Here is a 72,089-nt window from a genome sequence, read left to right as displayed (position 1 = left end):
TATCACCACCTGTCACTACAGATCCACCCAAAGTATTGAAGATTCTATCAGGTTCTTTACAAACTGTCTGATTTAAAGTTATTTGCAAATGTGCTGTAATAGAAATATAATAAATAAATTAGCAACTGCCTCTTGCTCTTGATCAAGCCAGGACTACATTTCCCACAATGCCTTGCACAGCGGCATGACTATAGAGGAAGCAGACCTGGCAGTCCCAGGAGGCCCGGAGAAAAGGGGGGCCTGGACTCTGGGGTCTGCTTCCTCTATTGCTAATAAAGATCCCAGTAACTTAACTATGGGGAGGTGGTCTAGCAGGGGGTGTGCGCCCTGGTACAATTGCACCCTTTTCACCCCCGGTAGTTCTGCCACTGAAAAATCCCCCTCCTCCCCAGCTGCTCTCTTATCTGTGGCTAGGAAGGGGGATGCAAGTCGGGCAGAAATGGGCTGAGTTGGGGCGGGATGTGGATCAGAGTGCGCCGGCCTTCTCTGAAGATTTTTTTGCAGGGGGGCCTAGCGCACTCTAGTTACGCCACTGGCCTTGCATGCATACCTCCCAACTGTCCCATTTTTAGAGGGACAGTCCCTCTTTTGACAGCTCAACCCGCAGCCCCTCGTTTGTACTGAAAAGTCCCAATTTTCTCTGCACTAAACAGGCAGAAAAAGAAACAAAGTTTCTAACTTAATTGGCTTTTGGCAGAGAACCCAGAACAGCCACAGCTTCAGATAAGGTATTTGTACATATTAATAATCATTCAAATATTCACAATTATCCTGCTCCATTGACTCGATTCAGTTTGCAGAACCATTGTCCTCTGTTGCTTCAAAGGAAGGAAAACTCATAAAAATCCCTCTTGTTCCTTTCCCCAGTGTGTTGTGATTGATAAAACAGTTTTGCTCCTGGCAATTTCCAGAAACTTCTTATGAATCCGCTGTCCTTATTCCGTCAGCTCTGTGTCTGGTAAATATTTCAACTGCTGAGCTTTAACCACATTGTGTCCCTATCAGATCCATGTCCTCTATAAAGGAACAGTAACACCAACAAATGAAAGTGTATTAAATTAAATGGATCCTGTCATTAGAAAACATGTTTTTTTCAAAACGCATTAGTTAATAGTGCTACTCCAGCAGAATTCTGCACTGAAATCCATTTCTCAAAAGAGCAAACAGATTTTTTTATATTCAATTTTGAAATCTGACATGGGGCTAGACATATTGTCAATTTCCCAGCTGCCCCTGGTCATGTGACTTGTGCCTGCACTTTAGGAGAGAAATGCTTTCTGACAGGCTGCTGTTTTTCCTTCTCAATGTAAATGAATGTGTCTCAGTGGGACCTGGATTTTACTATTGAGTGTTGTTCTTAGATCTACCAGGCAGCTGTTATCTTGTGTTAGGGAGCTGCTATCTGGTTACCTTCCCATTGTTCTTTTGTTTGGCTGCTGGGGGGGGGGGAAGGGAGGGGTTGATATCACTTCAACTTGCAGTACAGCAGTAAAGAGTGATTGAAGTTTATCAGAGCACAAGTCACATTACTTGGGGCAGCTGGGAAATTGACAATATGTCTAGCCCCATGTTAGATTTCAAAATAGAATATAAAAAAATCTGTTTGCTCTTTTGAGAAATGGATTCAGTGCAGAATTCTGCTGGATCAGCACTATTAACTGATTCATTTTGAAAAATGTTTTTTCCCCATGACGGTATCCCTTTAATTACAATATCCTGTGCTTGAATGGCTGCCCTCATGGCTACACAGCAGCTTGTTTATATAAACTATAGTAGTACTTATCTGTTATCTACTGTGTATCCTGTGCTTGAATGGCTGCCCCCATGGCTACACAGCAGCTTGTTTATATAAACTATAGTAGTACTTATCTGTTATCTACTGTGTATCCTGTGCTTGAATGGCTGCCCCCATGGCTACACAGCAGCTTGTTTATATAAACTACAGTAGTACTTATCTGTTATCTACTATGTATCCTGTGCTTGAATGGCTGCCCCCATGGCTACACAGCAGCTTGTTTATATAAACTATAGTAGTACTTATCTGTTATCTACTGTGTATCCTGTGCTTGAATGGCTGCCCCCATGGCTACACAGCAGCTTGTTTATATAAACGATAGTAGTACTTATCTGTTATCTACTGTGTATCCTGTGCTTGAATGGCTGCCCCCATGGCTACACAGCAGCTTGTTTATATAAACTATATTAGTACTTATCTGTTATCTACTGTGTATCCTGTGCTTGAATGGCTGCCCCCATGGCTACACAGCAGCTTGTTTATATAAACTACAGTAGTACTTATCTGTTATCTACTATGTATCCTGTGCTTGAATGGCTGCCCCCATGGCTACACAGCAGCTTGTTTATATAAACTATAGTAGTACTTATCTGTTATCTACTGTGTATCCTGTGCTTGAATGGCTGCCCCATGGCTACACAGCAGCTTGTTTATATAAACGATAGTAGTACTTATCTGTTATCTACTGTGTATCCTGTGCTTGAATGGCTGCCCCCATGGCTACACAGCAGCTTGTTTATATAAACTATATTAGTACTTATCTGTTATCTACTGTGTATCCTGTGCTTCAATGGCTGCCCCCATGGCTACACAGCAGCTTGTTTATATAAACTATAGTAGTACTTATCTGTTATCTACTGTGTATCCTGTGCTTGAATGGCTGCCCCCATGGCTACACAGCAGCTTGTTTATATAAACTATATTAGTACTTATCTGTTATCTACTGTGTATCCTGTGCTTGAATGTCTGCCCCCATGGCTACACAGCAGCTTGTTTATATAAACTATAGTAGTACTTATCTGTTATCTACTGTGTATCCTGTGCTTGAATGGCTGCCCCCATGGCTACACAGCAGCTTGTTTATATAAACTATATTAGTACTTATCTGTTATCTACTGTGTATCCTGTGCTTGAATGTCTGCCCCCATGGCTACACAGCAGCTTGTTTATATAAACTATAGTAGTACTTATCTGTTATCTACTGTGTATCCTGTGCTTGAATGGCTGCCCCATGGCTACACAGCAGCTTGTTTATATAAACTATAGTAGTACTTATCTGTTATCTACTGTGTATCCTGTGCTTGAATGGCTTCCCCCATGGCTACACAGCAGCTTGTTTATATAAACTATAGTAGTACTTATCTGTTATCTACTGTATATTCTGTGCTTGAATGGCTGCCCCCATGGCTACACAGCAGCTTGTTTATATAAACTATAGTAGTACTTATCTGTTATCTACTGTGTATCCTGTGCTTGAATGGCTGCCCCCATGGCTACACAGCAGCTTGTTTATATAAACTATAGTAGTACTTATCTGTTATCTACTGTGTATTCTGTGCTTGAATGGCTGCCCCCATGGCTACACAGCAGCTTGTATATATAAATGTAGTGTTTCTGGAACAAACACACAGAAAACCCTTTCATTATTTGCAGTTACTGGTCGCACAGCTAAGACTTCCCTTTTTTTTGTTCCTAACACTGTAACAATATAATAACAATAAAGACAGTAACAATAATAATTATATATTGAGATTCTTTCAGCCGACAAGTGAGTCCAGCAGGGGAAGTCATATGACTGAGCACAATAGAACCATTTTTGTGGTCTCAAGATCAGCACAAGGTCTGACTTTACCACCAGTTCCTCTAGTCGGAGTTTCCCTTTTACATCTCATAACTGGAGATATTTGTAAAATGACTCTCACAGAGCTATTTAGTATTGAGAATATATTATACACGAGGAGTACAATACTGTATAACCATTGGCTGTTAGTGGGATTCTGGGAGTTGTAGCTTCATTACATCTGAGGGCATCCACTAGCCTTCTTTCTAAACGGGGCTTATATTTAAATATTATTCCTATAAATGCACAGGGAGAATTATTTCTCTGTGTGTACTTCTCCCAGTAGGAGCATCCATGATTGTCAAGAGATAATCCCATCAAAAATAAAAAAAAAATGCTTCTAATATAGTTAGTTAGCCAAAAATGTAATGTATAAAGGCTGGAGTGACTGGATGTGTAACATAATAGCCAGAACACTACTTCCTGCTTTTCAGCTCTCTTGCTTTCCACTGATTGGTTACCAGGCAGTAACCAATCAGAGACTTGAGGGGGGGCAAATAAGTCATAACTGTTGCTTTTGAATCTGAGCTGAATGCTGAGGATCAATTACAAACTCACTGAACAGTTATGTCCCATGTGGCCCCCCTTCAAGTCGCTGACTAACCCAGAGTTAGAGAGCTGAAAAGCAGGAAGTAGTGTTCTGCCTATTATGTTAGACATCCAGCCTTTATACATCACATTTTTGGCTAACTAACTATATCAGAAACAGTTTTTATTTTGCACAGCCTATCTATTTACCCAGTTTACCCTGTAAGTCTGGGAGAAGTAGGGTGGAGTGCCTAACTGCCAGACGTGTGGTAGACCAGATACAGACTGATTATGAAATCTAAACACATGCCATGCGGGGAATGGAGGAGAATGATGGTAGGAACTGAGCCAAGGGTTGGGCATTAAAAAAAAGAGGCGTGTCACAGTGATTGAGCCCTGAAAGAGAAAACTCAATGAAGAAGTCTATATGACTTTGGGCAAGTTACACAACCTTTCTGTTTCTCAGGTACTAACAGATGTGCTTGAAGCAGTCAGTCATTATACCAAAGAACATACGCTTATTACATAGGGAGGGTGCTCTTTGGACAACTTCGGTGATTAACAATCTGATCACGACCTTTCCTGGCACAAAACCGATGCACTGAAGTCAAATTAAAGGGATACTGTCCTGGGAAAACATGTTTTTTTTTTTTCAAAACACATCAGTTAATAGTGTTACTCCAGCAGAATTCTGCACTGAAATCCATTTTTCAAAAGAGCAAACAGATTTTTTTATATTTCATTTTGAAATCTGACATGGGGCTAGACATATTGTCAGTTTGCCAGCTGCCCCCAGTCATGTGACTCTGATAAACTTCAATCTACCAGCTGCCTGGTAGATCTAAAAACAACACTCAATAGTAAAAGCCAAGTCTCGCTGGGGGTCATTTATCAACACTGGGCAAATTTGCCCATGGGCAACCAATCAGATTGTTGCATTCATTGTTCTACTTGCAGCTGGCTTTAAAAAGCTAATCACTGATTGGTTGCTATGGGTAACTGCCCATGGCCAAATTTGCCCAATGTTAATAAATGAGCCACACTGTCCGGAACAGCAGAGTCTATTAAGTGAAGAGTCCAAGCAGTGATAACTACTGAAGTGTAGATAGGGATTTGAATAGAAATAATAAGCGTAGTGGATGACAGGCAGAGGTCGGTAGGCAGGCTGAAGTCAAACATAGTCGGGGACAGGCCGAGGTCGGTAAGCAAGTAGAAGATCCGTGGGCAAGCTGAGTCAAGCAGGAAAAGTACACAAGTTCAGGATCACAAGCCAGGAAAATAATCAAGCGCTGTTTACTTCTTCAGACGTCTATTTAAAGGGACGACTTTGGCGCCAAGCGTCAGGGCGCAGTGTGATGACGATGAGCGTTGAACATAGCGTGTCCACGTCTAAAACGGCGAGCGGGCGTCCAAATAAACGGTCGCGCACGCAAAGTCGCGCACACGGGCAACAAGCACCGGGAATGCGCAGAAACCAGCACGCCCCTGCGCCTGCGCAAAGGCTTAGCTGCGTCCAGTGGTGCCTTACACTCACTGAGACTCAGTTACATTAAGTAGGAGAAATAACAGCCTGCCAGAAAGTAGTTCCATCCTAAAGTGCAGGCACAAGTCACATGACTGGGGCAGCTGGGAAACTGGCAATATGTCTAGCCCCATGTCAAAATTGAATACAAAAAAATCTGTTTGCTCTTTTGAAAAATGGATTTCAGTGCAGAATTCTGTTGGAGCAACACTATTAACTCATGTGTTTTGAAAAAAACATGTTTTCCCATGACAGTATCCCTTTAAGTACAAACAGCTTTCATTTTCTGTTAAAGGCTTCCTGAAATCATCTCAAGCCGCACTTCTTCAAAATGACCTTTTTTGTTGATGTTTGCTATTAGGTTTAACCTGGCCATAGATGCAAAGATCCGATCGTTCAAATCCTGGAACCATCGGACTTCCCCATCTCCCAACCCGCCACTAACCATTCAGATCAAATAAAGTAGTAAAAGAACAGATCAGCCGATGTTCTGCCCCTGACAGCAATCGTGCGATAGTTATGTCCGACAAAGTCTCTTTCTGTTAATTGTATGATCGGCAATACACGCAGAGATATTATCGGCAATAATCAAGAAATCTTTTAACCTGTCCGATCGACCAAACAACCGATCTCCGTGGGACGAAAAATGACGGGACTCTCCACACACTGTCTGAAAATCGTAGGAATTGAGGATTCGTATGATTGGAGCTTTAGACTTTCTTGAGGCTCACCAGTTCAAATATCTGGCCAATACCCACCTCTGATGTCACAGCCCCACCATCACTCAGCACAAACATGTCCCCCGTGTCCTGATCTGTCAGACATACCGGCGAGGAAGGAGGTGAACCACAAGCACCTCACACAATACAGAACCCACCTGGAGTGTGGACAGGGGACCCTGAAAGTGGAGAGTAGCCGGTGAGACTAGCAGGAGCGAGGTACCAAGGGTGCAGGCGAGAGTGTGGCCAACAGATCAGAGGTTGGAGGCAGGAGGCGGAGTTTCTTTATCGGAGTCAGGCCAAAGGGTCAAGGCAGTTGGAGGTCAATAAAGTCAGAAGGCAGGCAGGGGTCACAACAGGAAAACACAGGAGTAAATCAGGCTAAAGGCCCCCCATACACGGGCCGATAAAAGCCATCGACAGCTTTGAAAATTCAAAGGTTTTTTTAAAAAACTTCAAATCAAATTTGATCGAATACTATGTTACTTCGATTCGAATGATTTGAATTCAAACGAATATGGCCTTTTCATCCGCAGAAAAAATTAATTTTTTAATATATTCCGGTTGGTCTTTTTTTATTCGAAAAGTTATGGGAGTTCAAAAAAAAAACTCCCATTACTTCGAAATTCGACCCTTGATTTGGAGTTCATGGGAGTTTCTAAAGACTCCCATAAACTCGAAATTCAGAAAAAAAAACGTTGAATCGAAATTTGTTTCAAAAATTCTAATTTTTTAATTGTAGGTGAATGGGATCAACCTGAAAACCTGAAAAAGTTTTCCAAAAGTCCACCAAACAACTCCAAATTGATTGCAGGAGGTCCCCCATAGGCTAAAACACCAATTCAGCATGTTTTAGATAGTGTATAGTTGAATTTGAATTCTTAAAGGGACAGTACATGATACATTTCAAATTTTTTTAAACTCGAATTGAATTTGGACTATTCCCTAGTCTAATAACACTATAATAAACTCGAAATTCGAATTTGAAAATTCAAATTTTCAATTCAATCCTTGATTAATCTGCCCTAAATTTGATCCTTGATAAATCTGCCCCAAGTGTGTGCCTTTAATAAATGACAGAATTCAGCATGAATTTGCCAGGGGGGTGGGGTCACTTACAAATAAAGTGTGAGGTCTCACCTCCCTAGTGGTCAAGTGGTTTAAGGGGGTTTGAGGGGGACGCCCGCTGCGTCATCAATCTTCCTCAGCACAAGTTTCCTAAGGCGCACGCGGCGCGCTTCTTCCGGGTTTGTAGGCGCACTCACGCTGGTGTGATGACGCCGACGCGCAGTGGCGCAAAATTCAAACATATTTAAAGTGGCAGATTGTATTTGTCAGTGCCTGTGATAGGATCTTGTTTCCTGGTGCTCCAGAGCCTTGTGCTAATTGATTCCCGTTTCCTGATCGGTTTTTGAATCCCTGTTGTGACCCTGCCTGGCTATTTGACAATCCTGACTTCTGAATCCTGACCCCTTGCCTGATATCCGACTCTGATCCTGCTTAACCCTTTGATTGACTTCCTGGTTTGACCCTTGCCTGCCTGATTACGTTTGATCTCTGCCTGCCTCGACTTGGCCTGTTCTGACTTCGATTCCGTCTAACGCCTTGTACTGTGACCACAGTTGTGCCCCTCTGCTTGTCTACAACCCCTCGCCTTGCACCTCTCGCATCTGAGTAGCTGAGGGCTCCTCCTGAGGTTAAAGGCGGCTGCTACAGGCAGAAGCACCAGCTGAGACCAGGGTGCTTGGCATCGGTTCTAGATTTAGGGTGCCAACCGTTACATAAAGTTTCTGCTTTTTGTGCACATGATTCCTAACGCAACTGTTATTTCATTGTTACTGTATTGTTATTACCTTGTCCCTTAAATATACTTTATATATAGTGAATAAAGTACCCCCTCTTGTAAAATATAAGGATATTATAAGTTACGGAGGAGTTTCATGACCATATAAAAACATGAGGCCACAAATTTCAGTGAGTCATGTGACAGAAATGACATCAGAACTCACCGTTTATAACTGATGACATCAGAACTCACCGTTTATAAGGATATAATTTACAAGAAATTCATGGCTTTTGTGTATTATATGGATATATCCCAACTCTTGCTGCTCCTCTACCTCACGTGTTGCACATACTGAACCAACACCCCAATGACCTTTCTGTAGTCGTTACAGTCACAATAACAACTTTGCCTTTGTGGATCTGAATGTGTTCACTCCCTCTGATACTGGAAACTGCTTTCTTCCTCTTTTCTGCTTGACGTCCCCTCTGTATTTGTGTAACAGAATGAATATAAATCCTGGGTGACTTAGAAGTATGGCCTGGTTGGGTGTAAGTAAGTTTGAATATCTAATAGAATGGGCAATTCTAAGCAACTTTTCACCTGGCCTTAATTATTCATTTGTTTTAGTTTTTTAATTGTTTGCTTTCCTCTTCTGACTCTTTCCAGCTTTCAAATGGGGGGTCACTGACCCCATCTAAACAAATGCTCTGTAAGGGCACAAATGTATTGTTATTGCTACTTTTTATTTCTCATTTTTCTATTCTAATGAATTTTCCGAAATTCCGAATTTCAGTCTCTATATCATATTAAATGGTGAACAGACACCTTTTGTAACTTGTACAGGTATGGGACCTGTTATCCAGAATGCTCGGGACCTGGGGGTTTTCCGGATAATAAAAATAATGGATCTTTCTATAATTTGGATATGTCTACTAAAAAAATCATATAAACATTAAATAAACCCAATAGGCTGGTTTTGATTCCAATAAGGATTAATTATATCTTAGTTGGGATCAAGTACAAGCGACTGTTTTATTATTATAGAGAAAAAGGAAATTATTTTTTAAAATTTGCATTATTTGGATAAGATGAAGTCTTTGGGAGACGGCTTTTCCGTAATTCAGTGCTTTTTACCAATTTGAGGTACATGTCACATTTGTTTAAGGGTGGGCTCATGTCTAGGACATTAGAGGATCTTTTGTTTTATTTTGCTTCATTGGACATGTGTAATAATAAGTGGCCACTTCAAGCATTTGCACCAACATCTCTAATAAAGACATATAGTATATATGACCTATATGTACCGCCCTATTCATACTGACCTAAGCGTAAGTGTACTAACAAAGTTTTATGTAGGGTAGGGGGGTAGGTTTTTTTTTTTTAAGCATTTTTTCAACTTTAAAGGAAAACTATACCCCCCAAACAATGTAGATCCCTGAAAAATATATTGTATAAAACAGCTCATATGTAAAATCCTGCTTCATGTAAATAAACCGTTTTCATAATAATATACTTTTTAGTAGTATGTGCCATTGGGTAATCATAAATAGAAAATTGCCATTTTGAAAAATAAGGGCCGCCCCCTGGGATCATATGATTCACTGTACTCTCAAACATACCAACAAACCATGCATGTTAGATCACATGAGCCAATTAACAGTCAGAGTTGTGTCTTTTGCTTCCTCACTTCTTCCTGTTACAGTTAGAGCTGCAGTATTTCTGGTCAGGTGATCTCTGAGACAGCACACAGACCATCAATAAATGGTGGCTCAAGGCAAGAGATGTAAAAGGGCAATATTCACTTAAATATATATTCCAGTTTGGCAAGATTCTTTAATATGCCACTTAATATGATATGAACTATCTATTGCTGAAGTGTTCATTTTGGGGGTATAGTTTTCATTTAAGCGAATTAGCATAGTGGTAGCGAATTTGCGCCTGGTGAAGTGGCGTAAAGTGTGTGAATTTGCCCCTTTGAGATTCTGCCTCCTCTAGCATCATTCTGAGCAAAAAAAAGTTCAATTGTGCAGCACTTAAAAATCCCATTATTGGGTTTGATTGTGCTGGATCCTGCAGAAAGTGCTGGACTGGATCCCAAACCGAATTCTCTGCCTCCCTAAGAGAAACCACAGACTCACGATATTACGGGAGAGCGAGGAATCTGCATGAGAGCTTTTCCCATTAACAAACATGTCAGCAAGTCTTGCACTGAAATGACATTAATCTTGCAGGATGGAGCTGTGACTGTACATCGGCGGTTTATATGGCCGACATCTCTATTTCTCTTCAGCTCTCTGACATTTCTGCTGCGTAAGTCACACAATAAATGGACAGCGAATAAATCACTGTTGTGTGAGAAGCCGTAGTAAAAATGAGATTTAATACAATAACCCCCCTCCCCCGCCCAGTCTGTTGCAGGTTAAGGAGCCTGGGGATAAGAGGCCAGGGAGAATTAAAATGACAGTCAGAGCTGCCACTCAAATTATAGACATTTCTATACTTTTAGAAAACTTTTAGTATCTTATAGAATTAGGGTTGCCACCTTCGAGTCGGGTCAAAACTGGCTGCCCGATATTCCAAATAAGGAAAACCAGGCAAGATTTCCTGAGATTGACGTGGCGATCAGCCAATCACAGATCACTACGTCATAGCCCCGCCTCTGACATCACAGCCCCGCCCAACCACCTCACGGCCCGCACCTGCTGTTTCACGGCCCCCTGGAGTTCGTTGGGAGGAAAGGTGGCAACCCTATATAGAAAGTGGCCTATTCTTAGCAACTTTTTCATTGGTTTTCATTTGTTATGGTTTTTTAAATTATTTTACTTTTACTTCTCCTTCCAACTTTCAAATGAGGGTCACTGACCCTGGAAGCCAAAAAAAAAAAAAAACTATTGCTCTGTGAGGCTAAAATTTAGTTATTGTACAGGTATGGGATCCGTTATCCAGAAACCCATTATCCAGAAAGCTCAGAATTACAGGATGGTCATAGACTCCATTTTATTCAAATCAAGTTTTAACAAATCCTTATTGGAAGCAGAACCAGCCTATTGGGTTTATTTAATGTTCACATGATTTTCTAATAGACTTACGATATAAAGGTCCAAATTACAGAATGATCCGTGATCCAGAAAATCCCAGGTCAGAATTCTGCATAACATACCTGTGTTATTATTATTATATTATTATTATTGTTACATTTTGTCACTTAACTTTCTGTTAATTTCTTTCTCCTATTAATGTTCTGATCTCTCACTTATACCACTGCTCAGTTGCTAGCGACATTTGGACCCTAGCAACCAGATGCTTAAATCCGTATGAGCTGGCGAAAACCGGAGAGCTGCTGAATAAATGCAATTTCAGCATTCTGGTTGCTAGGGTCCAAATTCCCCTAGCAACCATGCATTGATTTGAATAAGAGACTGAAATATGAATAGGAGAGGCCTGAATAGAAAGATGAGTAATAAAAAGTAACAATAACAATAAGGAGGTTATTTATCAAAATCCAAATTTTACAGACTTTTTAAAATAAAAAAGTCCAACCAAACTAGAATCCGCGATTTGACCTTGTTATTAAAAAAAGCACAATTTAACCGGATCAGGAGAAAACTCGATAAAATTGAGTGAAAACCCGAATCGTATGAACTTTTTGGATTTTTGCCCAAAAATTCTGAAATAGTTGGATTTTCAGGCTAATTCCAGCTCAGACCACAGTGACTTCCAAATATGATAGAGACCTCTCCCATTGACTTATACACAACCTCGGCAGGTCTGAGATGCCGGATTTTTTGGATTCTGACTTTTTACATCCTCGGTGTATAATAAATCTTGAAAAAATTCTTGTTTTTTTTTTCCACTATAAATTCAGATTTTATACAAAAAAAATCTTGAATTTTTCTAGTTTTTGGCATTCGGACTTTAATAAATAATCCCCTAAATGTGTAGCCTTAAAGAGCATTTGTTTTTTAGATGGGGTCAGTGACCCCCATTTAAAAGCTGGAAAGAGTCAGAAGAAGAAGGTAAAATAATTAAAAACAACAATAAAAAAAGAAAAAAACTGTTGAAAAGTTGTTTAGAATTAGCCAATCTATAACATACTGAAAGTTAACTTAAAGGCCGACAGGTCTGCAGTGGACTCTTTGGTGCACATTGTTGTTTATTCTTTAGGTTAAATCCAATGTTGGGTGTATTAGACACAATCTACTGAAAATTAATAAAAATCGACGATTTCCCTTTAAAGGTGAGTCAGAATGAAACTCAATATCGACAGTGAGATTAAAGTAATGACGATATAATGATATTTGCTTTCAAGCCTTATTTCGGAGCCAGCCTACCTGTGCCGCTGAACTTTGCACCTTCTGAGCTCTGTGGTGAGTGTCATGTAATAAACTTAATGGAACTTTTGTGGAATCTTTATGTGGGAATATAGAGTGAAAATGTGATCAGTAATGCAGATTTATGATTGTTTTGGGTAACGTAATATTCACACAATATTCAATAAAGCTTGTTTTGTAAAGTCCCCCCTGGGACCAGTATGTTGGCTTCTCCCAGGGGACAGACTTGGCCAGAAAAAACCCGGTGGGACCCGACCTTTACGGGCCCTGCCGGCCCCGACCTGCTCCACTGGCTGACCAGTTGTTGTGCCACCGTGCATCGTTTTTCTTGTTCGGGAAAAAAACAAAAGTCGTACGAAGATTCGACATCGTACAAATTTTTCGGATTTTCAGCCCGAAAAAACAGATTTTTGGCCGTAAACGACTAATCTTTAGATTATTGCAGAAAACCTCTCCGATTAACTTATATACAACCTCGACGGGTCTATGATGCTGGATTTTTGGATCCGGAGTTTTTCCATCTTCGGGGTATAATAAATTTCGAATTTTTTTTTTTACAAAAAATTAGGATTTTATAGTCAACTTAACTTAATTTTTTTGCGTTTTTGGCATTTAGCCTTTAATAAATAACACCCTTAAAGTTAATTTAAAGGTGAACAGCCCCTTTAAGGAACTGGCAATCGGATCTGTGCAAATCTCTATGAAATTTTCGCCTTCCCCCCCATCTCAAACCTGCACCATTAAGGGGCATATTTAGCAAGGGTCGAATTTCGAAATTGAAAAAACGTTGAAATTCAAATTCAAAAAGACCAACCGAAGTTAAGTCAAAGTTTTTTTTGGTCGAATAGGTCCATTTTTGATCAAGTAGCTCTGTATTTGGCTGAATTAGAATCGTACGAAACTAAGAAATAGCGAATTCAATCGAATTTGATTTGAAGTTTTTCCCGAAAAAACCTTTGTTTTTAAGTCGAAGTTTTTTTTGGTCGAATAGGTCCATTTTTGATCGAGTAGGTCTGTATTCGGCTGAATTCAAATTGTACGAATCAAAGGAATAGCGCATTCGATCGAATTTGATTCTCAAAAAAAAACGTTTGATTTTTCAAAGTCCACCAATTGACTCCAAATAGGTCATAGGAGGTCCCCCATAGGCTAAAACAGGTTTTAGATGGCGAATAGTCTGTCGATTTTTTAAAGAGACAGTACATTTCGATATTCGAATTTTTGCATTTATTTCAAATTCGAATTTAGACTATTCCCTAGTCGAAGTACACAAAAAAATAGCTCAAAATTCGTTCATTTGAAAATTCACCTCGACCTTTGATAAATCTGTCCCTAAATGTGTGGCTTTACAGGCTACGTGGACTTGTTGCCAGCGAGTCTGGTTGCGTTGGGTTTTTACGGGCCGAGGCTGTTGATATTTAAATTGACCTGGGAGGCTGTAAAAGGAACTCAGAGACCTGCTCAGAGATCCTGCCAAGGGGCTTGTGCGTTTTAAAGAAGTGCAAATGGGGCTCCCTCTAACGTTTAATAGGTGTGGAATGATTTTTATGATTATAATTGGGTTTTTTATCATTATAATTGAGCTGGATAAGATCAGCAGACCCCTGACCCTGGTTACAAGCAGCCGGCTAATCCGCCCTTGTATCGGCCTCAGACTTTCTTCTGGCTCTTTAATGGCTAAACCTCTGGCCCCTGTCTTACCTGCAAACCACATCATGAACTAAAGGTTTTCAGACTTTTTTTTGGTTTAGATACCCCTCTGCCACCCAACATTTGGTGGCAATTGGCATATTCAAATTTAAGGGTAATCCAAAAAAAAGTGCTATAAATTGAAAGAAACTTGCAGGTCTTGGATTCCGTTTGGCTTGGCACTAATGATCCAGTCAAACCTGAATCTTTTGAAAACTGCTTCAAATTGGCCAAATCCTATGGATTTTGTGAATTTCTGCTCTTGGGTAATCATTTACAGCAAGAATTCAAATCAGGATGCAATCTATTCCTGTAGACCAGTGGTTGTCAAAACTTTTCAGCTCAAACCTCACTTCAAGGTCCAACCATTGAAAGTCCATCACTCATGGATTCTGTGCATATAAAGGACATATTTGTTTATTAGTCGTTCAGTTTATTAGTCATTCTTATTGACAAATCTCACCCTAACCTTGACCTTGAAGATCAAATGGCCATTCTAGCCAATTCACACTCTAATTGGCCTTCAGGCTGAGTCCATGCTCCAAACCTGCCAGAGGAGACCAGTCCCACAGATGGGAAAACACTGCTTTAGAGTATAAACCCTATCAGCCTATGCCTAGACCATGAGATGTTGTCCACCAACATCAAGTGACAACATTTCAACTTCTAATATCTAAGACATTTGGCCAAATTCAGCCATCTAGGAGAGTGGAGAACGTGTGTAAAACCAACATTCCTTGGGCAGAATAGAGGCTGCTCTTCAACATTTTGGAGCAGCCACTTCCAGAATAGTTTGCACTGGGATCTCTATCCCAAACCTTTTGAGTTATTTCTAAACTAACCTTGACTTGTAGAGCATCAAAGGTGTAGCCAAGACCACAACAACAAAGTGGTAGGTCACTCGTTCTACTTCGTCATGGTCCTCAGCCAAGGTAGACCTTGTTTTGGCTCAGAGGGCTGAAACATTGAGGACAATATATGTTTGATTTACATTCAAGAATCATCGCCACGTTTCACCTTGAACTAATAGCCAAGATAAATGGATTAGTTGGACTTGAGAATGGTACTTTAGGTGTCCATGTCACTTCTCTTCATTGAATCAATTTCTTCCCATGGTCAAATGTTCTTACAATCCAATCAATTATTCTTCCCATCCGTCTTCGTTCTTTAATGACATCACCCACCACCCTTCTTTTCCTTCTCCAACACTCCGGCCATAGTTGAGCTGCCAGCAAGCCGGTCCTGTTAGGAGGCAGTTAGGCTTTGTATGCGGAACCAGGTGGCAGCTGATTGCTAAAGAACAAAGAGATCGATCTTTCACTTGATGGATAAAGTGTTTCCTTGGACTTGATCTTCAAGCAGTGGGATCAGATCATTATTTCACCGGTGACTTGGAGTCATTACACTCAGTAAATCGAATGTAAAAGACATTCTGAAAGGTATAATAGTTCTTGATGATAGATGGGTTGTCATTCTTACAGGGTGACACCTCCCAATAGTCATCAAATGCAAAGCCTCCATGTTGCCAAACCATTTCTACATGGCACATGTTACAGCCTGTACTTGAGTAACTACTCGCCCTGTTATTCATCCCCTTGACAATGTTCACTCAAAGGCTTCGTTTCCTCTGTATTATTTACTATTTCAGCTGTGTTTTTGGGTGCCCTAATGTAACAGGTTCTGGGTTGTTCTTTGGCCCACAGTCATTAGACCTTGCCAAACAAGCAAATCTACAGCCAGCTTAGGTCACATTCAGACCTTGTCATATGAATTCAGGGCCACCATCATTGATACTGAGGACCCAAGCACCCTCCCACCAGAAACCCCCAACTATTCGCTCATTGTTTACCTGAGGCCCCAACGCCCAAGAAATATAAAGTCATCACCAATGAATTCCTATTATTGTGACTCATGGGGCCCCTGGCTGGAGTACCCTCTGTAGCCCATGATGTTGCCTCTGTGGGGTGGGGTCCAGGTGGAGAGCTTGGGTTCCAGGTGGAGCCCACTGGGTTTTTTTTTCCAGGTGTCCTGCTGGCCCAGTTGACAGTGAAAGCAAGGACCCTCCCCTTTAGTGATGCCTAATACCAACCAGGGCCACCATTAGAAATCACGGGGCCCCGTACAACAAATTTTTCAGGGCCCCGCCCACCATGGTCTGCAAGCCGCACGGCCATTTCCGTAATGCGGAAGTGCCGAAAAGCCGAAGTCCTGATGCGGCGAAAACTCCGAAGCCACGAAAACAGCCGAAGCTGAACTTCTGAATCGGCAACAAGACCCGAAGTCACGAAAACAGGCGAAATTAAAGTCCTGAAGCGGCGAAAAGACCCGAAGCCATGAAAATAGCCAAAGCCGAACTCCCAAATCGGCAAAAAGACCCGAAGTCACGTAAACAGCCGTAATTAAAGTCCCGAAGCAGCAAAAAGACCCGAAGCCATGAAAATAGCCAAAGCCGAACTCCCGAAGTTGCGAAAAGATCCAAAGTCACGAAAACAGCCGAAGCCGAATTCCCGAATCCTCAAAAAGACCCGAAGTCACGAAAACAGCCGAAATTAAACTCCTGAAGCGGCGAAAAGACCCGGAGTCAGGAAAGGAGGCGAATTTGAAGTTCTGAAGCCACGAGTTCAATTTCTCTGAACACCAATGTGTGTTTTTTTAATTTGTTTTAATCTCCTGGCCACCAATGTATTATGTTAATACACTATAGGCCCCTGCCACCAATGTTTTTTTAAAAAATATTCTTTTTAACTTGTAAGGGGGGCCTTGACCACCAATTTTTTTTAAAAAAAAACTTTTAGGGAGGGGCCCTGGCACCACAGTTTTTTTTATGAATTTATAAGGGGGCCCTGTCCATCAATGGCTTTCAGTGTGTGTTACTTTGTTTAGCGCTGATGTCTGTGAGGTCTTTTAACTGTGATGTGCTGACAGTGCTGCTGTGGGGGGATCAGGGTAGAGGATTGGGGGCTCCAAAAATGTTGTTGTGTGGGGCCGGTGATTCCTAATGGCGGCCCTGAAAGGAGTCATTTGTTGTTCCCCTGTGCCACAATAATAGGAGGGTTTAGGGGCAGCGAGTATCACTGGAGGATGCCTGTGCGTAAGTATGTGAACCCTTTGTACATCTGCCAGTAAATGACTGGGGGTAACTACCTCCTCTCCTCAAAACCTAAACATAAGAGACCTCAACCCTCACTAATGAAATTAAGAGAAGGAACAACCCCTGCACTAACGGCATTAGACTAATCAGAGGCAGACACACAAGCTCGCGGCAGGACACAACTCCCAGCAGACACAGCGCGGCAGGTAAAGACACAGGTGATGCGCATGTTCTCTTGCAGTACCAGTGTATCGGCCTGTAGGTGGCGCGCTGGGGTCACTATTGGGCAGAGAGGGGGCGGCGCTTGATTAAGAAGCCTCATTCCCAGGGCAGGATCGTCTCACATCCCGAGCAGAGAGGGAGAGAAGGGACCGGTGGGGCTGGAGAGAGAGAGGAGTCAGTGACTGATCCACACGCGGGACACACACAGTGAGGGGACACTGGTACGATGGACAAGTTACTGGCTGCGCTGTGCATGCTGGGAATGTGCTGCTCGCTGGTGATGACGGTGAGTGAACAATGTGCCATTACTTTGCCTCAGCCGCAGTGTCAGGAGCAGAGCCGCTGGGAGTTGAGCAGCCACAGGTTGGGCGAGACCATTACTGAGTTTAGGGCTCAGAAGTGGTAAAGTCGGGGCCATTTGTTATTTGAGAAAGGGGCCACAGTAGCCACCTGGGTGTCCCTCTCGGCCCCTGTAGGCGTTTTGTTTTCAGTCAGGTGTTCAGCCACTTTATCTTGCCTCTGACCCTTCCACTTTTTGGGGAGCCCCCCACTCTTTTGTACAATGGGCTCTCCCAAACCAGCTACTTGTCCCCCCCACTCTTGTACAATGGGCTCCCCCAAACCAGCTACTGCTCCCCCCACTCTTGTACAATGGGCTCCCCCAAACCAGCTACTTGTCCCCCCCACTCTTGTACAATGGGCTCCCCCAAACCAGCTACTTGTCCCCCCCACTCTTGTAATATGGGCTCCCCCAAACCAGCTACTTCTCACCCCACTCTTGTACAATAGGCTCCCCCAAACCAGCTATTGCTCCCCCCCACTCTTGTACAATGGGCTCCCCCAAACCAGTTACTGCTCCCCCCACTCTTGTACAATGGGCTCCCCCAAACCAGCTACTGCTCCCCCCACTCTGTCTCCATGTGTGGGATACTCTGCTTAACTCCTTGATTGCCAGGGGGCATTATTACCTGCACCTCATGGAGTAGAACTGCTCACAGCAGGGAAGTGATTAGGGAGCAGCCTCATGTTTAACCTGTGCAATGCTGGCAACTGCTATGTTTTCTGTTTGGCCTGTAGCCTGCCTCGCCACTGAGAGGGTTAAAAGCGAGGGAGCTGCAGCCAGTCTCATATTACCAGTTGTACTGAGAAGGAAAATCATTAGTGATCAGTCAATGCGGATCCTATAACTGTTTCTTATCACTTTATGGAGTTAACCATTTAAAGCCATTACCTGTCTTCTCCCTACCCCCCAGCATTGAAGGTTAAACAGTCCCAATCTCTTGTTACTGGGGAAACGTTCCTGTGTGTTAACCCCTGCACCGCTGGTTTGTATTGCATATCTGTGCATAGACTTAAAGCACTGAACACCCCTTCCTATTTATGGGGTTAATAAACCCCCCCCGCCTACCTCACACTCTTAACCAGGACTCCTTGTATTAACCCTTACACCGCAGAGGTGAGAGTCTCTCAGTACCATGGCCGTGGGGTGCTTTGCTCTTTGTACATGTTGCACCTCTTTCTTTTTACTCCTCTATAAATAACACATGGGAAGAGCAGCCTTAAAATGCCTTAGGGGGGCTCCAAAATAGCAGGAGGGGGGAAGACATGAGCAGGGTGTGTAAATGCACCAGGAAGTTACTGTTCCTTTTAGTTAACCCTTACTGACACCCTGCTGTCTGGCTTTACAGTTAGAGAGTAAGAGGCTGCTGCTTCAGGGGCTTTACTGCTATGGATAAAAGTAAGTGGAGATTCGGTTGCAGCTCTCTCTCTCTCTCTCTCCTGTTTTTCTGCCCCTAAATAAATTGGTTGGCACAGAGGTGCTAAACCATATGCCATAGACTGTGTTGTCCCAGAGAGACAGCAGTGCATGTAGTGTAGAAGGTAGAACCGCCTGTGCACACTGGCCCCCCTGGGAGAGTCCATTACAATGGGAGGGGGGACATGGCTACCTGGGACTGCAGTACCTTATGCTCCATTTGTTTCCTGCCCATCAGGGAGTAGGTATTTGGGCGGTGCCATTCACAGCACCTTCTGTCGGCCCTTTGAGATTCTAATCCCTCAACCAATCCCCGTACTTCTCACCCCACTTTATTCTACGCTGCTGTTATGGCACCTCATGCCCAGCCATTGGCATTGACTTCCCAGACCTTGTTGTTAAGATTAAATACGTTTTCTTCTAAGCATGCACTGAATCCAGGGTTTGAGTCGGGATTCGGCCGAATCGAAATAAAAAAAATCATGTGACTTTCCATCTCCCAAAAAAGGAAGTCGTAAAATTCTTAACCGCGTTTGTAGTTCATTTCCCCCCTCATTTACATATGCAAATTAGGGTCTGGTCTTCGACCAAATCTTTCACAAGGGATTCGGCCAGATCCTAAAAATAGTGCATTTGGTGCATCCCTAGTTTTGTCTCAAAGTGGTCATGAACTGTATAAACCCAGTCTGAATTCAGGGGAAATGGGGATTTTGTATTTTTATTGGATATTATTGACGCTTTCTACCTAGTGTAGTTTCTCTGTGATGATTGGGCTCTGGGGGTTATTTGAGGGGTTCCATGCATCGAGACGTTGCTTCAGACTTCTCTATGTGTGAGAGTTGGAGTTGTGCCCTTGGCATTACAGGACACTGTTTAGGTTACGTTGGAAGTGCTGCCCAGTCGGTGAGACAATTGATTTATCTCACGTGTGATGTTAATAAGTGTATAATAAGTGTATAATACGTGGTTGGGCTCCTTCCATGTTGCAAATAGCCCACTCACCCAGTCATTGGCCTAATCTGTTGTGTCCCGGCACTTTCCTCTCTGCACCCTTTGGGTTGGTCTCCAGGCAAGCGAGTGAGTGCCAGCTGATAGTGGGCACCAGTTTCCGGTGTGACCTGCACAAAGATCTATATACTGATGGGTGGCACCCTAATATTTGGCTGTGAGTCTCCATTGTACATTAGCCACAGGGCTTGCTTGCTGAGCTATCTTCCCTTTCAGGTTATTGCTTTCATAGGTTTGGGCAGGCACTCCCATACTGTCAGACTTGCTTACGGCATTCCGAATCCAACCTGCTGTTGCTGCAACTAGCATTGATATTGCTGCTTTATAGGGAATGTTTTAAAGGGGTTGTTGAGCTTTAAATAACTTAAATTGTGTAGCCTTACAGAGCATTTGTTTATAGCGGCGGTCAGTGACCCCCCATTTGAAAGCTGGAAAGAGTCACAAGAGGCAAATCATTTAAAAAACAATTTAAAAAAAAAAATGAAGGCCAATGGAAAAGTTGCTTAGAATCGGCCATTTTATAACTTACTGTAAGTCAAAGGACAACTATCCCGTAAATGAAAATTTAATATAAGCTTCCTCATACTGAAGTAAGAAACTTTCTAAATACAAAAAAATTAAAAATTCTGTTATATTCACTATTCCCATCTCAGCATCTGTTTTTCCTCATTCTGTTTTCATGCAGCAGTTGGGTGTCAGATATTCATTCAGTTAGATCCAATATATCTTATAGGGGGGCTTCCTTTCCTAGCAGATGAATTAGAGCTCACTCAAATAACTGATTACAGTACAAACAAAATCTAACAAAATAACTGCCTTTTGCACAAAGTCTGCATGTAGAGAGACATGATGTCTGGTGATTAATAGAGTGAGCTCTAATACATCTTCTAGGCAAAAGGAGCCCCCCCTATAAGATATATTAGATCTAACTATCAATTATTATCTGACACCCAACTGCTGCATGAAGACAGAATGAGGAAAACAGATGCTGAGAGAGGAATAGTGAAGATAAACTTGATTATTTCAGAAAAGGTACAGAATTTTTAAAAGTTTGTATTTAGAACGTTTCTTATTTCAGTATGTTGAAGCCTATATTTTCATTTTCGTGATGGTTCCCCTTTAACACTCCTTTTGCAGAGGACAGCATAGTTGTCCCTTTGGATGTTTACATCTTGCCATTTTAAAGGTGAACTTCATTTTAAACTGTGGACGTATCTGTAGCGATTTGTTTGTTTCTCAGCAGGTAACACGCCTGTGGCCGATTTCAGGCCCTTTAGGGTCAGCGAAAGTTTTCTTTGCAAAAGCTGGAAGTTTTCTACAGCAGCACAACATGCAAATTTAACCCAAAATACTAACAGACGCTTAGTCCTCCTCAGATGTTAAAGCAGAGCAGGTAACACAAGGGTCCTTTTAGGCCGGTGATGTAAGCAGCAGTCAGTAGCCCATAATATGAACCGTGGGCACAGATAACACTTTGTAAGGAGTAAAATTCCAAAATAACGCGCTTTGCTTTGTAGATAAACGGCAGCGGGCCAGGGGTTTGGATGATTGATAATAACATGAAAGGTGTTGGATTTGTTCAGTAACTTCCCAGGTGGAATAGTTTGGGGTGTCTGTATTTACAGTAGGTTTCAGTTTAAATGCGTGACCTGTGAGACTGAATGCTCTGTTACAATATCAGGTGCCATAAAGCAGAACTGGACTGCTGCATAATGAGTAAACCTAATATGATTTCTCTGAAATTAGAAACGGGCTACCCTGGGCTAGCTGCATGACTTGAAGGGCAAGTAAATTGCAAAGTTCACCTTTTTCAGAAAGGGAAAATTGTTTCGTCAGCAGCACATCCTTCTGTCAAGAATGGGGTACTGCAAGTGACAATCTATCTTGAGACGACCTTCTGAAGCTGCACCTAAAGAGGTGGAGGATATATCTCACTAAAGAGCTGGAGGATATATCTCGCTAAAGAGCTGGAGGATATATCTCGCTAAAGAGCTGGAGGATATATCTCGCTAAAGAGCTGGAGGATACATCTCACTAAAGAGCTGGAGGATATATGTTGCATGAGAGCTGCAGGCTATATCTCACATAAGACCTGGAGGCTAAAGCTGAAAGAGCTGGAGGATGCATCTCGCATGAGAGCTGGAGGATGCATCTCGCATGAGAGCTGGAGGATGCATCTCGCATGAGAGCTGGAGGATGCATCTCGCATGAGAGCTGGAGGATGCATCTCGCATGAGAGCTGGAGGATGCATCTCGCATGAGAGCTGGAGGATGCATCTCGCATGAGAGCTGGAGGATGCATCTCGCATGAGAGCTGGAGGATGCATCTCGCATGAGAGCTGGAGGATGCATCTCGCATGAGAGCTGGAGGATGCATCTCGCATGAGAGCTGGAGGATGCATCTCGCATGAGAGCTGGAGGATGCATCTCACCTGTAGGCACTTAGATTGCCCCAATTGCTGACTATCACTCTTTCCATGTGAGGGACCAACACTGTTTCCCTTATCCCAGTTCATAACTACAAAGTCTAGTGCAAGTACTTATTGGTTCTGTGGGATGTCTCAACTCCCTGATACTTTCTGGCCATGTATGAGTAGCATAGCTAATCACACTACTTTGGACACATGCATAAACTGATTAGTGGCCCTAGGTCCATGGTCCATTCTTGTGTAGCAGTGGGTATTTTTGGGTAGACTATCCTGCAGAATGAGCTTCCAAAGAACAGGAGTGGCTTGCCCAAAGCCAAAAAGTGCTGACCTAAGCATCAAACCTAAATTTCTCCTTGGTGGCACCATAGCATCAGGTCCAGTCATCCCCCTCCCATGTTCTGTAGAGCAGCTGTTTACATGTAGTGGGTGGGCTCAAGGAGCCTGTTGAACAGATGGAACCATATAAATTCCTTGGAGGACCACATCTAGCCCACGGGTTTCTAGATGGACAGTACTACTGAGCCGCTGTCCTCATGGAACTGTTCAGCTGCCAAGTTCCTTCCTTTCATAGAGGCTTTGATGTCTCCTCAGAGGGTGCGGACTGAATTCCATGTGTATAGTCCTCTCTGTTTTTGGCTGGGGCAGTCTTTCTGATGGTGGGCCTCCGTCTTTCTGATTGTGGGCCTCCGTCCTGACCAGTTTGTAGGTATCTCTGTTCCTGTAGAGCAGTGATCCCCAACCAGTGGCTTTTAAGCAACTTGTTGCCCCTCAACCCCTTGATGTTGCTCCCAGTGGCCTCAAAGAAGGCGCTTATTTTTGAATTCCAGGCTTGGAGGCAAGTTTTGGTTGTATAAAGACCATGTGAACTGCCAAACAGACTCTCCTGTAGGCTGCTAGTCCACCAAATAAGCAATTACAGCCTTTCTCTCCAGGAACTTTTCCCCTGCTTGTGTTGCGCCCCAACTTCTTTATATTTAAATGTGGCTCATGGGTAAAAAAGGTTGCTGGCCCTGCTGTAGAGGCATATAACCCGCAGGTTGGAGGGGAATCCAAGATGGTGGCAGTTGCACTGAATGAATGGGAAACTAATGATCCATATCAGAGACTACAGTTGATGTTTTGTGTAACTAAACCAGCACAGTTTGCCTTGTAGGGGGCATATAATGTACAGGCTGAAAGGGTACGGCAGGGTTTAGTTGCACTTTAATACTTCGAAAACAGCTTGATGGCGCTGTGTGTTTTTATGATCTGGTTTTGCTCTCTGAACACCGGGCGGGGGGCTCCAAAGGGTGGGGCTTCCATGACAAAGATATTTCATCAAGCAAAAAAACCATAGAAACACAAGCCTTGTGCAAGTCAGAAGCCCGTTATCCAGAAAGCTCCTATTTACGGGAAAGCCGTCTCCCATAGACTCCATTATAATCAAATAATCCAAATTTTTAAAAATGATTTCCCCCATTCACTGTAATAATAAAACAGCAACTTTTATACTTGACCCAAACTAAGATATAATTAATCCTTGTTGGAAGCAAAACCAGCCTATTGAGTTTATTTCATGTTTACATGATCTTCTAGTAGACTTAAGGTGTGAAGATCCAAATTATGGAAAGATCCGTTATCCGGAAAACCCCAAATCCTGAGCATTCTGGATAACCGGTCCGATAGAAGTACTTTAAACACACTAGTATCAAGTTGAAATGCCTGTGTCAGGCATACTGGCCTGACTTACCATACAAGGGCAGGCAGAGCTTCCTGACATCTCCAAGGTGGCACAGCTAAGTCACATTTTACTATCACACCATATAACCTTTAGGCGCAACAGTTCATCATTTTTCATGCCGTGTCCGCTTGAGTACCCATTCCTTTTCTTCTACACCTTATTGGTCCCCTTCCCTTCCATATTCTGGACTCTTCCATTGTACCGTGTGTGCCCCACATTTGCCCTGCCCTCGCATCACTGTCTTGGCCAGGTTACTGGTTAGAGATCCTCCCAGCTGAAAGGTCTGATGTTGTGCAAGCAGGGATCGGTTTCCCCATTGTGCTCAACTCGGATTGGGTTTCTTTGTTCTCTCCCTTTCTTGTTGGGCTACACAACGTTCTGCCTCCTCTGGAAGAGAAACACCTGTCCTACTTCTCTCAGCTTGTCCCACTGTGTTTGTTTTATTTCCTTTTAGTGTCATGATGCGGCAGTCAGTCATGCAGTGCAGCGAGACTTGCCCCATAACATCTTCGCTGCTGCAGTTAGACGGCTGGGCTAGTTAAAGTGGTCGTTCACCTTTGAGTTAACTTTTAGTATGATGTGTGTGGTGATATTCTGAGACAATTTGCAATTGGTTTTCATTTTTTATTGTTTGTGGTTTTTGAGTGATTTAGCTTTTTATTAAGCAGCTCTGCAGTTTGCAATGTCAGCCATTTAATTGTTAGGGCCCAAATTCCCTCTCCTTTTGGGAGAGTAGCAATAACAAAAAAACTATAAAAATTAAATAATGAAGACCAATTTAAAAGTTGCTTAGAATGGACCATTCTATTACATACTACAAGCTTACTTAAAGGTGAACCACCCCTTTAAGTGCTGCTGGCACCCGAGAGCAGTTAACCCCATACAGTATGGAGTGAGGGAACTTGTAGTTGTAACTGGAGAGGCACCGGTTTCAGATCTATGTGCTGCTGTTTATATCACTCTGCTGCCTCCCAGTCTGTCTGTCAGGTGTAGTATCCATTATCTGGAAACCCCTTATCCCGAAAGCTCTGAATTGCTGGAAGGCCGTCTCCCATGGACTCCATTTTAATCAAATATTTCACAATTTCTCTGTAATAATAAAACAGTTCCTTCTACTTGAACCCAACTAAGATATAATTAATGGATGCAAAACAATAAATATTTTAGGATTTGGCCTTCAGCAGGATTCAGCCGAATCCTTCTGCCCGGCCAAACCGAATCCTAATTTGCATATGGAAATTAGGGGCGGGAGAGAAATTGTGTGACTTTTTGTCATAAAACAAGCAAGTAAACAAATGTTTCCCCCTTCCCACCCCTAATTTGCATATGCAAATTAGGATTTGGTTCGTTATTTGGCTGAATCTTTCGTGAAGAATTCGTGGGTTTGCCCGAATCCAAAATAGTGGATTTTGTTTAAAATGTAAATGTTTTTTTTATTGGATCCCTTATCCAGAGGTCTTACCCCAGGTCCCAGGCTTGCTGTATAACAGGTCCCTTACCTGTATAGCATTTTATATTGGACAAGGAAGCTGTGTCCCACATTTGCGATCTTGATTAAGCGCCCAAAAATCAGAAGTCATCATATTTGATCTAAAGGGACTGGAGAGACTCTCTTTATTCTGTTTGTGATTCCACTAGACGACAGAAGTAGGGATGGGCGAATTTGACCCGTTTCGCCAAAAATTCGCCAATGTCGCTGATGCCCATTAAAGTCTGAGCGTCAAAATTATTTTGTCGCGTGGCGAAATTTTTTTGACCTCCGGCTTTTTATTTTGACGCAAGACGCCATACAAGTCTATGGGCGTCGTTTTTTTTGGCAAAACAAGGCGAAAAAATTTGCCCATCCCTAGATAGAATCAAATGCACTGGCTGCAGAGTCACAAGAAAGGTCCATTGGGGGTCTCATTAACTGGCCTGCACCATATCACATTCTCATGAAAGGGGCTGTTCACTTTTAAATTAACTTTTGTTATGACGTAGAGAGTGATATTTTGAGACCATTTGCAATTGAATTTTATTTTTTATCATTTTGCCATTTTTGAGTTATTTAGCTTTTTATTCAGCAGATCTCCAGTTTGCGTTGGCAATCTGGTTGCTATGGTCTAAATTACCCTAGCAACAATGCATTGATTTGAATAAGAGTCTGAAATATAAATAGGAGAGGGGCTGAATAGAAAGAGGAGTAATAAAAAGTAGCAATAACAATAAATGTGTAGCCTTACGGAGCCATTGTTTTTAGATGGAGTCAGTGACCCCCATTTGAAAGTCAGAAGAAGGCAAATAAACTATAAAAAAAAGAATAGTGAAGACCAGTTGAAAAGTTGCTCAGAATTAGCCATTCTATAACATACTAAAAGTTAACATAAAGGTGAACCACCCATTTAAATATCACAGGTGTCCAACATTAATTACGCACAGGCTAATTGCCCAGAGCATGGCAAAAGTGTTACCTGGAAGGATACCAGACCCCTGTTTCACATAAGAGCACTAGAGAATTCTGGGTTTTGGTAAGATTGCTGTGGATTTGTTGTAGGCAATACAGATATAGGATCCATTATCTGGGAACCTGTTATCTGGCTAGTTATGGGAAGGCCGTCTCCTTTAGACTCATTTAATCAAATAATTCCGAAATGATTTCCTTTTTCTGTAATAATAAGGCTTATAAGCCAATATGCAAATTATGGGTGGGAAGGGGCAAATTCTTTTTTCATATTTTTTTTTTTTACAAAAAGTCACGCAATATACCTCCCGTCCCTAATTTGCATATGCAAATTAGGATTTGTATCAGCCGGGCAGAAGGATTCGGCCAAATCCGAATCCGGCTGAATCCCGAACCAAATTCTGGATTCGATGCATCCCTAATTTTTAGTAGACTTAAGGTATGAAGATCCAAATTACAGAAAGTTCCTGTATCCTACTGGATAAAAGGTCTCATACCTGTACTACTAAAAATCTAATATACCCAAACACAAGACTTGTATACAGGTATGGGACCTGTTATCCAGAATGCTTGGGACCTGGGTCTTTTCCCTAATTTGGATCTTCATACCTTAAAGGAGAAGGAAAGCTACCAAGAAAGTTTATTGCCAATAGACTAGCCACAATAGTACAAGCTATAATACTATATTTATTCTGCAGAATGATTAACCATACCAGAGTAACCAGCTCTGGAAGCTCTCTCTCTGTTTGTTTAGGATAGCAGCTGCCATATTAGCTTGGTGTGACATCACTTCCTGCCTGAGTCTCTCCCTGCTCACTCATAGCTCTGGGCTCAGATTACAGCAGGGAGGGGAGGAGGGAGAGAGGAGCAAACTGAGCATGCTCAAGCCCTAGCCCTGGAGGTTTAAGATGAAAACAGGAAGTCTGATACAGAAGACCATGAGTACACAATAGAAGGAAAGAAATGCTGTGTTTCTTTTGACAGAGGACTCAGAGCAGCATTATTTTGAGGGTTTACTGGTGTATTTATATAGACCTTTCTGATAAGGCTTACTTACTTTTAACCTTTCCTTCTCCTTTAAGTCTACTAGAAAATCATATAAACATTAAATAAACCCAATAGGCTGGTTTTGCCTCCAATAAGGATTAATTAGTTGGGATCAAGTACAAGCCACTGTTTATTATAAAGAAAAGGGAAATTGTATTTTAGAATTTGAATTATTTGGATAAAATGGAGTCTGTGGAAGATGGCCATTCCTTAATCATAAGCTTTCTGGGTAACAGGTTTCCTGATAACTGGTCCCATACCTGTATTAAATACAAACACACCATTCAAAAAAGCATAGGCCGGGTTTCTCACCATCAATAATACAGTCCCATTGAAGAAAGCACTCGCTTGTGCAACAACGTGGCAACATTTTTTTCCTCCATATTCGCATCAAATATATATATATATATATATATATATATATATATATATATATATATATATATATATATATATATATATATATATATATATATATATATATATATATATATATACATATACATATATATACATATACATATATATATATATATATATATATATATATATATATATATATATATATATATATATATATATATATATATATATATATATATATATATACATATACACTGTTACATGTATATGGCAGGAATTTGGGATTAGCCTATGTATTAACTAAAATTCTAGAAATCATTTACCCCCCGTTTGGGGGATCTTTGGCATTCGCCTCTTATTAGTAATATAATCTCTGCCCATTTCAAAGAAACAAAAGCTGATTTGTGTTGAATGTACTTAAGCAGCCATTCTCTAAATCTTCTAGACTCCTGCGTTTTCCCGTAACATGGGGAAATACTGAGCAGTTTGCCTGCAGTGTATACAGACCAGTGCAAGTGCTCGATTTATTTCCATTTCTCACTGGGGACAAACTGTCGCACTCCTTGTCCAAAAGTAAAGAACCAAAAAAAATGTTCCCAACCAAAGGTACAGGCTAATAGAGCCCTCACTCTGGTTGGAAGTAACAGTAGTTCCTAGTGGCCATTTTGGGGCATGTGCATAATAAGTGAATAGCAGCGAATTACTCATTATGAGCGAGACTTCACATTCTGTGTATGCGCTATGCACAACATGGCCGCTCACTCCCGGTGCGGGTGGCCTAGTACTGGCAGGGAGGGGCAATTTAAATAAAACAACCAGAAAAAAAAACTTGCTGTTACCCTGGAGTGCAGCAACCTTTGGTTGGGGAACATGTTTTGCCAACAGATGCCCTTTAAAGTGGACCTGTCACCCAGACACAAAAAGCTGTATGATAAAGTCCTTTTCAAATTAAACATGAAATCCAATTTCTATTTTTTATTAAAGCATTCATAGATGTTGTAAGCTCACTTAAACATCTCAGCTGTCAATCAAATATTGTCTGCCCCTCCTCTATGCCCTGGGCAATTACTTTCACTTTCCATTCAGCACTTCCTACATGTCACTGCTCTCCCCACATTCCCCCCGTTCTCTTCACCATTTAATTGTGTAGCCAGGGCATGGGTATGGACATCAGGTCCCTCATTCTGGTGCACAAACAAGATTCTTAGATGATACAAGACTTGTCTTAATAACAGTGTCCCACAAAATGGCTCCTGCCTGCTTGTTATAATTATGAATTCCCAGACTGAAGGAAACAAGGTTCAACTAATTTATATTGTGTAATTAAAGTTTATTTTGCTTGACTAATGTGATAAAATAGGATTTTTTTTTTTTTTTTTGGGGTGACTGGTCCCTTAAGGTATGAAGAGCCAAATTACGGAAAGATCTGTTATCCAGAAAACCCCAGTTCCCAAGCATTCTGGATAACAGGTCATATTCCTGTACAGGCATGGAACCATTAATGCAGAATATTTGGGATATGGAGTTTTCCTGTTGTTTTTTTGGATCTTTCCATAATTTTTATCTTAAAGGCAAAAAAATAAAATCCCATTTTTACTTTCTTTAATGAAAAAGAAACCTATCTCCAATTTACTTTAATTAAAAAATGTGTACTGTTTTTATAAGAAACCTGACTGTATGCAGTGAAATTCTACCTTCATTTACTGCTGTGGATAGGAATTGTCAGACGGTCCCTAACTGCTCTGCAGGGAAACAATCATACCTATGTACAGCAGGGGGAGCCCCCGCCTTACTTCCCAGCCATGCAGAACTCAAGCAGCTTTGTTTATGACGATCCCTAAGCAGCCCAGACCACACTGAGCATGTGTCTTAAGGTGGCCATACACGGGCCGATAAAAGCTGCCGACAGACTGTGTCGGCAGCTTATTGGCCCGTGTATGGGGGCCCCCTACGGGCTTCCCCGATCGAGATCTGGCCGAAAGTCGGCCAGATCTCGATCGGATGGGTTTAAAAATCCCGTCGGATCGCGGCCGCATCTGTTCGTTGATGCGGTCCCGCGATCCGACCGCCCGTTTGAGAATGCTAGGATCCGATCGTTGGGCCCTAGGGACCACGATCGGATCTGCCCGATATTGCCCACCTCAAGGTGGGCATATCGGAGGGAGATCCGCTCGTTTGGCGACATCGCCAAACGAGCGGATCTATCCATGTATGGGGACCATTAGTCTTGCAAAGATGTATAACAAAGTTACAAGATGGTGACCCCCTGTAGCCAACTTTGAAAGCATAAATTATTTGTTTGATTAGGCTTGTGGTGCTGTAAGTTCATGTTTATATTTAGTACCGTATATACTCGAGTATAAGCCGAGTTTTTCAGCCCCCAAAATATGCTGAAAAACTCTACCTCGGCTTATACTCGGGTCAAGCGCAAAAACGGTCGCCATTCTTGTACGCCGGTGAATATTCTTGGAGACTATTCTTGGACGCCGGTGACTATTCTTAGACGCCGGCGTCCAAGAATAGTCTCCAAGAATATTCGCCGGCGTCCAAGAATGGTCGCCGGCATCCAAAAACGAGACGCCGGCACCTCCAATGGGAGCAGAAACCCTCAATTTTTTGATTGAAACTTACCAGAAGCTGCTGCATTTCTCACCCTAGGCTTATACTCGAGTCAATAAGCTTTCCCAGTTTTTGGAGGTAAAATTAGGTACCTCGGCTTATACTCGGGACGGCTTATACTCGAGTATATACGGTATACAAAATACAGCATTTCACCTTATTCTATTTTACACTTATTTTTGCCCTTTTAAGTCTACTAAAAAAATGATTTAAACGGTAAACACTAAATATTATAGGATTGATTTGCCTCTAATAATCGTTAATTACTGTATATCCCAATTGGGACCAAGTACAAGGTTCTGTTTTCTTATTACAGTGAAAAGGAAATCGTTTTTAAAAAATGTGAATTATTTGATTAAAATAGTCTGAGAGATGGCCGTTCCATAATTCGGATCTTTTTGGATAATGGATCCCATACTTGTCCATGTTTCCAGTAAGTAGCTGCCTGTTTTCTCATCATTAGTCTATATTTTTTTTTCTAGGCATGCTCTGAATCCACTATTTGGGATTCGGCCGAACCCTCAAATCCTTTGCGAAAGATTTGAATACCGAACTTGCATATGCAAATCAGCGAGGGGGAGGGTAAAGATTTTAAGGATTCGGATTTGGTTCGGCCAGGCATAAGAATTCGGCCGAATCCTGCTGAAAATGGCCGAATACCGAACCGAATCCTGTATTTGGGGCATCCCTAATTCTTTCCAGCTATTACTTTTTGTGAGGAAAAAATTTCAAAATTTTTCACTTTGGCCACGATCCCATCAACGTGGAGTCTGTGTGAGCGCATTATTTTGTCCATATAAGAGCTCTGCCTCCCTACTCGTGCAGCACAATTATGCTCAGTAACTATTTCCAATATGTTTTTATATGGAGCCAATGTTTTTCTCTTTAATTGGCAAGCAGGTTAGTTGACTTTCCCTTTATTGACTGTAGCTGCAGAGGCTTGTTTGGTTTTCTCTCCTTACAAATTAGCCAAACATAATAACATCACTAGCTATACGTTTATTAGTCAAGTAACTGCCGGAGAAAGGTAGGCAAGATTTATGGGTTGTTCAGGAGATTAGATTGTAAGCTCCTCTGGCACCGGGACTTATGTGTGAATGATCATTGTCAGCTTTTTATATAAGATAAAGGGTAGCAATAATAACTACTCATTTCTGGGTTAATTGGTGAGAGCTTTGCTTGTCTTGCCCTTGAGGCCTGTATGGGCCAATCCTGGGCTCGTAGTGTTGAGTGGAATGGTGGCCGCCCTGGGAGTGTTTCATGGTGTGCCAGCAGTCTACCTCATAGCGCTCTAGTGTGCTTCAGAGGTTGTCACTTCAAGGCAGATCTGTCAGTCTTTCCCTTTCTTTATAGTTGTGTATTTACATATAATTGCACCGCAGGAAGTGCTTTCCCGGTGCCCTTGAAACATTTGGTTGAGTTGAATTTTCCCAATGGAGACAGGCACAAGCGTGTTTTAGCAGACACTCATTAAGTGCGCTGTACAGATCATGCAGGTGATACTGCTGATTGATGGCATTAAACCCTTAAGCTTTTGGCAGATAACAGGCGTTTTCTGGCCTCTCCTCGCTCCCACATGCTTTAAGGGAAAACTATACCCCCAAAATAAACTTAAGCAACAGTTAGTTTACATCATATTAAGTGGCATATTAAAGAATCTTGCCAAACTGGTATATATATTTAAGTAAATATTGCCCTTTAACATCTCTTGCCTTGAACCACGATTTAGTGATGGTCTGTGTGCTGCCTCAGATCACCTGACCAGAAATACTGCAGCTCTAACTTTAACAGGAAGAAGTGTGGAAGCAAAAGACACAACTCTGTCTTTTAATTGGCTTATGTGACCTAACAAGCAGGGTTTGTTTGTATGTTTGTGTGCACTGTGAATCGTACCTTATTTTTTAAAATGTCAATTTTCTATTTATGATTACCCAATGGCACATACTACTAGAAAATTATATTATTATGAAAATGGTTTATTTACATGAAGCAGGATTTTACATATGCAATATCTACATTGTAGACCTACATTGTTTGGGGGGGGGGTATAGTTTTCCTTTAAGGGAATGGAGTCTTAAAGGAGAAGGAAAGGCTAAAACTAAGTAAGCCTTATCAGAAAGGTCTATATAAATACACCAGTAAACCCTCAAAGTAATGCTGCTCTGAGTCCCCTGTCAAAAGAAACACCACATTTCTTTCCTTCTATTGTGTACTCATGGGCTTCTGTATCGGACTTCCTGCCTTCAACTTGAAGCCCCGGGCGTGAGCATGCTCAGTTTGCTCCTCTCCATCCCTCCCTTCTCTGCTGTAATCTGATACCAGAGCTATAAGTGAGCCGGGAGAGACTCGGGTAGGAAGTGGTCACACCAAGCTAATATTGCAGCTGCTATCCTAAACAGAGAGCGCTTCTAGAGCTTTTTACTCCGGTATGGTAAAACAATCTACAGAATAAATATATCATAATAGCTTGCACTTTTACAGCTAATCTTTTGGCAATAAAATGCCTCCATGGCTTTCATTCTCCTTTAACTCTCTCTGAGGCAGCTGGGGGAATCTGGGTGTTTTTTTTGTTTTTTTTTTGAATGATGGAAAGATGATAATTGTAACGTCTATGGCCAACTTAAAGTGACACATGGGTTTGAACAATAGCAATTCACTTTATCGCTGGCGGGAAGTGGAGATTTGTAGCCGGCACTTAATCTTCTTGTGGACCACTTCCCTAAACCTACAAAAACAACCAATACAAGAGGTAAAGAGGGCCCTGCCCGAAAGAGATCTAAAATAACTTGGGGTGACAAGTTGTTGGACACCCACAGTGATTCTAGTCCTCGGCCTTGGTACTCGGTACAAAAACACACCAGCTCTGGTAGAGTTTGCAAAGCACCCTGCCGCCATCTTGTTCTGCTCTCCCAGACATCCCCTGCGTCTAATAGAGCAAAAAGCATAATGGGTGAAGAATATCTGTAATATCTGTGCTGCTCATGACTTTGCCCAGGGGCTTCCTTGGATGGTGAAGAAGTATCCCAGGCCGGTGGTACTCTTCTTCCAAAAATAGATGGGAAACAAAATAATCTCTGTAGTACAAACCGAAAACCACCCACATTACGAACGTGACAAAGACTAAGTTGACCTTTACCCTCCCTTTAGCTTGAGATGCATTTCTGTTTTCAGGGCCTCTACTAGTCATCTTTAAACTGGATTTGGTTGCTAGGTTAATTAACCCCTAACAACCAGGCAATAGCTTAAATTCTAAGCCTAAAGGCCACCATACACGGCCAATAAAAGCTGCCGACAGACCCGAGTCGGCAGCTTATTGGCTGTGTGGGGCCATTCAACGGCTTCCCCGATCGATATTTGGCCGAAAGTCAGGCAGGTTAAAAAAAACAGTCTGTGCGTCTATGCAGTCCTGCGATTTGACCGCTCGTATCCGATCCATTATAATGCGATCGTTGGGCCCTAGGGCCCACGATTGGATCAGCCCGATATTGCCCACATAATGTGGGCATATCGGGGAGAGATCCACTCTTATGGCGACATAGTCGCCAAGCAAGTGGATCTCTAAGTCTATGGCCACCTTAAGGGGCAGATCTATTAAGGGTTGAATAATAAATATGTATGCAAATTTTAATCCCCCTATTCAAATGTGAGATTTATCACACCTCAACCATGGAAACAGTCCTAATTCTCACCACCTCAAACCTGCCGAGTTCATTTACAAGTCAATGGCAGAGGTCTGTTGAGCCGTTTGGCGATATTAATAGCCTTCCTGATATTCAAGGTATTTCTTTTGGGGGAAAAACTTGATTTGTAAGAAATCGAATACGATTCGAATTTTCTGGTCGAAAGCATTCAATCGAATATTAGCCATTCAAATTTTTCCTTATATAACCTCCCAGTCGAATTGTGAGTAAAAAAAAAAAAAAAATCACATGAATTCGAAAATCGACCTTTGATAAATGGGCTTCTAAGAGTTGTGAAACACACAAAGTAATTATAGTGATTGTTCTTTTATTTTAATGTGACCTGGAACTCTGTTCCAACTGATAACGAATCTCTGTAAAGTGCTGCATAAATGTGTCACTGTTATGTAAATCAAAGGCTACTATAATAAATAATTAGCAACACAATGAGAAATTGATGCCCTGCCCATCTTTGTTGTTGCCTGGAACCCACAGTTTTTATGATGATTGGGCTCAGTCCTGCTCACAATTGAGGCTTTGATTGCTTTGGGAAGCGCATCCTGTGCAAAACAATGGGAAATAATATGATCTTTCTGCTGTCTGCTCATTGTGTGGTCTGAAAAATGGAATCTGGAAATATATACGTACATTTGGTCGCAGTCGCGTTGTGTAGTGTCAGTGAAAATGGTAAACAACCAGCAAGATCTTGGCTTAGGGAAGCATAGTTACTTCTAAAAGCTTTGTAATCATATATTTTAAATATCTATTATATCTATATTGTAGGGATGTGCGGGTCGGGATTTCCATGACCCTAACCCGCCCTCCCTTGGCCCGCGCCTGCCGCATCCGATTTCCGCTTAGCTTTTTTAGACTCGACCCTCCCCGCCAATGTCACAAAAGGTGCGAGCAGGCAAAGCGTCTATAAAAGACGAACCTGGAAGCCGGCATTTGACGGTAGCGGGCAGGGAGAGGAGAAGAAGAGCGCCACCCGCGAGATCGGGCCCGCGGGTGTCTGGCTGTCCCGCACATCACTACTATATTGTGCTGCCAAGTCCTTCATGATATCCAGAAGAAAGCCAGCAGCACACTGAGTCTGGTTGCAGTTGTGTTCAAAAGGAAATTTTATTTAGCCCATATGCAAAAGGCAACGTTTCGAGCCTACTAGGCCCTTTATCAAGCCCTGTGTTACACCATACAATGCTCTTTTAAAGTGAGGAAGGGGGTGTGACTACATGCCCAGCCCCCTCTCCAGTGACATCACCAACGTTATATATACATAAATCCTTTAAATCTCATCCAACCCAAAATTAGGTAGTGAAACAGTGATCAGTCCAATAAGTGTCCAAAAACAAAAAGGCAAACTGGATAAGTAAAAGTATCCAAAAAAATCCAAAGAATAGAGTCCGTTGTATCAAAAAAATATGACATAATTGTTTGAAAAAAGTATCCAAGATCAATAAAGCCTGTTTGTATCAGAAATTGCAACATAATTTGATATTTTGATACTTTAGTAACATCACTGTGATCTAAAAGTGTGAACCAGGGAGGTGAGCGCTCCGCATGATTGGTTTTATACAAGTCCTTTGTGATAGACTGCGTTAATAAACTATAGCTCAAAAATGTGGATAAATGTATCAAATCTAAATGGGGAGTAACAATTGGATGCATATTTGTAGTTCTGGTGGTTATTACAGTTTCCCTAATTCGTAGTTTCCCAGCATAATGGCGTTTTTATCTCGATCATTTGGTGGTGGGTGGCCCTTAGAAGGTGTTGGTGTTTTAAAGTAATGAAAATATAATGTACTGTTGTGTAAGTTGTACACTGTTTGCTTCAGAAACACTACTATAGTTTATATAAACAAGCTGCTGTGTAGCCATGGGGGCAGCCATTCAAGCACAGGATACACAGTAGATAACAGATAAGTACTACTATAGTTTATATAAACAAGCTGCTGTGTAGCCAAGGGGGCAGCCATTCAAGCACAGGATACACAGTAGATAACAGATAAGTACTACTATAGTTTATATAAACAAGCTGCTGTGTAGCCATGGGGGCAGCCATTCAAGCACAGGATACACAGTAGATAACAGATAAGTACTACTATAGCAGTAAACAGTTAAAGGAGAATTCAACCCGAAATAAAAAAAACTCTCCCCCCTACCCTGGGTAGACCCTCCTCCCCCCGGGCAAATGCCCCTAATTTTTTACGCGCCCCTCCGTGCAGATTCTGGCCTCGGAGTTCTTCTCCAGTAATCTTTGTGTTTTAACAACATTTTCGGCGCATGCACAGTTGGTGTCAATTTCCAGGCCCAAATGACTGCGCATGCGACGAAAATTGCCGAAAATCTTTTTCCAGGGAGGAGGGGGAGGGTTTTTTAAACTAAGGGTTGAATTCTCCTTTTAAGCTCTATATTATACAATGGGATTCTTCAGTATTTATCTGTTATCTACTATTTGTCTTGTGCTTGAATGGCTGCCCCCATGGCTACACAGCAACTTGTTTATCGATCTACTATTTTTTTATTATTATTATTATTATTTGTTCAATTATTTATTTATCTTTGCTGTAACTGTGCTAGATTAGAAGCTAACTGCTGATTGGTTACTAGACTGCACCTTAAAAATAACTTTTATTATGATCTAGAGTGACACTTTGAGACAATTTGTTAACTGGTCTTCATTTATTATTTTCTTTTGTTTGTTTTTGAATTATTTAGCTTGCTATTCTCCAGTATCTGTCTGGTTGCTGGGATCTACATTACCCTAGCAACCATGCTGTGGTTTAAATGAGAGATAGGAATAGGAGAGGGCCTGAATAGAAAGATAAGTAATAAAAAGTAACAATAATAGTATTTTTTCGGCTGACTGGGTCAGTGATCCCTTGTTTGAGAGCTGGAAAGAGTAAAAGAAGGCATATACCGGTACTTGAAAAACTATACAAAATGAAGACCTATTGAAAATTTTTAAAGAATCGGTCATTCTAGGTGAACCACCCCTTTCCCCACCCATTCATGCTTCTCCTTATTTTTGCTCATAAGAATAAAACTGACCCTTCCGAAATCAATTCAGTTGTCATATCCAGCCTTTTTTTAAAACATCCATGAATTTGCCGATATTCCTCTATAAATCCATTTCTAGATTATCTGCAAATTGAATACTAAATGCTGTACATAATAGAGCAGTTGCAGTCTGCTTTTATCTAAACTGGCGGTTCCTTCTTGGAATTGCGGCTGGCGGTTTGTACAGTTTCTTCATTTGCTCCACTGGCACACAAGCTGCGGCCTTCCCAACATATCCTTTCCTTTAAAGATCAAGGCTAGAATTTTGGGAAATTGCAGGGGTGATGGAATTTAATCAGAGCAGATTTTCATCCTTCTTCATATTGCATTTTCCTTTTAGACTTTTTTTTTTACCTTTTTTTTTAATGCAGTTTGCCTTGTAAAGTAATTAGGGTTTATTTGAAGGCAAAAAATCTCCACTTAGCAACAGGCTAGAAAGAAAATTCCCGAGGATTAAATCAAGCTCCGTGAGCTCATTTTAAAAGGGAAATTTTTTGCATTGAATTTCAGTCTGCTCTGGTTTTTAATGTTCCTTAAAACTGTGGATGGCACGGGGGCTCATGAGAACATCATTACACTCAGACGAGCAGTTTATACTGAGTTAAAGGGGGTGTCTACTCAGAAGCCGTTTTTACCCAATAAAATGAAATGCAACCGAAGCAACTTCCCATTGTACATTCATTAATACTTGTCAATGGTTCTACATGTAATGTCTTGTGCAAGCAGTATCTGTCTGTTTCTCCTCTCACCACTCCCAGCTCTGAATCAATGCAGCAGAATCCAGCTAATTAACAGACCTGGAGCAGAACCAGCTTCTACCAGGTTTCAACTTTAAAGGGATTGTTCACCTTTGAGTGTAATGTGATGAAGAGTGATATTCTGAGACAATTTGCAATTGGTTTTCATTATTTGTGGTTTTTGAGTTGTTTAGCTTTTTATTCAGCAGCTCCTCAGTTTTCAATTTCAGCCATCTGGTTGCTAGTATCCAAATTCCCCTAGCAACCATGCATTGATTGGGATAAGAGACTGGAATATGAATAGGAGAGGCCTGAATAGAAAGATGAATAATGCAAAGTAGCCATAATATTAAATGTGTAGCCTTACAGAGCATTTGTTTTTTTTAGATGGGGGTCAGTGACCCCCATTTGAAAGTTGAAAAGAGTCAGAAGGCAAATAATTCAAAAAATTTATGTAAGAAAAGAAAAAAAATACTGCAAGGTATTGTAAATGTGAATCACACCCTTGAAAATTTATTTTGAGGTGTCTAGTGGAATTTTCTTAGAATTATATTCTCTTTCTTTATGCACAAATGTTTTTGGGTGGAATTCCCCTTTAAGGGGGGCATCAAGGTTCTAATGTACACGCTTGCTTTGGCACATTTCATTGCTGGAATCTGAGTGAGTGGCTGTTCTAATATTCTGATTGGCTACAGGTATGTAAAATAATCTTCCTACAGGTTGGCTCTGGTCCCTCCTATTTAGGTGTTTACACAAACAGAGCACGGATAGCCTTTCTTTGGCCTTTGATGTAGGGATGCAATGAGCAGATTTTTGTTGTGTCTAAACCTTGCAGTAGTGAGACGTCACAATGTGGGAGGATGTCACAATGTGGGAGGATGTCACAATGTGGGAGGACGTCACAATGTGGGACCATAAAAATATGTACAACCAGGACTAGGAATATCACGGTCCTAGCTGCTTGGATCAGTGTAGTGGGAAGGCAGCAATGTCCTCTCCAATTCAGGGCAATAGTGGGAAATTAGTTAACCAGAAGTGCATGGGTGGCTTGGTGGCATTTAAGTGGACCTGTCACCTGAAAAAAATATTCCAAATCCTATTGTATCACGTTAGTCAAGCAAAATGAATTTTAATTACACTATATAAATTTATTTAAATCTTGTTTCCAGCAATCGGGTAACTCGTAGTGATAACAGGGAGGCAGGAGCCATTTTGTGGACACTTATTAAAACAAGCCTTGCATCTTCTCCAAATCAAAACCCATGCACTAGCTACACAATTAAATTGGGAAGAGAGCAGGGGAGGGAATAGGGGGGAGTACAAGTGCTGAATGGAAAGTGAAAGTAATTGCCAGCCCCGCCTCTATGGGCATAGAGGAGGGGCAGGCAATATTTGATTGACAGCTGAGAATTTGAAATGAGTTTACAACAACTTTGAAAGCTTAAAAAAAAATTGGTTTCCATGTTTAATTTGAAAAGGACTTTTATTATACAGCTTTTGATGTCTGGGTGACAGGTCCCCTTTAAATGTACATTTTTGACCAAGGGATATTGTAACCTTGGGGTTATAAGAGTTCAAAAGCCGTAGGTGAAATGTTGTTTCCCTGAGAGCCCTCCTCCTCCACAACTCCACCAATTTGCACCCCCAGTATTGCCCCATTTTTTAACATGTAGAGCAGAGTAGTACCTTGGGGTTGGCAAGTGCCGTCTTGTGTCATCAAATCTTCTCTCCTAACGCTAGCCATAAGCATAAACTTTCCCAGACATGCCGTTGGGGCAGGTTTAGAAATTCCATTGGGGCAAGGAATACAGGACTTATGTCCACACTGAGGTGAGATTTGAATATTTTAGAAATAAGAGTTTTCAATTTATTACAGGTACGGGATCCATTATCCGGAAACCCGTTATCCAGAAAGCTCAGAATTACAGAGGGCTTGTTTCCAATTGACTCAATTTTATCCAAATAATCAAAATTTTTAAAAATAATTTCCCTTTTTCTCTGTATTAATAAAACAGTACCTTGTACTTGATCCCAACTAATCTTAGTTGGGATCAAGTACAAGGTACTGTTTTATAATGCAGAGAAAAAGGAAATTTAATTTTAATTAGTCCTTATTGGAAGCAGAACCAGCCTGTTGGGTTTATTTTATGTTTATTTGATTTTCTAGTAGACTTGTGTTACGAAGATCCAAATGACGGAAAGATCAGTTATTCAGAAAGCCCCAGGTCTCGAGCATTATGGATAACCGATCCCATACCCGTATATTCAGAGTTTTTTTATTTCGGTGAGATGATGCGTAAAGAAAGTTCTTATTTTCATTACTTTTTTCCCGTTAGGCCAATATTTGCTCCTATTTTGGGGTGCAAGTAACTAATTCTTTCCTAACATTCGTGCCAAATTGAGTGCCCCGCCATGCTTTATTCAAGATCGATCTAGTTATTTCTGCAACTGTCATTTTGGGAGAGTCTGAAAAGAACATTTTACCAAGTCATCAAAAATTTCTAGTCCGATAGGTGGTAGACGAGAAGCACAGCTGCCGGAGGGTGTCAAATGCGTTACATTACCCTGTTTGTTGCTGATTCCTGCAAATGTACCGTCGTCAGTCGCCAGCAGTGAGTTAATCCAGTTTATCAGGGAAGGGGAGAAATGAGTTGGGACTTGCCTTTGATGCTATTGGCTTTCATATTTTAGCGAGTGCCCTTGTGCCGTCCCCTTCCACCAGAAGATTACAATTGTGCGAGATTAGTCTCAGCGGAACTGTTCTTTCTTCTCATGCAATGATTCAAGGAACAAGGCGACTTTACATGGAGGAAAGGACCCGTGCCCAGGGGCACATACCCATGAGTGACATTCCAATATATAGATAGTCGAGAAGCAGCTCAAGCATGAGTTTTTGTTCCTGGGTGGTGCAAGATGAGGGGTGCGATTGGCTATTTGGTAGCCCCTATGTGGACTTGTAGCCTACAGGAGACTCTGTTAGCACAGGAGTGCCCATAATTTTCTAATGCAATGTCTACTTTTAGTGTTATTGTCCCATGAGGATCTACATCCATAAAAGCATTCTATTCCATTGAAAATATTACTTAAATACTGATTAATGGGAAAATGTATATTGTTATATAAACAACCATTCCTTATGTAACCTTAACGTAATAAATATATGCATAAAAACCATGAAACAGGAGGGTAATATGAAAAAGCTGTTGGTTGACAGTGTCTTGAGATCTACTGATCACCAGCTAAAGGTCTACTGGTAGATCCCGATCTACCTTTTGGGCACGCCTGGCTTTAGAAGTACACCAAAACTCGTCTCCAAGCCTGGAATTCAAAAAAAGGACCTACCGTATATACTCGAGTACAAGCCATCCCTAGTATAAGCCGAGGTACCTAATTATACCTCCAAAAACTGGGAGAGCTTATTGACTCGAGTATAAGCCTAGGGTGAGTAATGCAGCAGCTTCTGGTAAGTTTCAATCAAAAAATTGAGGGTTTCTGCTCCCATTGGAGGTGCCGGCGTCTCGTTTTTGGACGCGGACGACCATTCTTGGATGCCGGAGACTATTCTTGGACGCCGGCGACCGTTTTTGCGCTTGACCCGAGTATAAGCCGAGGTAGAGTTTTTCAGCATATTTTGGGGGCTGAAAAACTTATACTCGAGTATATACGGTACTTTGAGGCAACTGGGAGCAACATCCAAGGGGTTGCTGAGAAACATGTTGCTCATGAGCCACTGGTTGGGGATAACTGGCTAAAGATGGCCATAGACGCAACAATTACGATCTTTCCAAGGAAGATCGTTTGTTTAAATACACGTGTAGAGCTGAAACGTATAGAGGGAGAATCGAGAGAATTCTACCTGTATCTGACGATTCAGCACTAACAATGGCCAATGTTCAGGTGCCTGATAAAAAATTTCCAACAAGCTCACCGATATCCAAGTCTTCTGCCAATCTCAGTCGGCTCGTCTCCAACCATACACATGCCAATATTGTCCGAAAATTTGCTTTGTACGATATCGGAGCATCTATGGCCACCTTTAGAGGAACTCCATCCTAAATTTCTCAGCGACAATACAACTACCCATATAGTCTCAATATAGCCAATGGTCACTTAAGCCTATAATGCTTGAAATATGTGCACTAATCTTTTATGTGTTTCTCACGGCTCCTGGTTGGCTGGCTGGTTAGTTAAAGGGTATCTGTCATGCTCTGAATGCCTGTAATCATTTAACCACATCAATGTTTACATCTAATTAAATGTATTTTAATAAGTCGAAAATTCTTAATTCAGCATCTGTGCTCGTTTATTGCATGCGTGTTTATAACATGTGGGCGCCTCCATGACACCTGGAGCTACCAGAACCGTTTCTAAGCTGGGCAGGCCGGCACAATAAAATATAATAAGCATGCATTGATGCTAAATTGAGAATTTATTTTCAACCGAATAGATTTATTTGATGTGGTGAGAAGTAGCACTTAATTATGTACTTGTATGAATCGTGGCCTATTTTCTTGTACAAGGAAAGAGCCCCTTGTTCAACCCATGGAACAAGGTATAAATTCAGAGGAGTAAAATGTTTGTGAATGAGAACAGCAGCAATGTCAGGTTTTGTTTTTGATGTCGTTGACCTACAGTTGATCCATGGCTGTCCTGGGGTCAGTTATATTGTCTCTTGCTTGACCTATCCTGACATTCTACAGAGCTATGGTCAAATAATGATTCTGACCAGTCAGCTGGCAGGTCTTGCACAAGGAGATGCCTGTGAAAGCTACATTACAGCTACTTAAAGGGATCCTGTCATCGGAAAACATGTTTTTTTCAAAACGCATGAGTTAATAGTGCTACTACTCCAGCAGAATTCTGCAATGAAATCCATTTTTTTATATTCAATTTTGAAATCTGACATGGGGCTAGATATTTTTTCAATTTCCCAGCTGCCCCTGGTCATGTGACTTGTGCCTGCACTTAAGTAGAGAAATGCTTTCTGGCAGGCTGCTGCTTTTCCTACTCAATGTAGCTGAATGTGTCTCAGTGAGACATGCGTTTTTACTATTAAGTGTTGTTCTTAGATCTACCAGGCAGCTGTTATCTTGTGTTAGGGAGCTGCTATCTGGTTACCTTCCCATTGTTCTGTTGTTTGGCTGCTGGGGGGGGAAAGGGAGGGGGTTGATATCACTCCAACTTGCAGAACGGCAGTAAAGAGTGATTGAAGTTTCAGAGCACAAGTCACATGACTTGGGGCAGCTGGGAAATTGCACAACCCACAGTACCGGTTTGTTACTGAAATGTCCCGACTTTCTCTTTGTATCTTTTTCTGTCTGTTCAGTGCAGGAGATCAAATTTCTAAAACTTAATTGGCTTTGGCAGAGAGTCCAGAATATTTGCCAGGTGCACATAGATACATTTGTAACAATTTAAGATAGGGCAATTCACCTTCATTAGCAAAATTGTAAAAACACATTAAAAACCACAGAAATGTGTTCAAACTTTCATAACCTGACAAATTTTGTAAAATGGACCTGGTAATTAGGGGGTGTTTCCACAAAAATAGGCGTGTCCATTGTTTTGCGGCCAATCTTTTTAACCTATCTGTTTTTAAAATGTTGGGAGGTACGGAGGAATGGGTGTATAATTGATACCATTTTGTACTGATTACTGAAACTGGATCCCACAATTGCTGCTTTTTTAGCCTTTAAGCCTTGAGCTCCGTGTTTGCCTCACACAGTGAGTGCAGTATGCGCACGGTTAGCCTACAGAGGGGCTCGCTACTGATGGAACGTGCAGCTCGTTTTCTGAGACATTAACTTCAACCACATCAAGGTCACGCTACTGCTTGCACCGATGCAATAAGCACAAATATTTATGTTCTCATTATGATGTTGAAGGCGTCTGGAGTAGTTCTATCAGCGGCAGTGGATTTTGTTTGTTTTCTGAAAGTTAACAGATTTTCTGCAATACTGGCACAGAAATGTTAGTAAAATTATTTAGCGCTTATCGTATAGATATGTAAAAAAAGAACGGTGCCTGTCCCGGAGGTACTTGTATTCACATATTTTTTGGGCTCTTCTTTTTTGCATCGTTTCTGATGTCAAGCACATGGAAAACCAGTGTACGGACAAAGAAAAAGGCCAAAATTGTAACTTTGGGTCAGGAAATTCCCTCCTGCAACATGGGCCAAAGATTTTAAAGAGACCCGTGTCCTCACCTGCTCTTTCTGGTGAAGCCAGAGAAGGGTGGGGTAAGTGTATCACTGGATTGAGTAGGGTGACGGGCGTTGCAAGGGGGCCTGCAGGAGATTTAGCATGAGATCTTCTCCAACAGACATAGCTTCTTCTTTTATTTTATGAATAAAGCACAAATAATCCAGCTAGAAGGGTGGCCCTCAATTCGGCTTTATTTTAATGTCAGGTCTGCAGCTTTTTCAAGAGATCTGGCCACCAAATCCAGCAAAGATTTTTCTTTGACGAACGACCGATTTCCATGCAATACAACCAATCAGTCAAATTATCGCGAGGTTAGTGGGAATCGAACGATCGTGCATCTAACGTTTTTGTCCGAAATCGTTCAGAAAATTGATCGGCCAGGTTAGAAAGTTTTCATCGGCCACAGTGAAATCTATGTATTGTCCAATTGTTTGCAGGGCCAAGAAGGCAGCTACCTACAGTTTTCCTGGCTTCAACTAGACAACATCGCTTGAAATTGTCTTTTTTAAGTTGTTGGACAAATCATACATTTAAACAATTGTTTCAAGATAAGCTTGGTCTTACGATAACGAAAAGATCTTTTAAAAAACATCTATGGCCAGCTTAATGTAGGCCTTTTGAACAAATTAAGGAATACTTTTGCATCAATCAGTCTGTTCCCAATGTGGATGTTTAACTTTCAGCATGGTATCATGAGCAAATACATAGGACACCTAATGTGTGTCTTCACATGGGAAAAACCTGTTGAGGTCCTTCAAATACTCTACCTTTCAGGATAGCCAAAAGCACTGGTATAAGTAGGCCTCTAATAATGTCCATTTAGCCTTCAGCAGAGAATCAGCTGGGGGCCTGTGTGTTTGACATCCGTAAATTGAATCTTATGCAGTTTGCATATTGTTTTAAAGAGGCTAGCAAAACTAAATTGACAGTTGGCCATAAATGTGCCACAGAGAGAACAAAAAGTCCATGCGTGAATCTCTTACCGCAAAGATCTTTTTGTTTTTGTGCTAGAGGCCCTGTTTTTGAGTAAAGGAGGGAATAACATGATTATATCTATATGAAAACATAGCTTTAATAGGCACTTTACTATATTTCTATGGATATCCAGAGCAGAAAATATGCTGATTGGCCTTCCAGGCGTATCCTTGCACTTATAGACCCCTAACACAGTTTTAAGCTCACCATAGACGTTAAAATTTTTCTTTCCACAATGGCAGATTTTAGTGAGATCCTACAAATCCATCAAATTATTGTGATGTTAATGGGCACCGGATGTGCATCTAATGATTTTTTGTCCGACATTGCTTGAGCAGGTTTCATCATTCACAGTGAAATGTATCCATTGTCCAATTGTTTGCAGGGCCAAGCAGGCGGCTACCCACAGTTTTTCTGGCTTCCACTAGATGATATCACTTGCAATGGTCTTTTTTAGTTGATGGACAAATCGTACATTTAAACAATTATTTCTAGATAAGCTTGGTCTTATGATAACGAAAAGATCTTTTAAAAATCGGAACATCTATGGCTACCTTAAGACACCATTGTCCTCTGGTGCAATATGTTGCCCTAACCTGTACAAAAAGCTGATTTGCTTGTAACATTTAATGTTATCCTTTAAGCATTGTGTTTATAGACTGGTTGGATCAGTACATTGATTTGGTTGGGAAGTACTGGCCTGTTGCACACAGTTGAGTATCTTAAACAATCATCAATCACTGCTGGTCACCGTCTGCTGATACCAACTGGGCTCTTTAGATGTTCGGCCGCCTTTCAGAACTTGAAACTTCTCTGCAACAGAGATGGAAATCTCAATGAGGAGTTCTGTGTCTCGTGATGACTGTTCAACCTTGACTTAACTGTGGGTTATTGTTGTGGCTGGTGTGATTAAAATGCTTACTAAATGGCGTTGTTTTGCTCACATGGCCTTGTTGACATTGTCAGTGGAATAATACTGCTTCCTTCCTAGGTTGCACGGAGGAAAAACCCCAGTTGCATTGGTTTTATGGCTAATGTTCTTGATAGCACCCTCCATTCCAATGCAATATGAAGCCTAAAGGTGCTTGAAGTTCCTCCACTATTTTGCAGTCCTTTCGATACTGATTAGATTGTTATTGAGCAAACTGGAAAATCTGGAGAGTTCAATGGCCTCTTTCCATCGTTTGTGGTCATTGGCCACTCAGTAGATTCCCTACTACTGTGAGCAGTACATTCCTAAAAGGTGGAAGGCAGTGTAGATGGAAAACTAACCATGGTTGTGGCAGAACAAATATCCTCAGGTATCTCGTCTATAGAAGGACCTACCAAAGACTAGCTGAATTGCTTTACAGGTCATTTTGATGGACCAAGCATTTAACCAATATGGTCTCCTCCTATCTGGTCATTTACTGATCCAGTATGCAAAATAAGTCAACATCTCACTAAGAACAACACCACGTCCATAGAACATCATGAGCCCTGATATAATGCATTGTGCTGTGTAGGCTTTTTATTTAGAAGATCATGCCCCTTTAATACAATGACTTTCTACAGGTCTATTAATTAAAAAGTGAAGAGTCTGGAAAGGTTTTATGGCTGTTCCTCAACAGAGAGACTTTGCTCAGAGCAGTCAGTGAATCTTTGAAGGTGTTCTGGGAAGATAGAGGCAGGCTTTCTGTTTACACTGGTTTATAAGATAAACTCCCAGAACAGATGAGATAAGAAGAGTAAATAAAAAGTGAAAAACTTGGTGAAAACTGTAGTGCAACTCCTAATAAAAGGAAATGATTCCTTATTTCAGGTCTGTTCCTATCACTTGCCATAGCTTAGGGCAGATAAACATGCGAACATTTGGGGAGATTTAGTTGGCCGGCGACAAATCTCCTCTTCTTCAGAGCGACTAATCTCCCCGAACTGCCTCCACTAATCTGCCCAAATCTGCCTTTGTGCCCTTACCCTTAGAAGCAGATTCATCAAGGCTCGAATTGAAAAATAGAATTTTTAAATTCCAATTTCGAACTAAATTTAGTGTACTTTGACTAGTGAATAGTCCCAATTCGATTCGAACACAAGTTTTTTATATTTAATTTTGAAACCTGACATGGGGCTAGATAAAATGTCAGTTTCCCAGCTGCCCCCAGTCATGTGACTTGTGCTCTGATAAACTTCAGTCACTCTTTACTGCTGTACTGCAAGTTGGAGTGATAGCACCCCCCCCCCAGCAGCCTAACAACAGAACAATGGGAAGGTAATCAGATAGCAACTCCCTAACACAAGATAACAGCTGCCTGGTAGATCTAAGAACAACACTCAATAGTAAAATCCAGGTCCCACTGAGACACATTCAGTTACATTGAGTAGGAGAAACAACAGCCTGCCAGAAAGCAGTTCCATCCTAAAGTGCTGGCTCTTTCTGAAAGCACATGACCAGGCAAAATGACCGGAGATGCACCTACACACCAATAGTACAACTAAAAAATACACTTGCTCGTTCAGGAATTAAATTTTATATTGTAGAGTGAAATATTTGCAGAGTAAACTGTCATTTAGAAATAAAAATGACATCATAAAAATCATGACACAATCCCGTTGAGTGGGAGTGTACCACACCAGAACCCGCCCCCTTAGCTCAAATAAATCAAATAGTATAACAATTGTATTCAACAGTCTCTTAGTCCATCTTCTTTCCCTTGTTTCTGATTTAGCTGTGTCGGCACATTTTATTTTGGCCATCCTGTCCCTTTAAAAATCTTTTTTTTTTTTAATAAGATAAGTGAGTTCTGACTCCTGACCTTCTGCTGCTTGTTCTTTTCCTGCATTCACTCCTTTTTGAAGGTGAAAAGGTCGTATTTTCTGCGAGTTGTATTTATTTCAACAGCAGGAAGCCAAACGGATCAATAGACAAAGGCTTCAAATATAAAAAAAAAAACCCATATCTGCCGAGTCGCAATTTCCCCGAGGTCAAGTTGGCTCGCAATTGATTCTGCAGCCGGAAACGAGACATGTGACTGATTTTTTTTTTTTTTTTATACCAGGAAAGCAATTTCCCTATGACTTTTGGCACTTGTAAATCTTGTACATGTTGCTGGGCTGGAGATGGGCAGTTACATACAGGCTGCATTGTGTACTGGATCAGCCCTATATACACATACATAACTGTCTGACCCGGGTAATGGATCCGCCCTATATACACATACATAACTGTCTGACCCGGGTACTGGATCAGCCCTATAAACACATACATAACTGTCTGACCCGGGTAATGGATCCGCCCTATATACACATACATAACTGTCTGACCCGGGTACTGGATCAGCCCTATATACACATACATTACTGTCTGACCCGGGTAATGGATCCGCCCTATATACACATACATAACTGTCTGACCCGGGTACTGGATCAGCCCTATAAACACATACATAACTGTCTGACCCGGGTACTGGATCAGCCCTATAAACACATACATAACTGTCTGACCCGGGTACTGGATCAGCCCTATACACACATACATAACGTTCTGACCCGGGTTTGCCATGGACTTATCAATGTACATAACTAAGACTTTGCACAGACACAGCTATGGCCAGATGTGTTCATGAACATCCATAATAATAGGGTACTGTGGCTTATTATTTGCACCCATCTCTGCAATGTATTTTATTATATGTGAGCATCTGCCAGATAGAAATAGTATATCAGAATATAGCAGAATGATTACTGCCTTTTGAATGTTACTTAATACCCATGTTTTGTCTTTTAAGGATGTGAGCGTGAGCTCCTCACCGTTGGATCTTGAAGCTTCAGGAGATGACGAGGACTTCTCTGGCTCAGGAATTGACGGTAGGTTCTTCCTTGCTTACCAATGCTTGGTTACTAATCTGCTGGAGGTCGTTATTGACCAAAATGTTGCTATTAACTCAGCTGTCAGTAGAATTAAGGTGGCCATACACCGCTTGTTTGGCAAGGTCGCCAAACGAGCGGATCTTAACCTGATATGTCCACTAACGGCTGGGCAATATCGGATTATAATACCATGAATGGGATCCGACGGGTCGCTGGACCGCATCAGCTAGCAGATGCGGTCCTGGATTGTACGCAAAATCAAACTGGCCGATTTTTGGCCTGATATCGATCTGGAGGACCCGTCGGGAGCCCCCACACATGGGCAGATCAGCTGCCGAATTGGTCTAAAGGACCGATATCGGCAGCTTTAATCTGCCCGTGTATGGCCACCTTAACAGACGTGTGCTTGGTTCCATGTTTACATAAAAAAAACATAAATACGGGTGCCATATTGTTTCGCTTGCTTGAGGGATTGTATCTTGTCCGTTAACGCCTTTTTTATGACTTTGTGGCGATAATGAGGACTACCCTAATAGGCTCAAGCAATGGGGCCACTCTCACCCCTGTCCTGCCTATTTAAGACCCCGAGCAGGTCTTATTTTCCCTTTAAATAATGGATACAGAGGAGCGGATTGAGTATTTCTGGCTCCTGGCTGAAGAGTAATTGGCTATATTTGCTCTACAGAAGGAGGCTATGTGTGTAAATCCAAGGAGTCCATGGTATGCGTGCAAAACCTATACTACAGAGGGGGTTTTCATAGCTAATAATGGGAGTTCTGTTAAAACCAAAACAAAAGGAGGGAGCAGGGCCAAATTTAGCTGCATGGCATACTTACATGTCTCCAAAATCTTTGGCAAACTGAGAGGAAAACACAGCAATATATTTCACAATGCTTATTCTTATGATAAGGGGGGATTTACTGTTTAAAAAGGGGAAGTATACCCCAAGCATGGATTATTAAACTTACAAACCTAACATATTTATTTGCTTCTGCGGCGACATTGTATAGATTTTTACTTTAGTGAAATTAAATAAATCTTCCAAGTTTGGAACATTTTCACTTTAATGCTGAAACATCTGAGGTGCAGTGCAAAAGAGCAGGGAAGTCTGTATACAGCTAATAAAGCAAAGGACATCCTATGATTGTGTATAAATGTAATTGCTATCGTATCTGTCTGTATGTTGCTATTCTCTTCACATTTGCATAACTTTAAAGGGGTTGTTCATCTTTGCATTAACTTTTAGTATGATCTAGAAAGTGATATTCTAAGACAATTTGCAATTGGTTGTGGGCGAACCCTCGAATCCTTCACGAAAGATTCGGCTGAATTCCGAATCCTAATTTTAAAAGTGGAAAACATTTTTTACTTCCTTGTTTTGTGACAAAAAGTCACGTGATTTGCCTCCCAGCGGATTCGGTTCGGCCTGCCAGAAGGATTCGAACAAATCCGAATCCTGCTGAAAAAAGGCCGAATTCGGAACCGAATCCTGGATTCGGTGCATCCCTAATTTTTTATTATATGTGGCTTTTGAGTTATAAGTAATAGAAAGTAGCAATAACAATATATTTGTAGTCTTTCAGAGCATTTCAGTGATGTAAAAGCTGGAAAGTGTCAGAAGAAGGCAATTAAATAAAAACTATAAAAAAAAAAGACCAATTGAAAAGTTGTTTAGAACTGGCCATTCTATAACATACTAAAAGTTAACTTGAGGGTGAAACACCCCTTTAAATGTTGCCACAATCTGCTTCCCTCCAGCTAGCCAACATATAACTGTGCTTATTGTTTTCAAGATTATTGAAATATGTAATTAGTTTCCTTTTTGTTTCTTTTGTAGCCATAGATGTAAATGATGCCCTTCTTAAAGTTCCTTCTACATCTGTGTTGCCCATTTTTGAACAAGAAAATACATCACCACGTCCCAAGGTAGATGAAAAGTATATTGCAGTAGAGCATACCACCAGAGTAGTGGAGACAACCAAACCAAGAAAAGATCCTTTTGAGGAACTTGTTGATCCTGTATTTGTTGCTGTAGGACATGATGCTGAATCAACTTCTCCTGAAGCAACCACACACAAACCTACTACTCACCGTCCAACCACAGTGAAATCCACAGCTGTCCCAATGGAAAGTATCACAGAACAAAAGCATCACCCTCAGCATCATCATCACCACCATCATCATCATCCTCATCACCACAATCATACAACCAAACCAGCTACTTCCACTGATCAGCATGAAGATACATCTGATAGTCCATCCGGTGAAGATAAGTCTTACATTCACTACATTCACCGGACTACAAGTCCACCGGACAATGAGGAACCTGATCTGCACAAGGCTGACCATAGGTTGACCACCATAAAACAAAGGGACCCCGATGAGCCAGTTGATCATCACATTCCTGATCAAGACTCTCCATCAGGATCATCCAGTACACCGTATATGGAATATGAGGAGACAACCGAAGATCCTTCCGGTGCTCAAGTGCATAATGTGCTTATTGGGTATGGGGAAAAGACAACTACAAACCCTTCTGAAAATGAGGAGGATGATGGAATTTTTGCAGATAATCATGAGAAGCCATTGACCACAAGTCCATCTAATGAGGGGGTTTTCCATGTCCAGCATGGTCTTGATAAAACAACTTCCAGTCCATCCCATCATGCTGAGCTTGATGTAGAAGTGCATCACAGTACAACACCTGCACATATTAATAAACATCATAGTCACCATCATCATCATACAATTCCAGAAACAACCACGTCGGTTAATGAGGAAATACTTGATCCTGTAGATGATAGTACAACACCTGCAGACCTAAATAAACATGACCACCATCATCATCATCACCATCCTCATCATCATACAACTCCAGAAACAACCACGTCGGTTAATGAGGAAATACCTCATCCTGTAGATGATAGTACAACACCTGCAGACCAAAATAAACACCACCACCACCATCATCATCACCATCCTCATCATCATACAACACCAGAAACAACCACATCGGTTAATGAGGAAATACCTCATCCTGTAGATGATAGTACAACACCTGCAGACCTCAATAAACACCACCACCACCATCATCACCATCCTCATCATCATACAACTCAAGAAACAACCACATCTGTTGATGAGGAAATACCTCATCGTGTAGATGACAGTACAACACCTGCAGACCTGAATAAACATCACCATCATCACCATCCTCATCATCATACGACTCCAGAAACTACCACAACTACTTCAAGCCTGACCAAGCACTCCAATGAAGTTTCCACAGTAGTACATAAGGGGAGGATGGCCCATGGTGCTTCAGCAACTAGTGCTGTTCCTTTATTTGATGAAAATGCCAACATCCCTGAGCTAGTAGACTTGCCATCCCATAACACCTCTGTTGTGTCAGAAGAGGGTGATGCTGACACCACTGAAGAGTCATCAGGGCTAAATGAGGTAAGAGGGATATGATCGAAATCAATGTACTTATTTTACAGGGTATGCTTTGTGGAATCCATTTGCTAGGGCAAACGTCTGGAATTTTCTAAATGTATTCCTCTTACTAGGGTAAGGCATGCTGAGTGTTCATATTTAGCAGTTGTTCTTCAGCAGAAGTACAGCCGTAGGCTATAGATTTGGTGATTCTTTGCTGTTAGAACAAGGAGACCATGACTTCTGCTATGCTTTTACTTGCATGCCCTTTGTCTGATTGATGCTAAACCCCATTCAGTAAATTTGGAATCTGTTTGGAAATACAGTTGATGCCATTTAAACATGTCTTCTTATTCTAAATGGGTTCTCAATGTAATTTTGGTCATGCTGTTGACTTCCAAAGGCCCAGATCTTTGTTGTTCTTGGCCATCTATATGGGTGGCTAGACTGACCACAAATTCACTTGTTCTTCTGTTTCAAAAAATCTCAGAATTTGCCCGTTCCTATGGAGCAGTAGACTTAGGTGCTAGGCCCTCTGGCTCAGCGATAGATTCTTTCTTATTGAAGTTCCTCACCAAAACTTTCCCATATCACATAATAGGCATCTGTTGCCAGAGTCACTTTGTTTCTACAAGCCCCAGATATTTTTAAAACATGATGGGACAGAGTTGATGTTTTTCTACTCTGTGTGATTGTCAACATTTTTGTTTTTCTTCCAGAAAAATGGTTTCTATTTTAATGACGTTATCCCAAAGGCGACAGCACCACCGATCCACCGGATGATAAATAATGACATTTCTGAACAAGAAAGCACTCCCGATGCATCCCATGGAATAATGGAGAGGAAAGAAGTTTTAGCAGGTTGGTGTATTTTTGCATGTCTCCAAGAGATGAAAGTGCTAATAATTACGGAAGAAGCAGACTCAGGGCTGCAAATAAATTTACCACCAATAAACATGATTTATCTCATGTTATAGGCCTACTGTATCTGCTAAAATCCAGAGCGACCCTGTGACCCTAACAAAATTCAACCTTAAGCTGCAGCTTCCTGTAATTTTTGATCAGAAATGTGCCTCTTTTTTCCTGTGGATTGCAGGAAATCTTTATTTTGTCCAGTCAATGTGGGCATGAAAGGTTGCTGGTTGCACATTTACACATGGGAGAGTTGGTCAAGGAGCAAGAACTGCCAATTACTTGCCATTTAAACACAGTAGAATCTTCTTCCATGGATATTCAGTCGGAGCAAAAATTGCTCTTTTTCGTCTCCAGAGTCTTCATGTCGCTTTTTGTTTATTGTTCTAAATTTTGCACATGTTGGTAGGAATCAGACTCCTCGTCCCTTCCACTCATTCACCTCCTTAATGAACCGTTTCTTCAGGGTACAACACACAGTACTATTTGGCTGTTTTCACCCACCTTAATGCTTAAATGCTAGAAATCTGCCCCTGTTGCGGAGAGTAGGAAAAGCGTAAAACAAGCAAGAGTGAAGGAGTTGAAGAAGTGTAAAAGTGTAATTTTAACAGAAAAACTAGATTGAACAACGAGAGTTTCTGTTCACTTGAAGACACAGAGACAGTTGAGCCACGTTGAGTTCATGTTGATTAAAAAAAAGTTTTCCAACAGACTGGTTTTCTTTTAAAATGTGAATTTCTGGGTCAATGTCATGCAAGGCTCAGTTCTCCAATTCTTTTGTCCTGTATTTTGTTACAGGGAAGAGAGAGCCTGTGGTACAAGTCTAGAATCACATTCTGTTGCACAATTCTTACTGAAAAAGCCTACATTGCAGTGCTGGGTTCAGGAGATCCTATCTATCTTGGGACCTCTCAGTAACACATTTTTGATACTTTGTTCCTCTTTTAATCACCACTACTCCTTCCTGAAGCCTAGCGGTGCTCACACATTGACTTAGATCATTATCTTCTGTAATGAGTCCATAAAGTCTGTTCACCTTACTGATATTTGGAGTCCCAGCAGTTCCTTTGGCTTCACTTAGAATCATGGCTGATAGAGGCCAAGAAGACGAGCGTGTTCCTTGTGACTGTGACCAGAAGTATCTTGAACAAACAAATTTATGATGGAAATGGCAATTGGAAGGCCTTATATGTTGACTGTATGCTAATGCACATGGAACCTTGAGTTCGCCAAAATGATCCTTGAGTTGATCAGTTTTTTCCCTACGTTTAAGGGTGAATACATACAGAGCAATTAGTAGTAGCTACTTTTTGTAGTTGTTGTATTGTCTGTTTTGTAGCCATGAAAAGTAGCTGCTACTAGTAGCTCTGTGTTTGTCTTCACCACAAGAGCAGAAACACACAAAGATTCGGGGGAGATCGAAATCACCGGCGGGATGGCATTTGGAGCGCTTAGTTTTCTGAAGTTGCCTCACAAGGAAACTTCAGGCAACTTTGGAAAGTGAAGTGCTCAGAGTGCCATCCCGCCGGCGATTTAGATTTTAGCTGACGGGAAGGCTTTTCAGGGGGATTAGTCGCCTGCTGAGGCAATTTGTCGCCGGGCAACTAATCTCCGAGTCTGCCCTAAATCTTAACGGACTCTATTTTTTCCCCCAGAGAGATTAATTCATATCATACATTGTATCGTGAGTCTATAACTTCCTTTAATTCCTTTTTTTAGGAATCATTGCAGGAGGTGTGGCCGGCTTGGCATTCGCAGTCTTCTTAGTTGGGTTTATGCTCTATAGGATGAAGAAGAAAGACGAAGGAAGCTACTCTTTGGAGGAACCAAAACAGAAGAACGGAGGATACCAAAAGCCATGCGAACAGCGTGAATTCTACGCGTAGGACGCCATGTCGATCTGATTCGATGGATATCCGATCCATGGCTTTTTTTTTTTCTCAACAGTGTCCACCCTGTGGCTTTTCTTCTTTCGGGATTTCAAGCTTGAAATGGTTATTACTTTTTAAGTTCTAGTCTCCCGATTCTCTGTGGAGCCGACTTGTTAAATGTAGGGAAGACCAAGACCTCTTGTTTCCTGCCCCGGTTTTCCTATTCAGATGAGACTGGCTGAACCCTGAACTTGAAGATGTGGTGTGTTCTCTTTATTACAAGAAGAAAGCTTAGGTTCCTAGGACACAACTGTGTTTTGCAGAAGACCTACTACCAGGCTTTTTTTGGCCATGCAATAAATGTGTATATATTTGGATTCTTGTTTTCAGAAGATGATCTGATGGTACATGTAAAGTTCACGCGTTCCTCCTCCTTCATTGAGAGCACTTACACTGCAAAAATCCACCCAGGTGTAGAAAGGAACAATTCAACCGGACATTTCTATACAATAAACTGAGTTGCCAAGCGTTTGCCACATGGTCCGTATAGTAATTCCATCAACTGCTCGCTGAACTTGTAACGTGGGAAACCTTTACCTGCCGCCATTATTTGTGCTATACTTTGTCGTTTTTGTGGTTTTTTTTAATAGTATATATGCATAATTATAAATGACTGATGTTCTAACAGCTGAATGAGCGCCTGTAGTTATTGGTCACTTGCAGAAACTTGACTTGTACGTCCTCTCATTGCACTATTCATTCCTTGAGCCGATTGGTTCCAACTTCGTTGACTCTTCTGCTTTTCTCCAAACGATTTCCTGCCTCACCGTACTTTATCCAAACATAGGAACGCTCCGACTCAGATTCCAGCCCACTATTGCTTTCTTCATACGGGAATCTGAGGAGAACAGTGCCAACTTTAGACTTTAATTTAAAATATTTCTTAAGAGCTAGGTTAAGGTTGCATACCAAATATATTGTATAGACGTATTTTTTTTTTGTGTAGTTTACCCTAATGTCTAGTAGGAGTTAAGCCTTAATGTTTAATTTAATTAATTAAAAATCTACTTAATTTTTCCATCTTAAAGGACCAGTGACATGAAAAAAAAATGTTTTAAAAAATTCATTTGTATTTAACGAAAAAAAAAAACACCAATACACATTTAACTTTAAATTTACAAAGTCTTTATTAAGATATAACTTACCGATATAAAGGCGACAGAGCGACGATCCATCATGCGGCGCTAGATTTCTCCTCCCTGCCTTCTATAGGAGATAGCCAGGGAGGAGAAATCGAGCGCCGCACGATGGATCGTCGCCGTTTCTGAAGAGGTGCGCAAGCGGAGTATCAGTAAGTTATTTCATAATAAAGACTTTGCGAATTTAAAGTTAATTGTGTCTTGATGGGGTTTTTTTTATGCACAAATGAATTTAAAAAAAAAAAAAAAATTTTTTTAATGTTACTGGTCCTTTTACATGGTTGTTTAATATAGTTGAACATGCAAAAAAAACCTGGTTTCCAACTGATTTCACAAGCCTTTGTTTAATCCAATCCTGCTCTGGTGCCAGCGAAAACAGATTATTGTACCGATTTTCATTTTTATTCAGGTCATGCATGTGTGGTAGGGAAAAAAAAATCTTTTGTAACTTTTATAGGGTTTTTTGTTTTTTAATATTTTTAATCCCCCCCCCGAGTCTAAAAGTTTCCGGTTTTGTTAGAATGAGGTCGGTTTTTTTTTTTCAGGGTACAGGTTACTGGCTTTGTTAGCCTGATGTCAGATTTTTTTTTTGGGGGGGGGGTGTTAGAATGTAATTTTTTTTCCTACCAGTCTATAAGTTGCTGTTTTTTGGCATGTAGATGTCATCGTTTTGTGTTTTTTCTTTCTTCTATTTTTTTTCCTATCAATCTACAAGTTGCCTGATCATTGGCATGATGTCAAGGTTTTTTTATTCATCTTTTTCCCTACTAGTCTTTTTTTTTTCGAGATGTAAATTGATGTCACAAGGTTTTTTATTTTTAAAAATCTTTTTTCCTATAAGTCTACAAGTTACCATTTTTTGGCATGTTGATTGATGTAGGGTTGATTGATGATTTTTTTTTTCTTTTCATTTTTCCCCTACACTCTACATGCCATCTCTATTATAGGGATTCAACGAATCCACTATTTTGGATTTAGCGGAACCCCTGGAACCTTCGGTCGAATACCGAATCCTAATTTGCATATGCAAATTAGGGTTGGCAAGGGGGAAACATTTACTGCCTTGTTTTTTGACAAAAAGTCATGCGGTTTCCTCCCGCCCCTAATTTGCATATGCAAATTCGGATTTGGTCTGGTCGGACAGAAGGATTCAGATGAATCCTGCTGAAAAACTCTGAATCTCGAACCGAATCCTGTATTCGGGGCATCCCTAGTCTATTAATATCATAGGTTTTCAGTTTCACAACATACTTTCCTGGTGGCACCAGATCTCCATCCGTTGGGATTGGTTTGAGAACTCTTGGGCATCCTGCCCATTCCCGGTTAAGATGAATGTTAACTGGGTTCAGTAGAGAATTGTGTTGATAAAAGCCTTCAATACCGGGGGACGGGGGTGATTTTTGTCTGTATATAGATATATGAAAGATGAACATCTCCGTATTATCATCCCCTGGACAAAATATTTCTCCTTGGTGGCCATGTTCCTAGCATAGGGCTTAAAAACTCAGGGATGGGTGGTTGAAAGCTAAAAAGGCAATAAACAGGATTTCTTTGTATATCTCGTTCATTGAAAACTAATTTTTATTTTTTTTATGTTTGTACAAAATGAAGCTCCGATTTCTGCTTAGAGTTGCTTATTTTTGATACTAGTCGATTATTGTAAACGTTTCTGTAATAAGATGTTCAGTGGCCCTTTGGAGCTCCGGTGGTTGGCGTCTCATGTAGGTTTGGAGCCCCAGACGTTGCCTGTCCACGGTTTACGTCCACGGTATTCATTTTGTTTGTCTGTGTGTATTCAGATCCCGGTTTGTAAAGATTATTTTCTTAATTTGACTGCCATGTTGACTGATCAAAATACCCGTTCATTGTTGTACACTAAACGTCGACTTTCTGAGCATTCAGAACGTAACACATTACTTCACCCTTCTTTCCGCCATTAAATTGTTGACATTTGTAATGCTTTTTAAAGGTAAAGATTCAATAAAACGTTGGACACCGTTACTTAAATTTCATTTCATTATTAAAGTATATTTATTTGATTCTGCAATACTTTCTTTAGAGACCGTTTCCGAAGGATTAAGGGGTTTATGGATTCTGTCACAGGCACTTAATTGATATTTAGCCATGTGTGATTTGGGCTTTTTGTCTGTGTAGAAAATAGTACAAATCCAGAACTGGAAAACAGAACTAGGGATGCACTGTATCCAGGATTTGGTTTGGGATTCATCCAAGTTTAGTAGCCGAAGCAGGAGCCCAGCAGGCTTCGGGATTCAGCCAAATCCAAGTGTCTGGCCGAACAGAATCTGAAACCAAAAAAAATCATGTGGCTTTTCATCAGACAAACAAACAAGTCAAAAAATGCGGTTCTCTTTCCCGTTCGTTTCCCTAATTTAGAAATGCAAATTAGGGTTTGGATTGGGCTCTGGATTTGGACGAATCCTAAAATAATGTATTTGGTGCGTCCCTACACAGTACAAGCATCTGTGCTAATTTCTTCATGAGATATTGCCATTTTGTCTGTAATATTTTGTTCCTCACTTAATGGGTTAGTACACCATTAAATAAGGGGTCTCTCCATAATTTAGATCACCCTACCTTGTCTGCCAAGAATCAGTTAAACATTAAATAAATCCAATAGGAGTGTTTTGCAACCAATATGGATGCTGTTCCCATCAAGTACAAGGTACGGTTTTTATTATTACAAACAAAGAAAATCATTTTTAGAAACTGCAATTATTTGCTTAGCACTGGACGACCTTGTAATTCAGAGCTTTCTGGATAATGGGTTTCGGGATAAGCGATGCCATACCTTCATATGGAAATCTATAAGAACCCGTGGTAAGTAGGACTGCAAATGACCCTGGGCTACTAATAGAGTAACTGGCAAGCTAGTAAGGTTGGTCTGGCTTAACATTCATAGTACTGGAGCAACGTGATTGGTGCTCGCAAGTCCCATCAGTGTTGGGGTCACTACATTTCAAGAGGGGTTGGTATGGCTTAACATTTATAGAAATGGAGCAATGTGATTGGTGCTTGCAAGTCCCATCAGTTTGGGGTCTTTACATTGGAAGGGGGTAGAGTTTGCTCCTACAAATAAGGAATAGCTGAGGACAGGGTCTCTTACCAGGGACTCCTTCCCAAAAAGCAGGCATATTTAAGAAATGTACCATTTTAGAAGCATTCTTGTGTAATAGGAACTAATTGGGCTAATTTCATAATTACTTCTGACAGATTTAATAAAGAAAATTAATCCAAAACAATAATGTGGTTCCTGGTTGGTTATTTGAGGCACCAATCAATGGGCCTATTTAAAGATGGTGGTGTTTTCCCCAGTCCTACTTTAAGACAAGTAAAATGCTGATTAACAAAATTTTCCTTAGGAGGCCTATAACTCTATAATAGCCCCAAATATTTGTTTGCTAGGGAAGAGGACAAAAATTAACATTTCACTATTATCTTTATGTAAATAAACAACTGGGGAAAACCGGTTGCTGCTCAAAGGTAGAAGAAATCTGTCATTTGTGTCCCATGAGATTTACCTTAATTACCCTCATATGCAGGTAATTATCTAATTTTCCTGTCAATGGCTTTTCTGATGTTAAAAAAAGCTTCAGCCGAGTCCTCGTTCCGTGTAAAGCCTGAGCGTCTTCCCTAATCTGACTATGGGCTACTACCACGTGTTCATTATTTGGATGCTTGGATTGACAAAGTCCCCTTGTTTGTGAGGTGTTCTGGACAGTTGCAAAGTCAGTTGGTTGGTGTTGCACTCTATTCACTCTGAATCACCTTTTTGCAGCTATTTTCTTGTTTTATAAAGTTCTCACTACGAACCTGTTATGTTGGACCTCTCAGAAGAGCTTCATATGTAGACATTCTGACCATGAGTAACTTTTATATTGCTACACTTATTGGATTAAATATTGGACAAAAACACCTTGGTCTTGTCTGAATACAAAACCTATTAACCAGTCAACCAAACTATCTTATGAGTAAATGTCCTGTGGTCAGATGTGATCACGACAAGGTTTTTTGGCCAAAAGCTTGCACCATCGACTATGTCATACCTACGCTGAAGTATATTCATTTGGTGCTGGTTGATGGTTTTTATCAGCAGATACTGAACAGTTTGCTGAAAGAGAATAAAGATGGTGCAATGCAAGAGAACCTATCTGCTAAAAACCTGAAGCTTCGACAAAAGTTCTTTCAGTAGGACAATGATCCCAAACAGCAGTACAACTATATCAAGATCACAGAAGTTGTTCAGTAACGATTAAGACAGAGTTATGGCCATGTCAAACCTCTGATCAGAATCCAACTGAGAACCTCTGGCACTACTGAAAAACTGAGGTGTCCACCAATTAAGCCAAGAAGAATGGACAAGATTCACCACTAAATATTGTACAAAGCTGGTACATACTACAAAAAAGATTTACAGCTGGTAAGGTGGCCATACACGGGCCGATAAAAGCTGCGGACAGACCGAGTCGGCAGCTTATTGGCCCGTGTGTGGGGCCCTCCGATGGACTTCCCTGATCGATATCTGGCCGAAAGTCGGCCAGATGTCGATCGGGCAGGGTTAAAAATCCCATTGGATTGAGGCTGCATCTGTTCGTAGATGCGGTCCCGCTATCGGACTGCCCGTATTGGCAGCATTAGGGCCTATGATCGGATCAGCACGATATCACCCACCTCAATGTGGGCATGTCGGAGAGAGATCCGCTCGGGTGAAATCGGCAAACAAACGGATCTCTAGGTGTATGGCCAACTTTATTGTATACTTTGTTGAGCCACCTTTTGCATCAATCAGTATAAGGTTGCCTTCCTCTAACAATAAAATTCCCCACAGTCCAAAGCGATAGACAAAAGGAAAGGTTTGCAACATAACACACCATTCTGTATAGTAAATAAGCGTCTTGTTTAGGTTATCATTCCCTTGCCAGTACTTTATTTGCTACACAGGAATCTTTTCCATCATACAATGTTGTAAATGAAAACCGGAATTCGCATTAGTTGGTAGCTGGCGGCACTGCTTTCACGTAATGTGTGTGCTTACAGACTTGCAGCTCGAGAGATAAGCGAGTTTCCGTGTAAATGAGCACCTCGGGATTTATTAGATGTTTGTTTGCGTTGCTATCTGTGGAGCGAGTTAGTGATGTTCTTTGCTAGGAGCTTTTTCCTCTCCTTTATTATCTACTCAAGGTGCTACAGATAAATTACACTGAGGCCATATCAGTTGTAATTTACCATTGACCCACAAAGCCACCCACAATGCTTCAGTACCTCTTCTTGTTCAACAGACATAATATCCCAGAGCTCTTCTACTCGTCCCCTACTTTTCTACTCCATCTCCAGATCTTTAACCAGAGCTGGTGCTTTTGGTGGTTGACAGATGAGGGCTGCATGGGGCAATCAGTTTTTTCCATTCTTATAAGTCTGGTGGGAATAAATAACTTGACATCTGCCCTGTGGGGCGTTAGACTTGCTCGTTCAATTTAAGCAGCTGCACCCTCCTTATTTAATTGATTTACTCATAAATATATTATATTTGACTCATAGTCTTTGTCCCAGTTCCTGAGCTGTCACACCCTCAGTCAAACCCAGTTCTTCAGAAAAGTTCATTGCCAATTATACTTTATCTTCATGTCACCAGTTCCCAGTTCTGAATATCTGCTTCTACTCTGGTACCCACCTTGTCCATGTGAAGTTCCCCTACCTAGACATTATCACAAGTCCTCGCGCCTGCAGTCAACAAGGACAATTATTCCGCTGTGGAACAGAAATAGAACTGCAAAAGAAAGCTAAATACTAATAGATAATTTTTTCAGATTACTAATGTCAATGGCCGTTTCTGGGAAAGTTCTGCAGCAGTTCCCCATAAATCTACTTCCTGATAATACTAGAGATGGAAACTTCAACCAATCATCTTCCAGTTCTTTTAACTCCTGGGAACTCTTGACAGCATAAGGGTGGTGACACACGCTAAGATTCCGGGGAGATTAGTCGCCCAGTGACAAATTGTCTCTTCTTTGGGCAACTAATCTTCCCGAAAAGCCTTCCCGCCTGCTTGAGCGGACTGTATTGTTTTCTGAAGTTGCCTCATGAGGAAACTTTAGGCGACTTCGAAAAATGAAGCGATCAGAGTGCTGCCTGCCGGTGATTTACATTCTAGCCGGCAGGAAGGCTTTTCAGAGAAATTAGTCGCTCGAAGAAGAGGTGATTTGTCAATGGGCGACTAATCTCCCCGGAATCTTCGTGTGTGTCACCACCCTTAGACTGTTGACGTATGATGGTAGTTGTCATTCATTTACACCTAAGGGACCTCAAAATGGACATTCAGACGGTTGGCTGCAACCTTTGCACAAGGGTCATTATTGTCTGTTCCATCATTTAATTAATTACATTAATTAGCAAATCGTGTCTTGCCCAAGTCTGGGATTCCAGATTTATTCTTTGTGTAGCAAAAGCCAAGTACTTTCGTTTAGTTTGTACCAGGTTCAACAAGGAGCGGTTATAGTGCTTAACAACATAATTAGTCACATATTAACCACAGCTGAGTCAATAAGCCTCGGAGACAGCACGTTTTCTATGGAAATTGTAAAAATATGATTTTGTTCCACACAATTGTTTCAGAGCACTATTGCTAAACGAAAGTTAGGATGCATGAATCAGTTATGATATTGGAGAACAATACAAGATCCATAGGGTTGTTTTGTCTGAGAAAAGCATGCAACGCAATGTCTGCAAGATGTGATCACGGACAGGAATTTCTGCCACACATGGAGAAACCAAGTCATCCAATTAGGCCATTTAGAACTGAAGATGGAGGTCTTCGTTTCATTTATAAACCTCATATTACAAATTTTCTAGCAAGACTGCCACTTTTGGGGGTTTCCATAAGTGCACTAGGGTTTGCTGTATGTTTGTACTTGTGTATATGGGCAAGGGGAGAGTTTTTGCAGATCTTTCCCTCCATGGAATCTGTAGGACTCAATGGGCTTTAGAGAAGGCACCCAGAACAGTTGCACTTAATAGGTTGGGTTACTAGGAGAAAAAGAAACTCATCCAAGGTCAAAAAGAGTTGTAGGAGTCTTTCACTTAAGAGCCAATGTTAGAAACAGCCAATGCTTATTGGCAAAATGTTGCTTTGTTGTTGCCCCCAACAGCCGCACAGCAAGTGCTCATATCTGAGCTGACTATACGAAGTGCATTGACAGCCAATCAGAATTGGCATCAGTGTGGTAAAGGGACTAACCAAAACCCATCATAGAACTCAATTGTCACTTAAAAACTTTTTTAATATTTTTATGTGACTACCTACAACACATTCATCCTGGGTCGCCATCAGGTGGGCACAGGGGATACTCCTGTACTGGGCCCTGGCCTAAAGGGGGGCCCAACTGTGCTGCACTCTTCGAAATAGCCGGGCCCCCCTTGACAGCGCCAAAACCATGCCCCCTCTTCCTGAAATGGCAAAAAGCCGAAGCCCTGAACAGCCGAAGTCCAAAAGCTACGAAAAGACCCTAAACCACGAAACGAGCCGAAGTTTAAGTCCCGAAGCCGCAAAAAGAGCCAAAGTCAAGAAAAGAGCTAAACTTGAAGTCCCAAAGCCGTGAAAAGAACCGATGCCATGAAAAGAGCCGAACTTGAAGTCCTGAAGCCGCAAAAAGACCCTAAGTTACGAAAGGAGCCGAACGTGAACGTCTGAAGCCGTTAAAAGACCCAAAGACACGAAAGGAGGCAAACTTGAAGTCCTGAATCCATGAGTTCAGTTCTACTGAACACCAATGTGTGTATAGGCCCCTGCCTCCAATGTTTTTTAAAAAAAATATTCTCTGGGGCCCAATGTTTTTTTTTTTAACTTGTAAGGGGACCCTGGTGCCAATGTTTTTTTTTAAATAACTTTTATGGGGGGCCCTGGTGCCAACATTTTTTTTTTTAACTGATGGGAGGCCCTGGACACCAATGATTTTTAAAAAACTTACAATGGCTTTTTATAACGTGTGGGGGGGGGGAGGGGGTTACTGTTTTTAGCACTGATTTCTGTGTGGGGTGGGCGGGGCCTGGACCCCCAAAAATTGTGTTGAATGGGACTCCGTGATTTCTAATGGCGGCCCTGCATTCATCATATCACTGTGGTTTGTGGATATATAAAGTTGAGGATCCTGTGATCTAGTTTCATTCTCCCTCCATTATTCTATTTTTGACCTTAGTCAGTCTTCACTTGCCCTTTAATAACTGACTGCTTTGAACTCAAGTTAACCAGAGTTACATAATTGAACGTATAGTTTGAGTCAGTAAAAGCAACGAGGGCCCTGCTCATTGTATCTGAAATTCTCATGATTGATCTGCTGGAGGTATGTAGTTATGGGAATCCAACGCTGGGGTGTCAGGCAGGCAGGTTCCTACTTGCTCATCCCTCCAAGTTATTTGGAATCTTATATTTCTAAATGTGCAGTGGAAACAAGCCTTAACTGGCACTCTGCTTCTACATCCGAGCAGCTCAGAGTAATAGATAAAGACGCAGAACCCAATAGGTTTTGGACAATGGACTAATGGAGTCCCTCTTGATGACCTAAAGTCTTGTCTAAAAGCATCAACAGTCCCCTTCTGTGCCCTAATTGGTCATATGATGGCATTGACCCTGGGACTGGCAATCTAATTCTTACTGCTACTAATAGCAGAATAATCCCTGGTCCCCTAGGGGGGAAACACAATTAAATGTACTGAAGATTTATTTTACATGGTGTAACGACTGTTATTATATTAATATTAAAATTAATATTTTACTTATATAAATCTATATAAATATATAGGGTATGTCAAATTGGCAACTCCCCAACATACCACTTACAGCTGAAGACTCTATAGCCCCCCAGTCTCATACAGAGGCCTCAGGTATCCATCATTGCCAGAGACCCCTTTTCCTCTACCAAACTCAATTCTGTTGGAAACAAGTTGTGTCTTCAATATTTTTTTTCCAATGGGTTCATATACAAGATCCTGAAAGTAGAAACAGGTGCTAAGTCTCCTCCAGGTCCAGTAACCCATAGCAACCAATCAGCAGTTGGCTTTTACTGGTCTACGGCTGCTAAAAAATATGAAAGCAAACAGTGGGTTGTGTGTAGACTTGGCCCATTCACGTCTGATACAGCCCACCAGTTAATGAATTACAGCTTCCTGGTAAAACACTGGCTGGTGGATGTAGACAATATTCACTTTATTAAGGTGTATCCAAATTGGGAGCTAAATCCGTACGGGGTCCCCCCGGGCTGGAAAAAGTTTGGAGGGGCCCAGTGTGCATTACCTTGTGCCTCTCTGCTGGTTGAGTGGCGGGAAGAGAGGAGGCTGCTGACTAGTGATGTGCAGGTCGGGCTTTTCTCTCAGACCACCCAAGCCCGACTTCCGGGTTTCTTTTATAGACACGCCCCGCTGATGACATCACAAAAGGGGCGGGATGAGAGGCACGTGTCTATAAAAACTCAACTTGGAAGGTCGGAAAGGAGCGTGCGAGGTCGGCCTGAACCCGCCCGATCCTCACATGACTACTACTGACCCCATGGTCCCCGGGGCCCCAGCGCCTTCAGGGTCTGCTTCTTCTATCGTTACTCCACTGATCCATACACAGTCAGTTCATTTTCAGCATTAGCAATATGTCTATTAGTCCATAAATACTTGTCTGTCCCACCAGCATTATGTTGTTTCTTCCAGTACCATGTTCCTCAAAACACGACTGTCTACCTGTCCTGCCCTGCAATAATGTACCAGTCTTTCACCATTTCTTGCTCAGTGTCTGTCTCAGCTTGAATATACTGACTAATAATTGCTTAATTACTTTCATTAAATATTTTTGCTTTGTGCCATGGGGTGAGGAAGGCATCAGACACTGGTGCAACAGACCCACCGCAGTGCAACCGTTTCATTGCCGCTGTTGCCTAAAATAGCATTTTTGTGCTCTAAACTTACAAAGGAATTCAAGGTATTGCTGCAAAATCAATTCAATGCATAGAATGTTAAAGGGAATTACACGAGCCGCCTGTATCAGTTTAGGTGGGGGACCCTACAAAAGGCTGGTGTTTACCCAAAGTGGCAGGAGTTTCAGGTGGATTTGGTGCCTACTTGCGGGTAACTAGGGGTCGCCTGAAAGGTCCTTTAAATAGTCAAAGTTTTTGATGCGCAACAATTTTCATGCGAACGACAATTTTTATACGCCCGACTATTTTGTCCTATGACGAATTTAGCAGCAGTTTCATGAATTAATTCACCTGCGGTGAAACGCGAAATTCGGCATATCCATGCCTGCTGAATTTATTTGCCCATCACTACCTTTAAACTTTCTTATATTTGCACAGACAAACCTTACACACGTCATAAAAAGTTTGATGCAATTTCTTTGCTTTGTTGCTTTTTCTCTCGCTGTCTATTTTCAGATGCCAATAAATATAATTGGAAAAGAAAAGGGATAATAGGACTCATTTCCAATGGCATAGAAGGATGCAAAAAGCATAGAAGCCGCCATCTTTTTCATACTTTGTACCCTGCCCCACTGTGAGTGTGGGACCAATAAAATGAATGCTGTTACTGTTTGGGTTCCTTCCCCATCATCCTGTTAGTGGCAGGAGATCCTTATGGTAACTTGTAATATTTAAAGCTTAGTAACATTGACATCTAATGAAGAATTATATTAGTATTTACTAAGAGCTTGTCCTTTGCCAGAAACCAGCATGTTTGTAATACTATCTGTACAGTTTAGCCTTCAGCTGCATTACCTCCTCTTCCTCCCTGTGTGGGTGGTTGAATAAAGTCAAGGAGAAAATTGCTGGCAGCATTACGCCATGTGTAAGTGAACGTTCAGCTTAAAATGATGTTTTAGTCTGATGTAGACATTGATATTCTGAGCCCTGTCCTATTTTTCAGATTTATTGTAAAGATTGAACGATTTGCTTTCCAGTTCCGATATTTATAATAGGCGTTTCTGCCTTATATTAAGGTAAAAAGGCACTTGGGGGAGAAGGAGGACCGTTAAGTGGGCTCAGGGGTTTGGGGTGTTACAGTTCTCCTCGCTTAAGGTGACAAAATGACTAGACCCCCTAATTCTAGGGCTAGAATTTAATGATCAGTATCACGTTACAATGCTTAATCTTCTATGTAGACCCTCAGCAGTCTGTAATTCAACCCATTAGTTGCTAGTAACTAGGGATGCACCGAATCCACTATTTTGGATTCGGCCGAACCACCAAATCCTTCGTGAAAGATTCGGCCGAATATCGGACAGAATCCAGGGGAAGGGGAAAACATTTTTTACTTCCTTGTTTTGTGACAAAAAGTCATGCGATTTCCCTCCCTGCCCCTAATTTGCATATGCAAATTTGGATTCAGTTCAGCTGGGCAGAAGGATTCGGCCGAATCTGAATCCTGCTGAAAAAGGCAGTATCCCAAACCAAATCCTGGATTCGGTGCATCCCTACTAATAACAGGTTCGGACTGGTAGGTGCAGGGCCCACCGGAGCTGCTGCCCCAGGGGCCCCCGCTCTCACCAAGGGGCCCTCAATGTTCCCGCACTACCCCCCTACAGGGGCCACCACCTCCTGCCCTACCTGAGGGAGATCAGCGGCCTGGAGGAGCAATGGCAAGGATTGGGTCTAGACGGGTGGGGGCCACCGGGTCTTTTCCCATTGTCCCACCGGCCCAGTCCGACCCTCGCTAGTAAGACTCACTGGAAGCCTAGAAACCAGAGAACAGTTAATAGTCTTAGCCAGAAGCTGCAGAAAGGATGGTCAGGCACATCTGTACAACGGCTATGTCCTTACTGGGGTGTCTATGCTTGGGCACCTGTCTGCATCACCTTTGAGGCATCACTTCTTTTTTCACAGGACAGTCTCACATTGCCTCTCCAGATAGAGTTGGGGCTTTGCGTAAAAGTAGGGTAGGTTTGAGTTGTTTCCAGGCAGAACTGGGTGTGGTTCAGGCAGAATGAGGGTGTTGCCTAATTCATCCCTGATGATTAAAATATTGGGATGTATGTTCAGGTGTGTTTTGGCACAGATCTATGGGTGTCTTCTGGTACAAGACATCTTGAGTTCTGCTGACTCTTTTGAAGGGGATTGGATTTGTGTTTTAATGCAACTTGGACCACCTATTGGTCATTGTTCCTTATCCAAGCCTGATTAGCTCTCCATATAACAAATCTTTAAATGTTAATTCCATATGAACCTTTGACCTCTGCCTTTATTTTGTTTATGCTACTCCGCTGCCTGGCCAAGTCTTTGGATTGTTTGACAGAAGTTTCCTCCTCCTACATTTCAACAGGACCCAGTGATCTTCATGAGCCTCCACTTCCCGCGAGCCTAGTAGCCAGGGCCGCCATCAGGGGGGCACAGGTGGTACAAGTGTACCGGGCCTGGGCCTGAAGGGCGGCTGCACTTTTCAGCTCTTGCACTTCTGCCATCTCTTCCATCTGCTCTTCCTCCTGTTCTTCCTCCTGCTCTTCTGCCTTTTCTTCCGCCTGCTATTCCTCTTGCTCTTCCGCCTGCTCTTCCTCCTGCTCTTCCTCCTGCTCTTCCGCCTGCTCTTCCTCCTGTTCTTCCTTCTGCTCTTCTGCCTGTTCTTCTGCCTGTTCTTCTGCCTGTTCTTCCGCCGGCTATTCCTCTTGCTCTTCCGCCTGCTCTTCCTCCTGTTCTTCCTCCTGCTCTTCTGCCTGTTCTTCCGCCTGCTATTCCGCCTGCTATTTCTCTTGCTCTTACTCCTTCATTGGGCACTGCCACTGTTATATCCTTGTGCCCAAATGAAGTGGCAAACTTGTAGTTTATTGCTGCATATGTTTAACCCTTACAACAGGCCTGGTGCAGGTTCTGCATTCTGTTCAGGGAGTAGGTGAGGTTTTGACAAATTTGGCAGGGGTGTGGCCAGGGAAGTGGGCGGGATCTGGGCTTGGGCTTGGGGCCCCGAAAATTTTTTTGTACGGGGCCCCGTGATTTCTAATGGTGGCCCTGCTAGTAGTCCATGCAGAATGATGGGCATATGAAGGAGTTTTAACTGCATTTAGTTTAAGCAGTAGCACCGATTGCACAACTCTAACACTCATATACAGTACGACTGTGCTCCAAATGTCCAAACAACAAAGGGAAATACCAGGATAACAAAGCAGGATTGTAGGTCTAGCTGCTTGACAAGCCCATAAAGACGAGGTTTTGAAGATGAGCTGATGAAATCTATAGAAGAGGACAGTGTTTGATATGGATCACTTCACACGTTATGCAAGACTTCAACGGGGGATTTTCATGCAACAAAGGATGCACGGAGAAGTCATTAATTATAGTCCACTCCTTCTGTAGCTTCAACACGACATGAAACGCAGAGGTGACATTCACCCAGGTCTGTATATGATCCATGTCCTTTATGGTAGCTTGTCAACATTGCGTTAATAAATGGAGATGGCAAAGCTTTTCAGCACCAGGAAGCCCTACACAATGATGAAAGATATATTAAGCTTCAGCCTTTCAGGATGCAAACCATCCATTGTGTACAGATGTGCAGAAACTAAAGACGCACAACATCGTATCAGGGGCCAATTGTGACAAATATAGGGATGACATCATGGCAGCAGATGTTAAATGTGTTAGATTTACTCCATATACAGGGTTATTATATTGTCAGTAGTGGTGGTACATTTCTGGAACCTCCAGAGAAGACTATCATAGACCTGGTTTTTCTTGACTCCAGCCTACATGCTTTGGCCCTTGATGGCCCTGTCTGGGGGTAAGGTTACAGCTATACTGCTCAGTTGGCCTATGTTCAAGGAAAGACCCAAATAGCTGCATTATATGGCCAGGTGAGGAATTGAAGTACAATTTTAACCTCATTGATACTGCCTTTGAGCAGCCAACCAGGGAGTTCTTAATGTACATTTAATACTGATGAAGTCCTGCTGTGAGAATACCTGGTGGTCCAGCAGTGGGAAGCCCGATGCACTCCTTGCAGGGACGCCTGCAGTCTTCTGCCCAATGTAGGTCTATTTTCAGAGTTCCTGGTGCTATTTTTGGTTGTCTTGATCTTGCCTGTCCCTGACCATTCCTAGTTTGCTGCCTGTCCTGACCCTTGCCTGTTATTTGACCACTCTTGGATCCTGTTTAAGTACTGCGATATTGGTGTGTTTGACTTGGCTTGTGACCTTGACTACTGTCTTGTCTCCTGAATTTGTACTACTTCTCCTTATTGGTATCGACCCAGCCTGTCGCTTGACAACGCTCCTTGTTCTCCATTCCAGTTACAATGTTATGGTTCCCTTGCCTGCCCAGAACTCTCACCTTGGTGCTCTCATTCAGAACTGGCGGCACCCCAGTAGCGGAGGGCTCCTCCCAAAGCGAAAGGAAGCTGTTTTAGGCGGAAGAGTGAGCCTCGACCAGGACCTTGGCGCTAGTTCTGGGTTTAGGATTCCATTTCGTAACACCTGCATTTGGTATGTTTTATTAGAAGGACTAATCACTGGGACAAGTTGATGAGAAGGATTAAGTGAAAGGCAAGTAGGCAGACTGGTCTAGAGATTAAAGGTGGCCATAGACGCACAGATAATGTCGTACGAAACTAATTTTCGTCCGATATTCGTTGCGTGTATGGTGGAAAAAGAGCCGACCAATATCGGCAGAAGACTTGGATATCGGTCGGCTCGTCGATCGGGCTGGACGGAAAATTTTGATCGGGTGCCTTTGAAGGCTCCAAACATCGCCCAATGTTAGTGCTGAATCGTCAGATACAGGTAGAATTCTATTGTTTCTTCCCGTATATCTACCGATTCAGCTCTACACGTGTGTATTGAAACGAACGATCTTTCTTGGAAAAAAAGCACCATATAAAAATGATTTATTTTCTTAATTTATAAAAACAGCAGTACACAGGAGGAATTTATTTAACAACTATGAAAGCTTGTGTAACAAAGTAAATAATATTATAATAAAAAGGGCACTTACGTCATGACAGTATCTCTTTAAACTCCAAACTGTCGTTTTGTGCATTTTACAACATGGCAATGTGAGTTAATGGGTCTTGGCCCAGTAGGAGCAGATAGCAATGTCCAAGGCCTGTGTAGAAGAGCCCTAAGGTTGAAACGTCCCACATCGTTTCCATGTTTATTGGACACCATCTAACCCTGGGAATTATGGGAGTAAAAATGAATAGCAGGGATCCAATTTATGTCATTGTTAACCAAGCTTACTACAAAATTCTATAAGCACATGCTTGCGGCCACGTTATATTCGAGCAACAATGTCATA

The 72,089-nt window shown here is 41.7% G+C and overlaps 1 protein-coding gene across 2 annotated transcripts; it reads left to right on the top strand.

The window, feature by feature from the left end:
• The first annotated feature begins 17,608 nt into the window (after positions 1–17,608).
• On the top strand, positions 17,609–56,426 carry LOC108718258 (syndecan-3). 2 transcript variants are annotated; one of them, XM_041565065.1, is made up of 6 exons: positions 17,609–17,809; positions 49,325–49,403; positions 51,244–52,139; positions 52,254–52,865; positions 53,561–53,702; positions 55,473–56,426. In XM_041565065.1, the coding sequence occupies exons 1-6, from the start codon at positions 17,750–17,752 to the stop codon at positions 55,637–55,639; spliced, it is 1,956 nt and encodes a 651-aa protein (XP_041420999.1). In that variant the 5' UTR covers positions 17,609–17,749; the 3' UTR covers positions 55,640–56,426. The 2 variants fall into 2 exon arrangements, with proteins under 2 accessions (XP_041420999.1, XP_018121447.1); XM_018265958.2 differs by having other exon boundaries at positions 17,610–17,809; positions 51,244–52,865.
• The last annotated feature ends 15,663 nt before the right edge of the window (positions 56,427–72,089 follow it).

Source organism: Xenopus laevis, chromosome 5S (genome assembly GCF_017654675.1).
Source record: "Xenopus laevis strain J_2021 chromosome 5S, Xenopus_laevis_v10.1, whole genome shotgun sequence".
In the NCBI taxonomy this organism is placed as follows: Eukaryota; Metazoa; Chordata; class Amphibia; order Anura; family Pipidae; genus Xenopus; species Xenopus laevis.
Note: the sequence above shows the minus strand (reverse complement) of the source record. Positions and strands in the feature narration are given on the sequence as shown.

Coding starts and splice junctions, on each gene's coding strand:
- LOC108718258 (XM_018265958.2), top strand. CDS start 17,750: ATGGACAAGTTACTGGCTGCGCTGTGCATGCTGGGAATGTGCTGCTCG. Junction 17,810..49,324: donor GCTGCTCGCTGGTGATGACG/GTGAGTGAACAA, acceptor TTGTCTTTTAAG/GATGTGAGCGTGAGCTCCTC. Junction 53,703..55,472: donor GAGGAAAGAAGTTTTAGCAG/GTTGGTGTATTT, acceptor TCCTTTTTTTAG/GAATCATTGCAGGAGGTGTG.